The sequence below is a fragment of the Sarcophilus harrisii genome, chromosome 3 (assembly GCF_902635505.1).
Source record: "Sarcophilus harrisii chromosome 3, mSarHar1.11, whole genome shotgun sequence".
NCBI classification, from domain to species: domain Eukaryota; kingdom Metazoa; phylum Chordata; class Mammalia; order Dasyuromorphia; family Dasyuridae; genus Sarcophilus; species Sarcophilus harrisii.
In genome coordinates this window covers 235,914,486-235,986,574 of record NC_045428.1, presented here as the reverse complement: position 1 = coordinate 235,986,574, position 72,089 = coordinate 235,914,486, and the positions used below count along the sequence as shown (strand labels likewise).

At 33.7% G+C, this 72,089-nt stretch overlaps 1 protein-coding gene and 1 long non-coding RNA gene across 2 annotated transcripts; both read right to left on the bottom strand.

The window, feature by feature from the left end:
• Positions 1–18,921: 18,921 nt before the first annotated feature.
• LOC100917840 (keratin-associated protein 11-1) lies at positions 18,922–19,883 on the bottom strand. Its single transcript, XM_003763399.2, has one exon. It carries the CDS (start codon positions 19,705–19,707, stop codon positions 19,282–19,284), a length of 426 nt encoding a protein of 141 aa, XP_003763447.1. The 5' UTR covers positions 19,708–19,883; the 3' UTR covers positions 18,922–19,281.
• Positions 19,884–38,046: 18,163 nt separating this feature from the next.
• On the bottom strand, positions 38,047–69,632 carry LOC116422329. The gene is made up of 3 exons (XR_004232922.1): positions 68,739–69,632; positions 56,025–56,098; positions 38,047–38,313 (listed from the first exon to the last, which is right to left on the bottom strand). It is a non-coding gene; the product is annotated as an uncharacterized LOC116422329 (long non-coding RNA).
• Between the last annotated feature and the right edge of the window lie 2,457 nt (positions 69,633–72,089).

The window sequence follows — 72,089 nt, the reverse complement described above, 5'->3', positions numbered from 1 at the left end:
TAGGGAAAAGTTTATATCTCTAAATAGTTAGATGAATAAAATAGAGAAAGAGGAAATTGATGAATTAAGCATTCAACTAAAAAAAGCTAGAAAAAGAACAAATTAAAACCCTCCAATTAAATACCAAATTATAAATTTTGAAACTCAAAGGAGAGATGAATTGAAATTGAAACTAAGAAAACTATTGAACTAATAAAGAAAAATAAGAGTTGACTTTATGAAAAAAAGAAATAGATCAATCTTTGATTAATTTGATCAGAAAAAGGAAAGGAAAAAAATCAAATCACCAGCATCAAAAAGGAAAACCATGAACTTATTACCAATGACAAAGAAATTAAAGCAATAATTAGGAGCTATTTTGTACAACTCTGTAATGGGCTGAGGTTTGAGTTGATGCACTGAGGTCCCAAGTATGTGAGGCAAAAATAATTGGGCTTACTCTTTTAACATGATTGGATAAAGAATGGCCCCCCATTCTCTGTCAAAACCCTGATGGGTTGTTAGGAAATGACAATTTTGGTGGGTGGAGGCAGACAAACAGGAAGAGAAGGGGAGAGATTGGGCCGGGTTCAATATTTAGTGCTTGGTGGCTGCTGGTCTACCATTTTGACCAGTGCACAATTGCTCCCCTTCCCTTCCACTTTGATCTTTCCACTGAGAATAAAGCAATTTTCCCAACCTGAATTCCACTCCTTGATTTAAAAACTTCTTCACTTTGGCCCAAGGGGAACCAAGGACTGAAGAAAGTTCCCAGACCAGGAACTTGGGTATTTTGTTAATAGATAAACAGGAATTATTTTCTTAAAAACTAGACCAGTAATCTTTTTTCAAAATGGGACAAATGCTAGCTAAAGACTCCCATCCCACCCCCCAACCCCTTCAACCCCTTTTCAACCCCACCCACTAGTGGTGCTATAGAAACATGCTTGTAGAAGGACAAGTTTATAACGGGGAACAGGTAGCTAGACTTTGGGTACATTAAACCCATCTCCCTTGGTTCGAGAGCAGGGAGCAGATCTCTTGGGATAACTGTTCCCTGGTTGGAAACAGTATCACGTTTAACAGTGAAACATCCTCATTCAATTTCCATCAAGGCATTCTATTTATACAATATAATTCAGTTAGCACTAAGAAACCCTATCCCAGAAGAAAGAAACCAGCTCCCTTCTGCCCTTCTCAGTAGCCATGATATTAAGGAGGAAGGCAATGAAGAGATTAATGACCATTCCCCACAGGGCATGGGCTTAAGTGAGCAAGGGAGGGACTTTCCACCCAGGAGGCAGCTTCAGCCCCACCTCAGGAGCGTGATTGACCTTCCATCAACTCCCCCTCCAGGATGGAGGGAGGAGGGTGGGGGGAGGGATACACCAGCACTCCCCAGCATCTAATATAGTAGACTGCGAGGGCTTTAAGGCCAAAGAAAAGGGCATGGACTCAGGGAGCTAGCCACCCAATCTTTCCTGTAATTTCCCAGTTTAACCTCTGTCAAGAAAGTCAAATCGCCCCTTTTAACGGAAAATCATCAAAGACCGAAAAAAGGCTTACACCTTTATGGGCCACATCATTTGTTAAGATGCTATTACAGAATTTGGCTTTTGAAATTTGACTCCAAGACTGGAAATTATAGCAAGGGTATGCCTAGAACCTGGCAAAATTCATTGGCTTTCTGAAATAGTATCTAGGATAAAGCCCAACAAATAGTCAAAATGTTTCATGTTGAGATCACCTGTGATCTGCTAACGGTATAGGTCCCTATCAGATTCACAGCACAGTTATTATTCAGAGCAATGACAAATTGTTCTAAACTATCAAAAGGCTTGATTCACAAAAAAATGACAAAGGTGAGGCCTTCACAAAATAACACAAGGGCCAGATAACCCTTTGTGACTTTTGGGACATTTGCAGACCCATCAAAGAACTAATGGGGAAAATTCATCAACAGATGTTTTAATAAGGCAACTTGCTAAAAAATGCTAATAGGTGTAGAAGAATTATTAGGATGCAAAGGAGTCCTTTAGAGGAGTTCATAAGACCGCCACAGTGAAAATCCTTTTATGGTCAGACTATGATGCAGACTTCCCCAAGATCCCAACATTAGACAGGGTCCCTTCCAGCAAGGGACTTCTAAAAACCGCCAATGCTTTCAGTGTGGTAAAGAGGGCATCTGAAAGCTCAATGTTGGTATAGAGGCAGAGTGGAAAACAGGGTGGGAAACAAGACCCAGCACCCCATGTCCAAAATCAACACAAGGCTTTTTCCCCTCAGAATTGCAGGTTCAGAAACAGGATGAGGGGCCCCAGCCCCAGGCCCCCAAAAAAAACACTTGGGCATGATGGAGCCAAGGGCACCCAGAGAGTTAGAAGTCCAATACCCAGACATGACCAATCAGCCAGGAAGCCATATGATGGGAGAAAGGGATTGCCAAATAATCAGCCAGGAAGAACCTGATGGGAGAAAGGGATTCAATTAGGGAGAATGAGTTTATGCAGCTGAGACAACTGAATCCCCTGGAGGGTGAAATCGTTCCTTCCAGCCTTGATCCTTCCCAGGCCGTACTTGACCATTTTACCTCCTTAGAGCATTCAAAACGTGTCCATCCAACCGGATGTGGGAAATGGGGAATTGAAATATCCCAGTCACCAATAAGCAGACAATGTGACTTATCAGGGAAATAGAGCATGGTTTCTCCAGAAACCAATAACAGCTTGGTGATACACCAGACTGGTTCCAGATCACAAAATCCAGCAATTTACTGGACAGCGAATAGCGACCGACCATGCTCATGATCTTATAAATGGCCTTCCTTTAAGGATTAGACACTGGGCAGATTGGACGATCATTAAGGGGCCAGCGGCCCATCACCCAAAAAGATTAAAGCGAACACCCATGTCTGGTGTAGGAGGATCAATAGCAGCAAGGGTTTGCTGCCCCAGAGATGGACTTTTGAAGGCAAAACAGGAGTTTTACCCTTTTAAGGAAAAAATCCCATCAATCTGTGGGAAGGCGTTTTACAGTAATTAGGGTTAAAAATGGTACTTTGGTTTTTAAGCAGGGCTGTGTTGAAGGCCTGCCAACACTTTCCCACCTTTTATCCAAGGAAAACTGATCAAGTGGATAGAACAGTGGCCCTTAGATAGAGACAGGGACTTATTAGATATAGTACAGGGGCAGCTTCACCAGACACTTACAACCTTTTCTAAGTCCGAATTTCCCCAGTGTTTGTTGTAAAAAAAGAAATCTGGAAAATGGAGGATGTTAACAGATTTAAGAAAAAGTGAATGAACAGTGGAAACTTGGGAACTCTTCAGCCTGGACTTCCATCTCCCATTCCTAAGTGGCCCTTTGGGTCATAGATAAAGGATTGTTTTTTCTATCCCTCTGGATAAGGAGGATATGAAAAGATTTGCCTTTTCAGTGCCCAGCCAAACTTATGAGCCTTAAAAAGATATGAATGGAAGTTTCCACAGGGAATGAAAAAGCCCTATATTGTCAAATGTATGTTTGCTGCCTTGCTCCAGTAAGAAAAGCATTCCCAAAAGTTATGCTATTAAATTACATGGATGATATATTGGGATCGCACCTGAAACAAATGTTAGAAACATTTGCAAAAGACCATAGAAACACTAAGGAATTACAAATTATACATAGCAAGAAAAAATTAAAGACATTGCTCCTTTTCAATTTTAGGATATGAAGTATACCCTAATTTACATTCCAAAAAACTGCAAAGAACAGAAAAAAACACATTGAATATTTTCAGAAATTTTAAAATATCCAATGGATGCATTGTTTAAAGGTTTGCTATTCATTAAACCGTTATAAAATTTAAGGAGACAGTGTTTTAAATTACCAAACTTAAAAAACTCAAGGCTTTAGAGACGTTAATGGCTTTATCAATGTGTTGAAAAGGTATAAAAACCCTTGGAAATATCACTTTTTACACAAGGGCACCCACATCCTTCATCAAGGAGACAGTGTGATAAGTGGGTGACCTCCCGGCCAAACAAAATTACCCTACCCAGTGCTTTGGTAATTTTTTAAAAGGCCACTAACAAACGATACAACTATCTGGACAAGACCTGACAAGATATACACCATACCAATACACAAATTAATGTTGGTAACTATCAAGTGGCAAATTTTTTATTCCAAATTTTTCAGGGTCTCCATTAAAGATAACTAACTATTACATAAGGCGATGGTTCTTGAAAAAAAGTTTCTAAATTCCTCTTAAAGGACCAACTTTTTCCGTCATCAAAAAATATTTGTGCTGTGTACTCTCATGATCTAACTAAAAGAAAGTGTCAGAACTCCTTTCATCCACTCAAAATGAATTTATGGTCATTCTATCTTTTAATATCAGGAACATAAATATAATATCTGATTGGCCTATTCAGTAGGTGTGGGTACAAAAATTCCACAGCCCAAATAAAATTTCAGCCTCTAAAATATCACTCTTTAAAACTTCAAAACAAGTAGAAAACTCCAGGAAGATCTATATATTACATGTCCATTCTCATAGTGGACTTCCAGGTCCCATATTTGATGCAACTCAAAGGTAAATAACCTTTTAACATTTGTCAAACCCTTTATTCCAAAAGCCCAGGCATCTCATTCAAATATCATCAGGCTGCTCGACTTTTTTCAATTTGGAAACAAGGAAGCTAAGGATAATAAAACCTTAACTTGCCTTTTTCCCCTCCCTACACTGCCTCCAGGGAAGAACCTTTGTGGTTTGGAAATGAAATCTGGCAAATGGATTGCCCATTATAAATCTTTGGTCATCCATTTTGTAGGAACACCTTTTCAAGGTTACTTTAATAACCAAAAGAAAAATACCTAATTCCTACACAAATTTCCATTATGGGTGTCAACAATAAAACGAAATGGTCCGCTTAACCAAACATTTTTTTTTTCCAAATATAAATTTTACACACCATGGGCATACCTTTCAATCCTCAAGGAAGGAATAGGGGAGGGAGAAAAGAGATATTGTGTCCTCCAAAACAAAAGAAAGGGGGGCCACAGGTAACCCTAGAGAACTTTAAATCAACCCTTTATACTAAAACTTTTGATTTTTGAAAAGATGCACTGGTCCGGCAGACAGGTTTTATAACCCAACGGAAGGTCAGTGTCCAAAAGAGCAGCTCCACTATCTTTAGATATTGCCAGGTGATGGGAAAGACCAGAAAGTGGTAAATGGAAAGGACCAGATAGACTAACCTTTTTTGGGAGGGGTTTGTTGTATCTCACAGGTGGAAGGAACGATGGGTGCCAACGAGCCAATTCACCTTGTCCACCGCAGAGAGAAGAGCAGACCTTTGAAACAAAAGGAGAAGACCCGAAATTTTGGTTCTTTGTGATTGTGTCACCATTGAAAGAGCATGGAGTATGTGTTTGACCATAGACATCAAAGATTTTGGATTGAAAACCTCGGAAACATTGGATTCTTTGAGACATGGACTTGAAAACTCTCAGGAGTCATTGGATTCTCTGAGAAATGATAAGACTTTACAGGACTTCAAAATCTGCTGGAATCATTGGATTCCCCTAACACATAAAAAGACTTTGATACTTCAAAAACTCAGGGGATCATTGGATTCCCACATGTGAAGCAATGGACAATAGACTGGTTTTTGGATATTCTTGTTTGGGAACATTGTGTGACTGTTTTTACATACCCTTCTTTAGGACTTTGGTGATCTTTTAACAATGGATTTATATTGTTTGCTATTCTTCACTTCGTACAATTATGTTTGTTCCACTGACCTGACTGACTGGGGGAAAGTCATCCCAAAGCCTTGTTTTGTATGTGCTTGTGTACCTCCCATGCTGATGGGTTTTGTAAAAGACCCTTTTGGAAACCCTAAACCCCCACTTCCCTTTGCCATCTCCCCCTGAATGTCAGGGAGGGCATCATCCTTTTAGTGCTTTACCTCCTTTTGGAAGTTAGGGAAGCTGGGATCCCTCCCTTGGGGTTTGAGCTCCCCTGAGGAGTCAGGGATGGGATGACCACCTGTGGTCTAAAAATAAAAAAGCGGAGATGTAATGGGCTGAGGTTTGAGTTGATGCACTGAGGTCCCAAGTCGTGGCTAAAATAATTGGGCTATACTCTTATTAATATACATGATTGGATAAAGAATTTGGGCCATTCTCCATGCAAGTCCTGAGTTTGTTAAAATGAATTTTGGTGGGTGGGGGAGATGACGGAAGAAACTGGGAGAATTAGGGCCTGGGTTGATACTCCTAGTGCTGGTTGGGCTGGTCTAGCTAGCTTCTTGATTCAGCTGCACAATTGCTATCCAATTCCCTTCCACCTCTGATCTTTCTTCACTGAGAATAAAGACTGACGATTTTCCCCTAACCTGAATTCCTGATTCCTGCTGATTTAAAAATACACGGTCTTCACACAACTCTATGACAGCAAGTCTGACAATCTAACCAAAATGGATGAATATTTGCAAAAACACAAATTTCCAGGTTAACAAAAGAGGAATTAAATTACTTCGATAGTTCCATTGTAGAAAAAATTTTTTTAACAAATTATTAATGAACTCCCTAAGAAAAAATTCCCAAGTTCAGATGGATTCAAGTGCATTCTTCCAAGCATTTAAAGAACAATTAATTTCCAATACTATATAAATTATTTGGGAAAATAGATAAATAAAGAATATTGCCAAATCCCTTCTATGGCAAAAATATGCCACTGATACCAAAACCAAGTAGAGCCAAAATAGATAAAGAAAATTACAGACCAATCCACCTAATGAATATTGATGCAAAAATTTTAAGTAAAATATTAGCAAAGAGATCACAGCAACTTATCAATTCACTATTCACAGGATAATTCATTATGACCAAGTAGGACTTTTACCAAGAATGCAGGGCTGGTTCAATATTAAAAACTATTTCATAATTGACCATATCAATAACAAAACTAACAGAAATCATATAACATCAATGCATGCAGAAAAAACTTTTGACAAAATATGGCTCCTATTCCTAAGAACGCTGGAGAGTATAGGGATAAAGGATGCTTTCTTTAAAATAAAAAACAGTATCTATATAAAACCTACAGCAAGCATTATTTGTATTGAAGAGAAGCTGGATACATTCCCAATAAGATCAGGAGTGAAACAAGGATGCCCATTATCACCACCATTATTCAACATTGTACTAGAAATGTTAGCTTTAGAAATAATAAAAGTAAAACAAGTTAAAGCAATTAGAATAGGCAATGAGGAAATAAAACTATCTCTCTTTGCAGATGATATGATGATATTTTTAGAGGATCCTAGAAAGTCATCCAAAAACCTACTGAAAATAATTCACAGCTTTAGCAAAGTTGCAAGATATATAAGTATCATCACAAATCATTAGCATTTCTATATATTACTGGCACAGCCTATCAGCAAGATATAGAAAGAGAAATTCCATTTAAAATTGTTGCAGACTAAATAAAGTATTTGGAAGTCAACTTGCCAAGACAAACTCAAGAACTATATGAACACAATTACAAAGCATTTCTCACACAAATAAAATCAGATCTAAACAATTGGAAAACTATCAATTGCTTATGGCAAGGCCAAGCTAATATAATAAAAATGACAGTTCTGCTTATATTAGTCTACTTGTTCAGTGCCATACCAATCAAACTGCCAAAACATTATTTTATAGAACTAGAAAAAAATAATAGCAAAATTCCTCTGGAAGAACAAAAGGTCAACAATATCAAGGGAACTTAAAAAAAAAAATACAAAGGATGATGGCTTAGTAGTACCAAACCTAAAACTATATTATAAATCAGTAATAATCAAAATCATTTGGTACTGGCTAAGAAATAAATTTTGATTACATTAAGTTAAAAGTTTTTACACAAACAAAACAAATGCAGACAAGATTAGAAGGGAAGCAATAAACTGGGAAAACATTTTTACATTCAAAGGTTCTAATAAAGGCCTCATTTATATAATATATAGAGAGAATTGGGACACTACTACATTGTTGGTGAAATTGTGTATGGATCCAACCATTCTGGAGAGCAATTTGGAATTATGTCCAAAGTGTTATCAAACTTTGCATGTCCTTTGATCCAGTAGTGTTTGCACTGGGCTTATATCCCAAAGAGATCTTGAAGAAGGGAAAGGAACCCACATGTGCAAAAATGTTTGTGTCAGCCCTTTTTGTAATGGCAAGAAACAGGAAACTGAATGGATGCCTATCAATTGGAGAATGTCTGAATAAATTATGGTATATGAATGTTATGGAATGTTATTGCTTTGTAAGAAACAACCAGCAGGATGATTTCATTTCAGAGAGGTTTGGAGAGACTTATATGAACTGATACTAAGTGACATGAGAAGAACCAAGAGATCATTATACATGGTAACAACAAGATTACACAATGATCAATTCTGATGGACACGACTCTCTTCAACAATAAGGAGATTCAAACCAGTTCCAATTGTTTAGTGATGAAGAGAGCCATCTGCACCCAGAGAGAAAACTGTGGGAATTAAATATGGTTCTTAATATAGCATTTTACTCTTGTTGTTTGCTTGCATTTTATTCTGCTTCTCTTTTTTTTGTTACTGGTTTGATTTGATTTTTCTTGTGTGCCATGATAATTGTATAAATATCAATAAATAAAATTGTATTTAGCATATATTTCAACCATGTTTGACCGACTTTTTGACATCTAGGGGAGGGCATGGGGGAAGCAGAGGAAAATTGGAACACAAGATTTTGTGAGGGCTAATGCTGAAGAATTATCCATGCCTATGTTTTGAAAAATAAAAAGCTTTAATAAAGAAAAAAAAAATTTAAACTCACTATTGATTAGAAAAATGCAAATTAAAACAACTCTGAAGTACTACCTCACACCTCTCAAATTAGTTAAGATGACAAAAAAAGAAGATAGATGTTGGAGGAGATATAGGAAAATTGGACACTAATGCATTGGTGATGGAGTTGTGAAATTATCCAACCATTCTGCAGAGCAATCTGGTACTATGTGCAAAGGGCTATCAAACTGTGCATACCTTTCATCCAGCAGGGACATTCCTAGATCTATATCCCAAGGAAATCATAAAGGAGGTAAAAGGATCCACATATGCAAAAATATTTGTAACACCTCTTTTTATGATAGCAAATAATTGGAAAATGAGTAGATGACTATCACTTAGGGAATGGCTGAACAAATTGTGGTATAGAAGGTAATTGAATATTATTGTTCCATGAAAAATAATGAACAAGCTGATTTTAGAATGAGCTGAAAAGATTTACATGAACTGAAATTGAGCAAAACAAGCAGAACCAGGAATATACTGTACACAATAACAGCCAGAATGTGCAATTATCAAATATGAAAGATTTTATTCTTCTCAGTAGTTCAGTGATCCAAAGCAATACCAATAGACTTTATGCAGAAAATGCTATCTTCACCAGAAAAAGAACTAAAAAGACTGAATATAAATCAACACAAGCTATGTTCAGTTTTTTTCCATTCCCCCCTTGGTTTTTCTTTTTTGCTCTGATTTTTCTCTCCCAACATGATTCAAAAAAGCAATGTGTGTTAAAAATAAATCTTAAAAATGAAAAATATATGGTAGATTTAAAAAGATAAATGGAAAACCTGCATTTTTCTAACAGGTATCACAGAGAGATAATGAATTAATATATTCAACATATGTGTACTTAGTGATATAACATCAAAATATCTAAAAGGAATGCTAAGAACATTTTTTACAATATAAGTGTACATATTTATATAGTTCTCTTGTTGCACAAGAAAAATAGGATAGAAAGGTAAAAATAACCTGGGAAGAAAACCAAAAATGCAAGCAATCCACATGCATTTCCCAGTATTCTTTCGCTGGGTGTAACTGGTTCTGTTCATCACTGATCAATTGGAACTGAATTGGATCCTCTCATTGCCAAAAAAAGCCATTTCCATTAGAATTGATCCTCATATAGTATTGTTGTTGAAGTGTATAATGATCTCCTGGTTCTACTCATTTCACTTAGCATCAATTCATGTACGTCTCTCCAACCTCTCTGTATTCATCCTGCTGGTCATTTCTTACAGAACAATAATATTCCATAACATTCATATACCATAATTTATTCAGCCATTCTCCATTTGATGGGCATCCATTCAATTTCCAGTTTCTAACTACTACAAAAAGGGCTGCCACAAACATTTTTGCACATATAGGTCCCTTTCCCTTCTTTGAGATCTCTTTGGAATATAAGCCCAGTAGTAATACTACAGGATCAAAGGGAATGCACAGTTTGATAATTTTTTTAGCATAGTTCCAAACTGTTCTCCAGAATGGTTGGATCCATTCACAACTTCACCAACAATGCATCAGTGTCCCAGTTTTCCCACATCCCCTCCAACAATCATCATTGTCTTTTCCTGTCATATGAGCCAATCTGACAGTTGTATAGTGGTATCTCAGAGCTGTCTTAATTTGGAATGCTAAGAACATTAAAATGAGAAAATGAGAAATTTGTATGTCTATAATAATAGGGAACCTCAATGTATGTCTTTTAATATGAACAAATGTAACCAAAAAGCAAATAAAAATGAACAGAACTTTAGAAAAGTTAGATATTATAGATTCCTGGAAATTAATTAATGGAAATAATTAACCAAGACATATTACATATCTACTTTGTGCCAGATACTATGCTAAATAACAGGAATACAAAGAAAGGAAAAAAGCAAAAACAAACTGATCATGTATGGATCTGTAAATATCACAAATAACTGTAGAAAAATTAAACACATTCCTTTATTGTATGGAATGCAACAATAATAATACTTAATAAGGAGCCAATGAGACAAAGAATTCATAGGTCAAGTAACAGGTTATAGAAAGAATAGACAATTTCATCGAAAAAAGTGATAATGAGACAATATAGTAAAAGGTTTGGGATGCAACCAAAGAAGTGTTTGAAGGAAATGGAACACATTTATCAAATAAAGAAGAGAAAAAAATAAAATGGAAATGTATTTTTTAAAAAACCCTAGAAAACCACCAAATTAAAAAAAAACTAAGTAAAAAACAAAATAGAAAAACTGGAATTAAAAGTCAATAAACTTGAAGGAAAAAGTTTAATTAAAACTAAAACCATAATTATTTTGTAAAATAAAATGCATAAATCATTTTTATTTAAAAAGAAAGAAAAATAAAAGCACCAGTACCAAATACGAAAAAAATTATAACAAAGAAGAAGAAATAAAGAAATTTATTAGATATTGTTTTACCCAACAATGTCAATAAAGATGTTAAATGAAATAGTTGAATGTTTTCAATAATATAGTTAGCCCAGATAAACAGAACAAAGGAAAGAGTTTTAAAAGTTCTATTTCAGAGAAAGGAATTGAATAAGCCATTGATCAGGATTTACAGAATAATTCTAGTAAATATTCAAAAAAACAATTATTTTTAATATTATACAAACTCTTTGTATGCAGGAAAAGATGCATTCCTATCAAATTCCTTCCATGAACAAGTATGATCTAAAGGTCTAAAGCAGGAAGAGACAAAAACAAAGAAAACTTTAAACCAATAATCTTAAGGAAAATAGACATAAAATGAAAAAAAATATTAACAAAGAGACAACATAAACATATTAAAAGGATTATCCATTATAACCAAGTTTGATTTAGGTGAGAAATTCAAGTTTGTTTCAAGATTAGGAAATATATAAATTTAACTTGCCACATAATAATAAGAATAATGAAATTAGATTACATCAGTAAAAAGAAGAAAAGGCTTTTGAAAAAAATACATTAAATCAGAAAGCATTTATTTACTATGTGCTTGAGATAATTCTGAAAACTGAATATACAAAGAATGATGTAAATAGTCTGTGCTCTCAAGAAACTTGCAATTTAATAGAAGGAAACTACATATAAACATCTATTTACTATATTTAATAACTACTGATCATCCTGCCATCTAGGGGAGGGGGTGGGGGGGGTAAGAGGTAAAAAATTGGAACAAGAGGTTTGGCAATTGTTAATGCTGTAAAGTTACCCATGCATATATCCTGTAAATAAAAGGCTATTAAATAAAAAAAAATTATAAAAAAATAAACATCTATTTACAAACAAGATATGTACAAGATCAATTGGAAATAGCCTCAAATGAAATGCTATTACTAAGGGAGATAAAGAATCTTGTTGTGCAAAAAGTGACAGTTTAGAAGAAATGACAAACATTTCAGTTAAATAAAAAACACTGGAAAGCATTGATATACATGTCCCTTTCTTTAACAGAATAAATAATGGCTATCTAAAGTCAAGACCCAGAATTTTACATAATAAGGATAAATTTTAATAAGAACAAGAATAATCAAGGATCACTGCTGTCAGTTGATACAGTGCTAGTCATGCTAACTATGTAAGATAAGAAAAGAAAATTGAGGAGATAAGCTTCAGGAAATAGGAAACAAGCTGATCATTTTTTTTGCAGATAATATGATGGTTTAATTAGAGAACCCTAAAGAGTCAACTAAAATTAATTGAATCAACACCAGCAAAGTTGCAGGATATAAAATAAACCACAGAAAGCATCAACCTTTCCACATATTATCAACAAAATCCAGAAAGAAAAGACAGGTTAAGAAAATTTACCTAAAATAATTATAGAATTCGTGAAACATTTGAGAATCTACATATTAAGACTTATACAGGCTTTAAACAAAGTAAAAGCAGAGCTAAATAATTGGAGAAATACTAATTGCTCATGAGTAAATTAAATCAATATAAAAAAGTGATACTACCTAAATTAAAAATCTAATATAATAGGGATTAATGTCAAATCCTATATTTGAGCACAAAATAATTTTACAAGTGTAAGATGTAAAGAGACCAGGTTAGATGGATGTTGCTCTATATGACCTAGAGATTTTACTAGCCTGAAAAATCAATGGTAGTCAAAAGAATGATGTGGCAGGGGAAAAAAATCTTTTATTTCATTAAAAGTTTCCAAAAGTAGAAGGCTCATTGTACTTTGTCCTTCTGAGACCTCCTCTAGAGTATTATTTTCATTTCTGGACACCACACTTAAGAAAGACACTGATAAGTTGTAGAGTAATCAGTGAAATACATTGAGGAGGGTAAGGAGCCTTGAATCTATGTCATAAAAGGGTTAATTGAAAAACAGATTCTGTTTAAATGGAAACAGAGAAGGTGGCAGAACTAGGAATATTAGATAGAGGTTACCAAAAGAGCAAATTTAGCATTAATGTCAGAACAACATCCTGTTGTTAGAACTGCCCCAAAATTTAATGGGCTGTTTTGAGAATGGTAGTTTCTCCTTCTTTGAATGTCTTCAAGTAGAAACTGGACAAATACCTATTAAGTATGCCATAAGGTGATTTCTTTCATTTATGCATTGGAGTAGATGGTCCTGAATATATTCCCTACTCTCAAAGTCTATGATTCTGTTCCTGTTAGATTTCTGGAGAAAAACTTTTGGGGTATCTATTGAGTCAAAAGTCTATATATTATTCTGAGGATTTGTAGTACAGATTTGAGGCAATAATTCTGGATAGTTAAGGTGTATTTAGCATCAGGCTACTTCAGTGAATGTTCTCTGAGCCTGATGGGAAGGACATACAGACAGGAATTTTCTCCTTAGGGTAATGTACTCTCATCATTCATGATAATCCCAAGAATATATGATCTAATAGTGTGCTTAATCTAATTATAATACTAAGGGATAAATTTAACTAATCAAATCATTGCATGAGGAAAACTGATAAGGTAGCTGAGGTTTTTTTAAATTATTTTTTAATTCAATAGAATTTATTTACATTTAAAGATAAATTTCAATATTCATTTCTGAAAGATTTTGAATTTTAAATTGTTTTCTCCCTTCCTTCATTACCACCCCCTCTACAAGATATTAAGCAATCTGAAATAGTTTACATACATACAATCTTATACATTAGTCATATTTATACTTAACATATTTATACATTAATCATTCTGTGAAAGAAAAATCAAAACAAAGGGAAAAACCATGAGAAAGAAAAAGCAAACAAATAACAAAATGGTGAAAATAGCATGCTGTCATTTGTACTCAATCTTTATAATTTTTTCCCCGAATGCAGATGGCACCTGCCATCCTAAAGTCTATTGGAATTGGCTTGGATCAATGCATTGCTGAAAAAGAGGTAGCTAAATTGTTAAGAGAAATATCTACAATTCACAGTCATTTCATTGTTCAATTACTTTACCATTCTATATTACTCCATATTTTACTCCAGTCTTTGGTCCCTAAACCTTATCCCCTCAGCATTTCAAGATTCCAAACCTGAGTCAATAGAAGCATGATGATCATTTTGCTAGAAATAGGGAAGTTTGAAATATGAGTATAAGTTATAATGATGATGATGATAATGACAATAATTATTAATAATAAAATAGCTAGCATTTATATAGCATTTACATATGCCAGGCATTGTGCTAAACACTTTACAAACTTATTTTACATGATCATTTTAACAATCCTGTCATGGGTCAGAATTCTGAAACAAGGATTCTTACAAGATGTTAAGTCAGTGGAATTGATGAATGGTTATCTAGTTTAGCATGGTGATAATCTTACAACAAATAATGGTTTCCTAGTGATATAATGATTGGTTTATTCTCAGTGTAGAACATATAAGCTGGGAGAGCCTCAGCCAGATTCATTCAGAGCTAGGGAAGACAAGCAGACTGGAGGCTGAAGCACAAGCCCTTGGACTCAGATTCATTCATCCCATCTCACACCCTGTGGTGGCAGGCCTGTCCTCCTGCATTTTCTCCATGAAACCAAGAGTCCAGAAGACCTTTAAGAAAACTAACTGGGCCCCAGGAAAGGAGACAAGACTTTGAAAGAGATAATAAAGGACTTGGACTTTAACCCCTGGCTACTCTTGTGGTGATTACTCTGACTGAAACAAAGGCTGCTTCCAAGACTTCCGGAAAACCACCAAGAACATTACATTTTGGCACCTGAACATAGGACCAAGGACCCACATCTGTGACCCAGAAATTAGGATGAGTACAAAAACAGACAAGAAGGAAACTTTGTTAAGGGCTAAACTAGTATTGCAGCTGAAATGGTATAAATGCTTAGAAAGGAGCCTTTTCCAATTCAAGGAAAATGTTATAGAGAGCATTGTTAGACTTATGAAAAACCAAGGTTTGATTGTAACTTGGATGCAGATCATTGGACTTTTAGAAACAGTATAGTACACATACCCTTGGTTCTCAAAGGAAAAAGAATTAGATCCAGAGGAGTAGAAATTAGTAGGAGAGCAACTATGTGAATATTACAATGATAATGGCACAAAACATTCTGCCCATTTCTATTTTATTTTTTTAATTTCAAGTTTATTTTATTTTCAATTCATAGAAAAAATCATCAAGCACTTTGATAATTCCTAAAGAAACACTTTATACATATAACAATAATGTAGATGTGATTATTGTCTCCATTTTACAGTTGAGGAAACTGAGGCAAACAGAGGTTAAGTGACTTGACCTAGAGTCGCCCAACTAAATAACTGTCTGAAGGCAGATTTTTAACTAAGGTCTTCCCAACAGACCCAACTTTCTATTTACTGCATCACCATCTACTGCCTTAGCTGAATGGATTTAGAGAAAATATATTGAGTTCTGTTCTAGACATATTGACTTGAAATGCCTCTGGGACATATAGCATGGGATTTTTATTATGGAACTATTAATTAATTGGAATCTGGTACTTTGGAAAAATGATTATATATGTGTGTATGCATATCAAGCCATGTAACATATATATACATATGCACTCAGTTATGGAGGTCTATTTTCATATAGTATTTTTATTTAATAGAAAGTGAAAGAGAAAATTTTTCTTATTTTTCCTTTTTTTATGAGTTGTCATTTTAATACTTCAGGTTCCCATTATAGTTAAACTTTAAGATCCAATGAAGTGAGAACAAAAACATATCCAAAGTGTATTAAATAATCTAGCACATTGACAGATATCTCCTGGTTAGCACAAAACATTCTGCCCATTCCCATTATTATTTTTTAATTATGTTTATTTTATTTTCAATTCATAGAAAAAATCATCAAGCACTTTGATAACACAGTATAATAAAAAAAAGATGATTGCATATTTCATGGAAAAAGTATTCATATTCTTATTTATCTTTTTTGGCATAAATTTTGAAGCCTTGATATCTGAGAGTTATCTTTCTCTGGATGCACATAGCCTCTGTATTCATGTCCTTTATTTTTATACATATGTGTGTGTATATATATATATATATATATATATATATATATATATATATATAATACATAAATTAATGTATTTATGATAAAGAATAAACTGTCATTCTTTTTTTTTAATTAAAACTTTTTATTTACAAAACATATGCATGGGTAATTTTTCAATATTGACCCTTGCAAAGCCTTTTGTTCCAAAATTTTTCCTCCCTCCCAGACTTTCCCCTAGATGGCAGGTAGTCCAATACATTAAATATGTTCAAATATATGCTAAATCCAATATATGTATACATATTTATACAGTTATCTTGCTGCACAAGAAAAATAAAATCAAGAAGGAAGAAGAAAAAACTGCAAAAGAAAACAAAATGCAAGCAAATAACAGAGAGAGTGAGAATTCTATGTTGTGGTCCACACTCAAAACTAAGTCATTCTTAAAACAATATTGTTACTGCTGTATACAATGTTAATGTGGTTCTGTTCACTTCACTCTTCATCATTGTTCAATTCTTTTCTATTCTAATTAAAACAGAAGTTATAAAGACAATGTTCTTGAAAAGTTATGTATCTGATGAAAGAAATTCTTTTTTGTGGACATTTTATACAGTTTTAACTGATCTTTTTGATAAATTTTGGCATAAATTTTGAAGCCTTGATACCTGCGAGTTTTCTTTTCATTTTAGTGTCTTGGAGAGAGTCCTGATATGGCCAAGTGATTAGAATGTTCTTTGAATAACTAATTGCATTCAACTTCACATTTATCATTCAACCAAATCTGATGATCTAAAACCAAGAACTAGAGACATAAAAAGACAGAATTCCTTTGTTTTTTTTAACTTAATATTTTATTTTGTCAATTACATTTTTATATAATTATAAAATTTTAAAAACAATTTAGCTTGCCTTTTTTAATTCTTGGGACAGTTAAATGGTGCAATAGATAAGAGCACCACTCTAAAATCAAGAGAACTTGAGTCTCAGACACTTAACACTTCCTAATTGTGTGACCCTGGGCAAGTCATTTAATTCCAATTGCCTCAGCCAAAAAAACCCAAAAAATTAATTCTTAATTCTATCCCTTCTCTTTTTATGGATCATGGTTTTCAGGTAATCTAATAATTCTTAAATTATCTCTCCTGGATCTATTTCTCACATCATTTGTTTTTCCAATTCTATTTTTTCATTCTTTTGATTTTGTTGGATTATTTATTGATGTAAGTCATTAGCTTCCACTTACCCAATTAATTTTCAAGGATTTATTTTCTTTAATGAGCTTTTATATGTCCTTTTCCATTTGACCAATTCTACTTTTTAAGGAATTCTTTTCTTTATTTTTTATTAATCATTCCCCTCATTTTAGCCAGTTCTTTTTTTCAAGACATTTTTCTCTTCATTAGATTTTTGTGCCTTTTTTGACATTTGATTTATTCTGTTTTTAATATATTATTTTCTTTAGTATTTTCGTGTTTTCTTTGCCAAGCTATTGACGTTTTCCCATCATTTTCTTACTTCACTCTTATTTCTCTTCAAGTTTTCCCCAACCTCTCTCACTTTATTTTAACTCTTCCAAATCATATTTTTCTTTGAAGCTTAAGGTATGCAGAAATTTTTGAATCTGTTGTTTTCTTCTGAGCATGTGTTTGATCTTCCTTGACACCATAGTAACTTTCTATGGTCAGACTTTTTTTTCCTGTCATTCTCTCAGTTTCTAACCTATTTCTTGACTCTTAACTCTATGCTAAAATGGGACTCAAGTTTCCAAGTGAAGGGAGCACTGTTTCAAGTCTCAAGGGTTTTTTGTTGTTGTTGTTGTTTTTTTTTTTTTTTTTGTGCAGCTATCTTAAGAGATAATTCTGGGTACCTGTAAGTTCTTTATTTTTCTGAGGTGGTATAATTCAGGAAGAGATTGTATTTATTATTGTCCTGTATTGTTTACTGGTTTGAGAGGGATAACAAAGACTCTTTTCTGCCATGGAACTGTGACCAGAGTTTCTATTCCCCCATGCCCAGAAGCTCAGATTTGCTAATGCTTCTCATCACATTGAAATTAAGATCCACACTGAGACCCAGATCTAAGTAGAGGCATTGCAACAAAGTTATGCTCCTGGTGTCACCAAAAGGAACCCTGTGAATGTCCTTCTGACCCATTTTTCAATTCCCTTACTATCTAGGGGTTAATAGGTATGGATACTGCCATAGCTGCCATTGATTCAGTCATCCTGAAGCTTGTTTCTGGTTTGCTGGGGCCAGTCTTACTGGGGCTACTTGCATAAGACTATAGTCCTCTCTCACCCTGGTGCAATAGATCTTTTCCACAGACTTTCAGAATTGTCTTGGGCTAAAAAATAGTTTCACTCCATCTTTTTTGTGGATTCTGCCACTCTAGAATTTAATTAGGATCATTATTTTAAAGTATTTTGAGGAGTTTTAGGAGAGAACTCAGGAGAGTCTCTACCTTTACTTCATCATCTTAACTCTGTCTCCAAGAGTTCTTTCAATATAATCACATTATTTAATTTGCAACATATCCTCACCATGCCACATAACCAGTGCTAATTGAATTTGTACTAAAGCAAATAGTTTACCAGCATCTGGTAAGTTCTTAAATATACATATAAATATAGATAATAAAAACAGAAAAAACTCTGATGAGACTGTTTGCAATGACAGTTAATGCAATTTTATTCAGAAATACACAGCAAGACACTGAAGGAAAAGAAATATAGCAAGCTTGAAATGTCAGAATCATCAAAACATATGCTTACATGGAGAATGTCTGAAAATATTTGAAGATTTTATAGATTCAATGAGCAGCCTTAAGATAAGCTTCACTTGGCTAGGAAACTCCTAGGTAACCAAGAGTAAATTTATGGATAGCTGGTAGTCAGAAGTAGTTCAAGTAAAAGTCTGCAGTCAATAATCAGTTGTAGATTGGGTAGCATGCAGCAGATCCTAAAAACACGGTTGATGGGTCTTGCTCATTAGATCCTGAATACTCAGCACGTTGGACGACAGTTGGATGTACAAGGTCGTTCATATGGCCTAGTGATGTTGCAAGTTGGCTGGCAGACACTGGAGACACCACCACATGGTCGGCAGCTACTGGAGACAAAGGTGCATGGACGACTGAAGGAAACCTGCAAGGGCCTGGAGGTGTGACAAGTTCCTGGTTGGAAGGAAGTTACTTGGCTAGAGCCAGAGGTGCAGCTAATAGTTGGATAGCAGCTTGGCTGGCAACTTGTGGACTCACTGCAGGTTTCTCGACAGTGATCTAGGAGCCAAGAACTACCTTGGAAGGAACTGGGTAAATAGATTCCATTCTGGCATTCTGCCTCCCTTAACCCAGCAGAGACAGCTGGAATGTTGCATGGTTCTCCACGAAACCTAGGTAGGTAGCTTCTAGAAGAGCAATTGTACTGCATGGTGTCAGAAGAGAAGGTTTGGTTTGATTACAAAGACTAAGAACCCCAAGTATGAATGTCACCATTTGTACCAGGGCTTTTATACTTTTCTTGCTAATGGGTGGAGTATATTATTCAGCCTCACTTCTTTCTCATACCTCAAAAGAATTTGCTTTACAACATCCCATTAATCTATGGATTAATTGCCAGTACTGACACTCATAAAGAAAGTTTAGTAGTTTGGTTAATAACTATGAGTCTGTTCTATTGAGCTTTGTTCCAAGAATCAGAGGATTATAGAGCTTCAAAGCTTAGGTCATTTAGAACCAAATTTCATCTCATAATACTCATTCATCAATAGGACTGTGCTCACAAGAGTGCCATGGACCTATGACTACACAGTCTCTCCTTTCTGACTGGGAATAATTATTTACACACACCATATCATTTGCATATTTTAAATATGCTATAATTAATCATTGTTCTGGAATCAATGTGATTTGTAGTAGAAATTATATCCTATTGACAAATCAATATCTACTAGTAAAATACATAAAGGTAAGATTCTCAAGTGGATTCAGGCTTTAATATCAACAAAGAAAACTATTTTGGTTCATCTACTAGAAGTAAGGCATTTAGGGGAGATCTTAAGGGGTAATTCAACCTTAGTGTGGGGTCATAGTACAAAATGAATTGTAAGCAAATTCTGTGCAACTTCATATATAGCCAAGACTTCTTTTAATAATTAAACTTTTAATCTAATAAAAAAAAATACTTTACAAGTAGGGAAAACTCAGGAAAATTATTTATATGTGATCTGAATAGGCCAAATGTATTTTTAAATTGTTATAATTATAGTTTGAAGTGATCTAGTACCTTTATCCCAAGAAGCAAATATTACTGAAAAGTTACTTATTCCATATTCCATACACCTCCATAGGAAGATAGGAAATATTTTAAGTATGAAGAAATTAGTTGAGACAGTGACAACATAATGCTGCCACATCAGTGACAATGCAACATCATTATGAAATATCACAACACACTTTGTGATCAGAACTAAGATCTGGGTGTGTGGGTGAGTGTACTATCTGCCTCTAGCATACTCTTTTCTTCCAGATGAATTTAGAAAATGATAATGTGTTCTAAAAGTGTACAAAACAGAGTGTACAAAATTACACACAGATTTTTTAATTCTTCCCCACAGCTACTGGTGGACTTGATATACAACTACAACAACAACAACAAAAAAAGGAAAATAACAAAAAGGGACTTGAGAGCCTAAGGTAACATGATCTTTTTAAGGGCCCAAAGTGCAACAAAGGCAGAAAATCCTTCTGTTTATTATACTTCAACATCAATTTTTCTCAAAATTTCAAAATGTCTCAACATGAATCTTATCTTCAAAAACAGTTTTTTCCCTCTCTTATCTTCTTACTGTCCTGAATCTACCAACCTAGTTATATTTTTGGATGCAGATCAACTTTGTCTTCTGAGACGCTGTATCACATTTTCCTTGCTTTCTAAATATATCAGTTATTTGCTAAAAAGTAAAATTTAAATTTCTTATATGAACTAAGGATTCTTTGGTAGAGGCTGCTGCCAGTTGCTCTTATCAACACAAAGACATTTGAATAGCTGGTCTTTATTATATTTGCTTGGAGCACAGTTTCAGGATTTCTTAAAAAAAAAAAAAAAGGTCCACTGAGCACCAAATAAAATTTTCATAAATCTTGTATAGTTTCTAGTTATACCAGAAGAGGAAATAACATCTACCGAAAGAGAAAGGGAATATTTCAAAGATAAATTTTAAAAGTTTATAGCAGGTCAATAGAGAGCAAAGATGTTTACATATAAACAAGCAAGAGAGGGAAAAAAAATACATCAGATCAAGTTGTAAACTGACCGAAAAAACTGAAAGGAAATAGTCTGGAATTTACAACTAGCATTGGATATCTTAAAACTGAGTCAGAAATTATTTTAGCCTTAACCAGTCAATCATTGGAGGTCTTAGCAAATTCCACATAATGAGGAAAGCCTTCGTTGAATATGTGATTTTCCTCACAAATACAATGGTCATATTGGATCCAAATAGGAAAATTTAAACTTATGATCACAGAGAGACATGTGAAAATTGAATCTGTGATCATATTTTTTAATATCTTATTAAACTCCTCTCAGGGTACCTCAGAACAAGTTATCTGACAAGCATTTTCATAGTATGGGTCTAATATAAAAATTGGCCCTTTAATTCAACAATTGGAGGACAACACATATTTTAATTTTTTTTCAATGAAATGCTATAAACAATTAGTCCATTTGGCATGCAACAAACCAAGATATAACTTTTTTCTAAAATTGAATGCTTTAGGATTGTCCTGTTTCTGGCAATACTGAGGAGCAAAGATATTTTCCTTTTCTTTTCCAAATGTATGGACATATATGTAGTTCTAGATATAGTAGTGAAAAATTTCTTGGCAATTAAAACCAATTCTATATATGGGAGTCTCAATCCAACTTGAAATTTTATCAACAATCACTAAATTATATTCAAGACAATTACTAACAATATATCTAAAGCCTCTTACTAAAACACATTCAAAACCCATTACTAAAAAATATTCAAAATGTGCATATTTTAGCACCTATATGAATAAGTGTATATGAATTTACAAATTAACCTGAAAGAAACTTAGTAACTGTCTGTTGCCTCTGAAACAATTAAAAATATATCATTTAAACCAATTCTGGATTTGAAGGCATACTTATAAAATAGTTCATACTTTCACACATACCTCCAAATAGAGAAAAAAACTCTCCAACACCTTAGAAAGTTATATATTTTTTCTGATCATCATACCCTTTAAAAATTTCTCCAAAATATGTCTTTCATGTTTTGACGGAAGACTAGAAAAGGTATACCCATACTTCAATGGTAGAGAAAGGAAAGTTGGAGAAGATTATCTCATATAATAAGGGTGCACAATTAGAAGTCTATACAAACAAGGAGGAAAATGTCAAGGGAAGTGGATGATATTTTAACTTTAATCTCATCTGAACTGATCAAAGGAGGGAAAAATACATACATGGATACAGCAAGTACAGAAATGCATTTACTTTATTGAGGTAACAGGAAGGAAAAGGCAGGTGGGTGTGAAAAAGAGGGATGCTATATCAAGGGAGGAATTAGTCATAAGTACACTAAGAATGTACCAAACATTTTATAGAAGCTCTTTTGATAATGGCAAAGAATTGGAAGCTGAGGAGGGTAACCACTAAATGGGGAATGACTGAACAAAGATTATATAAATTTTGTGGAATACAATTGTCTAATAAGAAATGTTGGGGAGGGGTTAGAGAAATTTTAGAAGACATGATTATGTACAGTGAGGTGAACAGAACAGTGAGAACAATTTATATAGTGACAATACTGCAAAGACAAGTAACTTTGAAGTGAGGGATGAAATGTTTATGTATTACTATGTAATACTATAGTAGTACTATATAATAAATTTTCTGTCATTTTTTGTGATTTACAAATTTTGTCTTACTTGATCCTCATAATCCTGTGATGTAAGTGGTGTGATTACCCTCACTTTGCAGTTGGGGAAACTGTTCTCAGCTAAGTGTTAAGTAATTTGCCTAAAATTACAGAGCTAGTAAGTGTCTCAGTCCATATCTGAACTCAAATATTGTTGACTCTAATCCTAGTACATTATCCAACACAATATCTAGATGCCTCAAAAGACTGAAGAACTCTAATCAATATAAATATGACTATATATAATCAATATAAATATGACTAGCCAGAGGGTATTCATGATAAAACTTACTTCCTGATAGAGAGGTGATGGATTCAGAATGCACATTGAGGTATTTTTCTGGATATGGCTAATGAAGATCGAACATAACATATTTTTTCAGAGAGATTTTGCTTTTACTATGTTTCTCAATTGATGTGGAGGGAGCTGGGAGAGAAACAAGACAGATTTTTGTTAATAAAAGTAATTTTTAAGAAAAGTTTAAAAAAAAAAGTATGCCTCTGATATAACTCCTGGTCCATAAAACCATTTCCATGGAACTATTCTCCTTGATGAAGACTGATTATTCAATGCTATATACCTTTGAAAAACATGGAATTGGCAAGATCTTGCAAGAAGAGAGATCTTGGCTTTATGATTTCTATCTTCAAGAGAGAGGAAACATAGTCCCAAACTCTCTTTAGGTCTTTTATGGTAGAGAAAGACTGTGGAAAGAAGACCACTTGTAGATGAGCCAACAACCTCTATAATGTCTCTATTGCAGGTTACTACACTAGAGAATTTAAGGGATTTCCTCTTGGATGAGATCTGGTACTCTAAATCTTGGTTGAACTATCTTCCTCCCATTGAGAGAGTTCTTTCCTTTTTGTATACGGTCTCATTTATATATTCTCATAGGTATACCTTGTTCATTGTGGAACTGACATATAATAGGAAAGGAATGATGTTTTGGATACAAGATTTGGGATACTCCTTTCTTAGTAAGGTGTAGTGATTAGGAGTTTTGATGCTATATATATATACATATATATATATTTCCCTCTGGTTTAACAGTTCCATGTTTCATCTTTGCACATGACCTTCATGGACAAAAACATATGTGCATTTTTTACAATAAAATCTATGATTAATCATATTTGTTTTGTGTTGCATGCCTATATATTAATTCTAAGCTTATGAAAGCATATAGATTGTGTTGATCTGAAAGATCTAAATCTCTGTCCAAAATATTAGAATATCATCTGGGCACTCTGTGAGCTATGTGTGAGAAGAGAACCTTTAGGTTTAGGATTTGACTAATAATTTTATAGATTTCTAAAATAGCAAGGGAATACTAATAATGATTCATTCTAAGTTAAAATGAAGTGAGACACTGATTTAACTAGTGCCAAGAATCTTAGATCATATGATATTGGGTGAATCTCCTGTCTCAGATCACAGTAGAGTGTGGGGATGGAGGATAAGATATAAGTCAGGGATAAAATGTAATCTTCTGGGCTTCCCAGTGGAATGTTAAAAGCAGAATCTGGAAGCATTCTGTTCTCCCTTTTTTCTGTTTGAAGGAAGGAATCAAAAGAGAATAAGTTCCCAGTCAGACTTTACTCCAAAGTGACACTAGCTGGTTACAATAAGTATATTTCATTTATATTTATTCATAAAAAATAAATTTTAATGCTTTCTTTAGTTTATATAGATTTTAGCAAAACATTTGAAAAAGTTAATCATACTATTGTTGTGAAAAAATGACCCAATGTGGACTTGGACGGTGAGCCATTAGACTGGCTCCAATAAGGTTAAATTTGACAGAGATAAATAAATGAGGGTTTAAATACATGAGGATTTAAACAAAATCAGCTTCAAAGTGTCAAATGATGGAAGCTTGTTCCAATAACAGCTTGTCTAAAACCATATGAGGATTCTATTTAAATGTGATAGAGGACACCTGTGGGATAAGGCAGCTAAGAAAACTACTATGATTTACAACTGAATTAAAAAGGATATAGTTTTTAGGACTCCTTTCCTTTCACCAATATTTTCAGTATCTAGTTCACCAAATTTTTTCTCCACTACAAACCCCTTCAGTTCCTCAACTTTCTCAACTTTTATGACCCTTGCCTCCAGTCCACTTCTATCTTGCACTGAAATGGTCATATCTTAACACTTCCTCTACTCCCATTCTATAATTATTCTGTCCTTATCCCTGTTATCTAAATAAATTTCTTTCAAGTGTCAGAATTTCTTGTTATACCTCTGTGGGCCAGCACTGAATCAGTAGTGGCAATATACATAGGTTAAGCCCAAAATGGTATGAATTTAAAATAAAACAAGTTTTCTAAGATTTGGAACTCTCTTGGTGGAATTGAGATATTTTGCTTTCAGTACAAGAATTAGTTTTACTCTCAGTATTGTTTGACATATTCTTATCTATATAGTATCCCTGCTTTCTGTTTGCTATCAGCTTCAATAAGTGGATTTATTTGTTATTCACTCTTTATATGTAGTCTTTATATTGCTGGCATTTGGTGAAAGAGAGTGAAGCCTTGAGCACTTCTATCCTGTTAAAGGCTATCAGTAAGGAGCATAACTTGAAACTAAAAAAATTTTTCCATATATTAATATTTAGGGAAGGAGATGAATAAATATAATTCTAGCCCACTGCCACCTCTCTGAAGAGTGCATAGTGGCCAACCTCCTGGTCCTAATCTCTTATTCCCTCCTTTCAGGAATTAATTTCCCTTGAAGAAGGATGCCTATAGAGAAATGAAGAAGCCTATAGAAAATATATTCCTACTTCCCTTTGAGCCACATCTAGACAAATACATGTGAAAACCCATAAATTATATGAACTACACATATACACTCCTACTTAAATGTTCATTGTTCTTTTCTATTTGGATGTCCAACTCTTGTGTGTTTACAACTATTGTCTTTTTATAGACATGTTAAGATAGACAGATAAGATTTGACTCTTCACAATATTAAAAAGTTTAAAAATTCAGAAAACTCTCTTAAATAGTCTTAAATGTTTAATTTGAAAAGCAATTTTCCTCATGATTTTGGTTCCAGAAAATAAATCTGAAATAATTTACAAAGAGAATTAATTATCTGGTTTAAGACAACACTGGAGTAAGTCATCAAAATAATTATTCTTCATTGCGGAAACACACCCATTAAGTGACTCCCTGCTAACCTTTCCTAATTCTTTACTCTTTTAAGGGGTGTGAAAAAGATTCATGTGGGTTTTTTTTGACTTGGCCTTTCCCACCAAGTCACTCTCTGATGAGCTTCTCAGAGTTATACTCATATTACAGAAATCTCCAATATCATTTCTTTTCAGAAATCATGCTTTAAACAGGATGATAAACCTCATTCAAAAAAAAAAAAAAAAAACCTTATAGCCACAAGGAGTCAAAATAATTTTAGTTAGTTATTGGTAACATTAAATTATGATTTAAAAATGGAAATAATGGGATGTGCTCTCAGGAATGGTATGAACACTCTTTTATGGTTTTTAAAATGCTTTGTGAATAATACATTAAAAAGTCATAGGATAGCAAAGTGTCACCAATCATAACAAGCTTGTATTCCAATTATTTTTAAATAGTGAGAGATGGGCATTCTAAGCTTTTAAAACAGAGTAAAGCAATGGTTTATGTGAGTGAATTTCATTAGCTGAAGTCACTTTTATAGACCAAATTCTTTCTTTTATAATTCCGATTTTTTTTCTTCTTGAATCTCTAATCCTCTTATCTTATCACCAGTTACAATAGCCAAACCCTAATCTTGGATCATTCCTACCATATGATGCTTTTGTAACTATTCCTGTAGATTGAACAAGGGTGGAAAAAAATCAAGCAACTATTCTGACTATCCACTAAATTTTTTTGTTTATAATCTCAACTAGTTACTCATTGCTACTAGGCAATCCTATTAACCTTCCTTATGAACTCACTATCAACTTTCCAAAGTGGCTCTTTCAAATCGTTTGATCTCTTCTCAAATCTCCCATGACTCCCCCTCCCATAACTCTCTTGGCTGAGAATCATGCCTCATATTTTACACAGACACACACACACACACACACACACATACACACACAAACAAAATAAAAAAAAAAAAAACCAGTGGCCATTCTCTGTGATCTCCTTCATCTTCTTTCTTCCTCATCTCTTATCACTCATGTACCCTCTGATATGTTTCCTCCTTCACCTCTGTGATGAAGTTGCCTTATTCCTAATCAAGGCTAACCCTTCTACTTGTTCAAGTAATCTCATTCTATTCCATCTCTTCAACAGATGGCATTCAACCTCTGCCATTCCCAGTCTCATTTATTTTCAATCTATTCCTCTCAACTGGATCATTTCCCACTCTACCTATAAACATGCCTATGTCTTCCATATTCTGAAAAAAAAAAAAAAACCCACTTGACCATTTCATCCTTGTTAACTATCATGCTATTTTTTTCTTTTGTAGCTAAACCTTCTGAAAAAGTCATTTTTTCTCTTATCAAAAGATTGCCTAATTGAATTCAATAAATATTTATTAAACTAGTATGATGGGGTATGAGTGGAGATGAAGGGCGAAAGTAAGGCATAGCTCCTGCTCTTGAGGAGGTTACCATTTAGCTGGGAGAGTAGAAAGTACACAAACCACCTCTGTCCTAAACATGATGACAAATGTTATAAGAGTAATACGAAGAAAATGTAATTACAGCACTTTCTGTAACCATTTCCTATTATTCCTAATCAAGGAAAACTTCATGAAGGAGGATATTGAAATAAAGCCAGAATTTAAAGAACAAATAGAGAGATACGCATTACAAGATGAAGTAACACCATGATTGAAGCCTTGGAAATGGGAAAGCATATTTGTTAGAAGGCAAATAACCTAGTTTGAATATGTTATTCATAAAGAGAATGGAAGGAGAAGAATGACTTTACAGAGAAGATTAGAAATGTGGTTTAGGGTCATCATATGGAGAGTACTAAGTGCTGAGAAGCTTGGATTTTATTTTATGGTCAATGAAAAATCATTACATGATGTTTGAAGAGTGTGGTTTTACTATGCTTGATTCTATTTTATAAATTTGCAATATGTGACTAAGCCATAAGTACAAAACAGAATCAAAGGCTTTGAGATCTCAATAAAGGTAGTGAAAATTTTATTATACTTGGGAGTGACTTGTTCTATAGTTGATGATGAATTGTTGATGAATTGCTTATTTTTTGAAATCCCTGAGACTTTCTTTGCTCCTCAGCTTACATAATATGTTATACCAGAAAGTCTCAGGGATTTAAAAAAATAAAGGCAACATATCAATTCAATAATTTTTGTTATGAACAACTGATATGACTATTGTGTCATTCATTATATTAATTATGTTTTTAATGGATTGTACAATTTGTATTTTAGTATTGGTTTATTATAACACATAGATGCTCAGAAATTTTCTGCATTCTCTTTAGAGAATCTCACTTTTAATTTCTTCTTTTTATTTTTTGTAAATTTTCTATTTAAGTTAAATACAAAATGAAAAAAGAAAAAATTGCCATGTACACAGCTGAACATAAGAGAGTTTGCAATATAAAACAATAAATTCCCATTTCAAGATAGCCTATAAATATTTCTCATTGTTTTTAAAAGCTATCCAGTTTTTCTTTGCATCTTTGTAGGTTTTCTTTTATTCCCTGTTGCACACCTTTTGTTTCATTTCCCCCTTCTTCCTAACCTGTTAAAGAAGGCAACTATTAAAAATACTTAGAAAAAAAATACACACACACACACACATACACACACACACATATATGTGTGTGTGTGTATACATACACATAAAAATACACATGCACTTATATATTTGTACACATGTATGTAAAATCATATTATTCTTTTTTTCCCACTTATCTTCAATTTCTCTGAAGGTGGAGAGTATCTTCTTTCATAAATCCAAGCCTTTGCATATTTTTAAAATCAACCTAGTTATCATTTCCTACACCAGAGCAATATTCCAATCCAATTACATCCTAATTGAAAGATTGTCTAAGAAAGTTTTTGCCCCAAATTTTCTGCATTTCTTCTATTCTTGGCTATATACTTTATATATATATATATACACACATACATACATACACACACATTAATATATATTATATAAATATATTTACATAAGTAAGTTTTAACTTAAAATAATCAAAAATATCCATTTTACATCTTAACCATGCTCTCACCTTGTAAAATAGCTTAAAATCTGATACCGCTGAATCTGCTTTCTTTACATCTTTCCCCTTGCTTTCTTAGAAGTTCTTGACTTTTTGTTTTTTCAAGTGCAGTTTGTCTTTATTTTTTCTGACTCAGGAATATAATTTTTAAGTAATTGAATTAGGGTAGCATTAAAGAAATAGATTATTTAGGTAAAATTGTCATTTGGGGGTCATAGTGACTTTTATCCACTCATGAATAATAAATATTAATTCTTTAGATCTGATTCTCTTTGTATAAAAAGTGTTTTAAGTCTATGTTATATAGTTCCTGTGTTTGCTTTGGCTGGGGAATTTTATGTTAATTTCATATTAATTTCATTTTAAACTAATTTATAATAATTATTTGATATGTTATTTTTATATTAATCTCATACTAATTTTATTACTAATTACTATTAATAATAGCATTTATACTAATTATTTTAAATGGTCTAAAACAATATTGAATAATATTGTTGACACATAGTATGGTTTCCCTATTTTTCTCTTTTTATTAAATCTACTTAAACTTTAATTTTATCTGAGATCATGATTACTATCTCTGTGCTTTTTAAAAGCACACTAAATTCTACAATTGCCTTTTTTAATCTTTATATGTATTTCTCATTTTTACAATGTTTCCTGAAAGCAATGCATCAAGTTTTTAATCTGCTATCAGTTTGCATTTTATAGGTAAATTTATCCCATTCACATTCTATAATTACTTTTGTGTAATTTTCTCTTTTCTATTTTTCCTCATTATTCTATTCACCCTATTTCTGTTTTTCTTCACCCCTCTGTTTTACTTCTACTTGAACAACCTTGCCCTCCCATTTACAAACACACACACACACACACACACACACACACATATGCCTTGTTCTTTCTTAATCCATTCCTGATAAGAGTAACTACCTGCTCCACCACTAGCTTTTCTGTATCAATTTTTCATTTTATGCTTTTTTTTATATGAGATAATTACTATTTTTTGTTTCTCTGTACAGTTTTGTGTAATTTTCTCTTTTCTATTTTTTCTCATTATTCTACTCACCCTATTCCTGTTCCTCTTCACCCCTCTGTTTTACTTCTACCTACACAACCTTGCCCCCCCCATTTATACATATATGTCTTGTTCTTTCTTAACCCATTCCTGATAAGAGTAACTATCTGCTCCACCACTAGCTTTTCTGTAACAATTTTTCCTTTTTTGTATGAGATAATTACTATTTTTTTTTTGTCTCTCTGTACGGTTTTATTTTTTATAACTAATCCATCATTTCCAGATCAAACTTTTCTTTCAAATTATCCAAATAATAATAAAAGGCAAAGGAACTAGGATTGAAGCTAAGAATCAATTGTCCAGCAAAATTGAGCATTATTTTTCAAGGAAAAAAAAATGGACATTCAATTAAACAGGTGAATTTCATCTATCTCTGATGAAAAGACTAGAGCTGAATAGAAAATTTGATCTTCAAATACAAAACTTAAGAGAAGTATAAAAAAGTAAAAAAGGAAAGAAAAAAAACTTTCTTTTTAAAGTTAAAAAGCATATATCTCTATTTGCGAAAATGGTATAATATGTTTAACTCTTTTGAGATCTGTATCTCTTTATGGGAATACTTAGAGGGGGCAGGTATAATTTGATTTTATTGGGATGATATAAAAAAGAAACTAGAGACGGAAAGGGGATTCTACTGTAAGAAGAGAAAAATGGATAAAATGGGATACATTATATCTCATGAAGAGGTGAAAAAAATTACAATTGAAGGAAAGAAGGGAGGGGGGTGAGCATTGTATAAATCTTAGTCTTATCATAGTTGGCTTAAATAGAGAATACCAGACATTTTTAGCTTCGCAGAGCAACTTATCTCATCCTATAAAGAAGTAAAAGGGGAAAGAAGAAAGGAAAGGGGGGCTAATGGAAGGGAGAACAGAAGTAGAAGAGGAAAGATATAAGAAAGGGGGAAAAACTCTAAAAGAGAAAAGCTGTTTGAGGACAGTAATAGTTGGAAGCAAGTTACAGGGGAGGAGGTAAAAGTGGAAAGGAAAAAGAAAAGTATAACTTGGGGTAAACAAGATAGTGAGAAATACAGAGTTAGTAATTTTAACTGTGAATGTGAATGAGATGAACTCTCCTATAAAATGCAAGCAGATAGCAAACTGGATTAAAAGCCAGAATCCTATAATATGTTGTTTATAAAAAACACATTTAAAGTGAAGTGATACATTCAGAGTTAAAGTAAAATGCTGGAGCAGAATCTATTGTGCTTCAGCTGAAGTTAAAAAAAAAAAAAAGAGCAGAGATAGCAATGCTGATCTCAGATCAAGCAAAAGCAAAAAAAAAAAAAAAAAATCTAATTAAAAGAGATAAGGAAGGAAACTACATCTTGCTTTAGTAAGAGTATTATAGACAATGAAGTAATATCAAGACTAAATATAAACATATATGTACCAAGTGGTATAGCATCCAAATTCCTAGAGAAGTTAAGAAAGCTACAAGAAGAATAAGGCAACAAAAGTATACTAGTGAGGCACCTCAAACTTGCTCTCTTAGAACTAGATAAATTATGCCACAAAATAAAAAAGAAAGAAGGTAAATAGAATTCTAGAAAAGTTAGGTATGATAGACCTTTGGAGAAAATTGAATGGAGACAGAGAGGAATATACTTTTTTCTCAACAATATATGGAACCTATATAAAAATTAACTATGTATTAGGGCATAAAACCTGCAAAATCAAATGCAGAAAGGCAAAAATAGTAAATGCATTTTTTTCAGTTCATGATTCAATAAAAATAATATGCAATAAAAAGTCAGGAGAAAATAGATTAATTAATTGGAAACTAAATAATCTAATCCTAAAGAATGAGTGAATGAAACAATAAATCATAGATATAATCAATAATTTCATCTAAGAGAATGTCAATAATGAGGCAACATACCAAAATTTTAGAATATAGGCAACACAATTCTTAGGGGAAGTTTTATATACTTGCATAAAAGAGAAAGAGAAGATCAATGAATTGGGCATGCAACTAGAAAACCTAGAAAAAGAACAAATTAAAAACCCTCAATTAAATACCAAATTTGAAATTCTGAAAGTAAAAGGGGAGGTTAATAAAACTGAAAGTAAGAAAATTATTGAATTTATAAACAAAACTAAGATTTGGATTTATGAAAAAAAAATACATAAACATTTTGATTAGAAAAGGGAAAGAAGAAAATCAAATTGTTAGTCTCAAAAATGAAAAGGGAGAACATTCCACCAACGAAGAGGAAATTAGAGCAATAATTAGGAGTTATTTTGCCCAATTATATGTCAATAAATCTGATAATCTAAGTGAAAGGAGAAATACTTTATACATATATATATATATATATGTATGCATATTGCCCAGATTAACAAAAGAGGAACCAAATTACTTAAATAGTCCCATTTCAAAAAAATAAGTTGAACAAGTTATTAATCAAATCCCTAAGAAAAAAATCTCCAGGGCCAGATGGATTACATGTGAATTCTGCCAAACAGTTAAGGAATCATTAATTCCAATACTATGCAAACTATTTGAAAAAATAGGAAAAGAAGGTGTCCTACCAGATTTTTTTTATGACACAGATATGATGCTGAAAGCTAAACCAAGTAGGGTCAAAACAGAGAAAGAAAATTATAGACCAATTTCTCTAATGAATATTGATGCAAAAATCTTAAATAAAATATGAGCAAAGAGATTACATCAAGTTATCCTTAGGATAATACACCATGACCAAGTAGGATTTATGCCAGGAATACAGGGCTGATTCAATATTAGGAAAACTATTAGCATGATTAACTATCTCAATAACAAAACTAATGAAAATCATGTTATTATCTCAATAGATGCAGGAAAAGCATTTGGCAAACTCCAACACCCATTCCTATTAAAAAACACTAAAGAATGTAGGAATAAGTGGAGTTTTCCTTAAAATGATCAGTAGCATCTAATTAAAATCACCATCAAGCATTAGATGTAATGGGGATAAACTAGAACCATTCCCAATAAGATCAGTGGTGAAACACGATTGTCCATTATCACCATCAATATTTAATATTGTATTAGACATTTTAGCTTTGGCAATAAGAGAAGAAAAAGAGATCAAAGGAGTTAGAGTAAATAATGAGAAAACCAAATTATCACTATTTGCACATAGTATCACTATACTTAGAGTCCTAGAAAATCAACTAAAACTACTAGAAACTATTCACGACTATAGCAAAGTTGCAGGATGCAAAATAAATCCACATAAATCATCAGCATTTTTATATATTACCAACAAAGTCCAGCAGCAAAGGATACAAACAGAAATTCCATTGAAAATAATTGTAGATAACATAAAATGTTTGAGAGTCTACCTGCCAAGGCAAGTTAGGAACTATATAAACACAACTACAAACTACTTTCCACACAAATGAAGTGAGATCTAATCAATTTGAAAAATATCAAGTGCTCATGGGTTGGCTGAGCTAATATAATAAAAATGGCAATACTACATAAATTAATCTAATTATTCAGTGCCATACCACTCATACTCCTAAGAAATTATTTTACAGAGCTAGAAAAAATAATAACAAAGTTCATCTGGAAGAACAAGAGGTCAAGAATGTCAAGGGAATTAATGAAAAAAATTCAGATCTAAAACTATATTATAAAGTAGTGGTCATCAAAATCATTTAATTCTGGCTAAGAAACAGAATGGTAAATCAATGGAATAGGTTAGATTCACAGTACAAAATAGTCAATGACTATAGCAATCTAGTGTTTGACAAACCCAAAGAATCTAGCTTTGGGGATAAAAACTCACTATTTGACCAAAACTGCTCAGAAAATTGGAAATTAGAATGGCAGAAACTAGACATTGACTTATACCTAACACCCCATACCAAGACAAGGTCAAAATTAGTTTATGATTTAGACATAAAGAGAGATATTATAAGCAAATAAAAGAAGAAAGGATAGTTTATTTTTCAGATCTGTGGAGAAGAAAGGAATTTGTGGCCAAAGAAGAACTGGAGTACATTATTGAATACAAAATGGATAACTTTGATCATGTTACATTAAAAGGGTTTTGTGCAAACAAAACCAATGCAGACAAGATCAGAAGGGAAGCAATAAACTGGGAAAAACATTTTTACATTCAAGGGTTCTGATAAATGTATCATTTCTAAAATATATAGAAAATTAACTCAAATTTATAAGAATTCAAGCCATTCTCCAATTGATAAATGATAAAAGGATATAGACAATTTTCAGATGATGAAACTAAAGTCATTTCTAGTCATATGAAAAGGTGCTCTAAATCACTATTGATCAAAGAAATGCAAATTAAAACAACTCTGAGGTATCACCATACACATCTCAGATTGGCTAAGACAACAGGAAAAGAGTGTGATGAATATTGGAGGGAATGTTGGAAAACTAGGACAATAATACATTGCAGATGGAGTTGTGAATTGATTCAACCATTCTGCAGAGCAATTTGAAACTATCAAACCGTCCATACCCTTTGATCCAACCATGCTTCTATTGGGCTTGTATCCCAAAGAGGTCATAAAGTAGGGAAAGAGATATACATGTGCAAAAATGCTTGCAGCAGTCCTTTTTATAGTGGCAAGGACCTGGAAACTGAGTGGCTGCCCATCATTTGGAGAATCCCTGAATAAGTTATGGTATATACCATATGCCATATATGGTACATATACATACATCTACAACAGTCATATGTTGTAGAATATTATTGTTCTATAAAAAATGATCAGTAGGATGATTTCAGAAAGGCCTGAAGAAAGTTAGCTGAACTAATGTTAAGTGCAGTAAGTAAAACCAAGAGAACATCATACACAGCAACAACAAGATTATATGATGATCAGTTCTGATGGACATGGCTCTTTTCAACAGCAAAGTGATTCGGGCCAGTTCCAATGGTCTTGTGAAGGAGAGACCATCTGCACCCAGAGAGAGGACTACGGTAACTGAGTGTGGATCACAACATAATATTTTCACTCTTTTCATTGTTGTTTGCTTGCTGATTTTTCTTGTACAGCATGACATTTGTGGAAATATGCATCAAAGAATTGCACATTTAGCATACATTTGATTACTTGCCATCTAGGGGAGAGGGTGGAGAGAATAAAGGGAGAAAATTTTGGAATGCAAGGTTTTTCAAGGATTAATGTTGAAAATTATCCATATATATGTTTTGGAATTAAAAAGGTTTAATAATTTTTTTTAAAGAGGTAATGGGAAAGACTTTCTGTAAAAGATTTTTACTTGAGAATTAAAGGAAGTCAGGGAAATCAGAAGGTAGAATTGAGTAGGAAGAGAATTCCAGGAATGGAGAACTGCCAGAAAGAATGCCCAGAGCTGAGTGATAATGTCTTGCTCATGGAACAGCCAAGAGGTCAGTGTCATTGGACTAAAAAGTACATGTAGGTAGATAAAGCATAAGAAGACTTAAAAGGGTAAAAGAGAGATAAGTTATAAAGGGCTTTGTATAATAAAATAGCACTTTGTATTTGATTCTATAGGTGATAGAGAGCAATGGAGTTTATTTACTAAGAGGGTTGATATGATCAGATCTGTTCTCACTTTGGTGCTGATTGGAAGATCAACTGGAATGGAGAGAGATTTGAGGCAAACCTACCAATAATCCAGATGTAAAGTGATGAGGACTTGGACTAGTAATGTCAGAGAAAAGAAGAAAATATATTGGAGAGATGTTGAAAAGGTGAAATTGACAAACTCTGCAACAGATTGAACATGGTGGGGGATGGTAAGAGATAGTAAGAAGTCAAGGATAACACCTAAGTTGTAAGACTGAGGATCTAGAAAGATAGTGTTGTACTTTATAGTAATAGAGAAGACTGGGGAGGAGGTTAGGAGAAAAGATAATGGTCCAGCTTAGAACACAATGAGTTTCATTTCTACTAGACAGCCAGTTTAATGTCTAAAAGACAAGTTGAAGATGCAAGATTGAAAGTCAGCAGAGAGTTTAGGGGAAGATAGGTAGATTTGAGAATCAGCATAGAAATAATAAATAATAAATTCACCAAGTGAGGTATTATAGAGAGAGAAAAGAAGAAGGGTCAGGACAGATCCTTGTGGCACACCTAATATAACAGGGGATGGTCTGCATGAGGATCCAGCAAAGGAGCTTGAGAAAGAATGATCACATTGATAGAAGGAAAATCAAGAGAGAGAGTGGTGTCCCAAAAACCTAGAGAGAAGAGAGGATTAAGGAGAAGACAATGATGAATAATGTCAAAAACTGCAGAGAAATGAAGAATGAGAATTGAGAGAAGGCCATTATATTTGACAACTAAAAGATCATTAGCAACTTTGGAGAGAGCAGCTTCTGTGTTGGAAAACCAGATTGTAAGGAGTCTAGGGAGAAAGTGAGGAGAGAGAAAGTGGAGACCTTTTCAAGGAGTTTAGCTACAAAGGACAGACTAGAAATATACAGTGATTGAAAGATTCAAGAGAAGGGTTGTTGAGGATTAGACAGTAGATGGAGTATCAAAATAAGTGAAAGAGTGAGAATGATAATGTGATCGATCTTTTGCAGGAGACAAGAAGGAATGGGATTAATCACTTGGACAGGTTTAGGGGTTAGCCCTGGCAAACAGTAAAACCACTTTATCATATGAAATGGATGAAAGAGGAAAAAGTGGCAGAAGACACCTGGGTGGTAGGAGATGAGGAAGAACACAAAAAAGGGAGCTAGTAGTGAATGGCCTCAATTTATTAAGGCGTTAAATATGAGGCAAGGATCTCACCTGACAATCTGAGGGAGGAGTGATGAGAAGTATGAAAAGGGATGAAAAGGTATAGAAGAATTACTATGAAAAATGGGATAGTAAATTGATAACACAGGTATGAACTTGCTTAGTAGCAGTGAGGGCCTAGTTGAGGTTGTGTAACATAAATTTGTAGGGGACCCAGTCAGAACACTTGGGAAATTTTCTCCACCTTTTTTTTTTTAGCAGTACTATATCATCTCTAAGGATTTTTGCACCCATAATGATTACATGGTTACAAATTAGTAAACTAGTTAAATAAAACATTTTCACCTCAATTTAGAAAAAAAAAATTTTTAAACCCTCTACATCAAGTGCAAAACCATTTGCTTTCTTTTGCTTTACTTGGAGTGTCATATGGTTAGTTAAATGGTGGCTCTAAAAATAATACACTATTTAAAATTATAATTATCTAGAACAGGGGCTAGCCAGGCAATACTAAGGTGAGGGCACAGGGACTAGAAAGCTTTGTCATTCATTGTCCTTAAATTGCCTTAATAATTTGCCCTAGATTTATACAGAACTATGGTCCATGATGTTCCAGTTCAAAATTTATACTTTTATAAACTAATACTTTTGTAATTTTATTGCTATGGCAACAAATCTGTAAATAAATATGAAGTTTCTCTATCCCACCTCACATTCCTAAGGAACAATTCTATTTTTGACTCTAGTCTAAGAGTCCCTCCACAATAGGAAGTTAGAAAGTTAAAAAAAAAAAAACAGTACCAAGAATATAAACATAAATCAAGTAAGGGATAGTCTGTTTTATTCTTATAGAAAGGTAATAACTAAGCAATAGAAATTATTGTCCATTGAGAGGTCACTATTCAAGCCTTGTGAGCTATTTAATCAGAACTGTTTATTAGTTACTTTACATTTTACCAGCATTGAATACAGCTCGATCATTGTCAAATGATCTCTTCACAATAGTTTCACTCTGTAGCATCTCTTTCTCTGTTGGTCAATATGCTGCTACTGATGTTACAACTGAAACTGATTCACCATTGCTCAGGTGCCTAAAAACAGAAGAAAGATAACTAGCTGTTTATTGAGATTTCACAAGATCATATACCAAAGGAAATACAAACAGGAAGTGACTCCAAGTAAGCTTTCTTTGGAGGATATGAACTATGTGGTTGGGCCCAAGGGGGATTAGAGAGTGGAGAGAGCATCCTTCAACTTGCTATCTGGATCTTTGGGAATAAAAGTCCGTGCCTTGAGACTCAGGGTCACCAAGAAGAAGCCTAAAGGGCAGGGATTGCTCTTTTAACATATCCACTGAGTTCTAGTTCAGTACTCAGTTAAAAATGTCATCAAGGTTGGTGGAAACAGAGGATATTTGTTCTGAAATGAAAAGAAAGATCCTCTTTATCACAAATCCCGAAGGAGTGCTATACTCAAAACAAGGAAGTACCATATCAATGTATTTTTACAAAAGGTTTATTGTAAGAATAAAAACTGATCCTATGGTAAAAAAAAAAAAAATTAACTTTCTTTTATTCTCTAGTCTCTTAATATATATCCTTTCTTTTGATTTAACTCAAATAATGCTACTGACAAATTGTTTTATCTTTAAACATTTTATTGAATGTTGACCTTATAAACTGTATATATGTCATACAACATCATATTTCCACATTAATAATGACTAATAACCTATAAATCATGTAATAGTGTTGACTCAGAAGTTTGAAGCCCTCCCAATAACTAACCCAGCTCTTCATTTATGAAACCTCATTTAAAAGTTCCCTATAGAGTCTAAAGTGAGTGGAATTCAATGGCCTAAACATATTTATCTGTTTGTTTGTTTGCTTGTTTCTTTCTTTCTTTCTTTTTAGGAGAGAAAAAGCCTTAAAATGACAATAAAAAGGAAAAAGAGAGGACAAATTTTGAAGGAGGAGTGGGAAGTTGTAAAAAGTTATTTTTATAATACAAAAATAACTATAATTTAAAAGTTAATTTTATAATACAAAAATATAATAAAACAATTTTATAATACAGAATTCTCAAAAGCTGTGATGATGAGTGCAGGCTCTTGTAGTTCTACTATACATGAAAATTTTCAAGTACAATCCCGGCAACAGGCTGTGATTACCTTCTTTCTTTCTTTTTTAAAAATGTGTTTATTTGTTTGTTTGAAATTTAAATACAAAATGGAAAAAGAAAAGAACTGAAAAAGAAAAAAAAAACACTGAACACAGCAAAATATGAGAGGATTCAAAATAGGAAACAATAAATTTCCATTTCAAAAAATATATATAATACTCACATTATATCCAGAACTATCTATCTTTTCTTTCCTTCCTTATAGGTTTTCTTTTGTTTGCTCTTGTGCACTTTTTACTTTATTCCTTTTTCCTTCTTTCCTTCTAACCCCCACATCCCATGAAAAGATAACAGTTATGGAGATATATATGTACATATACATTCATATATATACATATACATATATATGTTTATGTATATGCATAAACACATACATATATATGGAAATCTATAATCATATACACATATATTCATATAAAGTTGCATTACAATTGTTTGTTCTCTATTTCTCTAAAGGTATCATCATCCTTTGAAGCTTTTCCATATTTTTCTAAAAGTACCGACTCATTATTTCTTATACCACAGAATTATTCCAACCTTATATGATCTAGTTGTTTTAAATAGTCTAAAACAATATTGATTAATATGCCTGACATATAGTGTAGTTTCCCTATTTTTTGATTAAGTCTATTTTAGCTTTGACTTTAAGATTATTCCTGATTTTTTAAATAAACTCTACTCCTGATCATCATTATTATTATTATCTTGTTTCCTCTCCCTGCTCTTTTACTTTACTTCTACTTACTTCCTTCTCTTCTATGCCTTAACCTACCTCACCTCCAATTATCCCTTCCTTATTCTCTTCCCACTACCCTTTCTCTACCTCTTTATTCCACTCTCATTAATTTACATACCTTATCCTATTCCCATTAGTCTACTTACCCTTCTATACCCCTTCATTTTATTTCCTCTATCTCTTCTTATTTCTTTATAAATCTAGAAGACTTCTATACTCTTCTAGATATGTATGTATTATTCCCTCTTTAACCCATTCCCAAAGTGAATAGAATTCTAAAACTACCAGCTCTCCTCCTCCATCTCATTCCTTTCTAACAGTTCTTGTTCTGATCATTTGTGTAACATGTATACTCTTTTTACCTTTTCCTACAAGATTTCTTTTTTCTATTTTGCTTTTTTAAATTTTGCATTTAATTTTAAATAAATTTTAAAAAATAAAACGTGAGATTTTAGTAGAGATTTGAAGGAAGTCAGAGAACAAAACAAAACATTGTCACATTCCCAGAACATCAGAAATGATTCAAAATATATAACAATATAAAAATATATAATAATGCATTTCAGGAAAGCATATGTAATAATAGTAAAGATTATATATTCATGTAATAGTAAAGATTATATATTCATGACTGTCCATCTTTCCATCCTTTCTTTGCTTCCTTATAGGTTATTCCTTTATTATCTGCTGTACACTTTTTACTTTTTTTTTCCACTTTCATACTTCTTATCTCCCCCAATCAGGCTACAGTTGAGCAATACCCATGTGAATAAACACATAAATATATCTATATACACATAAAAACATACCTACATGCATACATGTACACGTATACATATGCATTTACACATATGTAGACATGTATTTAAAACAATATTAATATGGTTGACATACACCGTAGATTTCTCTCTTGATTGAATTTTTAAGTTTGACTTGGTCTGATATCAATGATTAGTAGCCCTACTTTTTTTAACTAATGAATTCTTTTCTAGATCCTTTTATAGTGTTTGTGCATATCTTTAATTTCCTATCCTTGCTAACTCTTCTAGTTTAATTCTACTCCTTAATTTGCCTTGATAATACTTAATCTTCCCCCAGGCATGGATCCTTCCCTTCCCATCCCTTCCCTTCCCTTCTCCCTCCACCTTTTCCTTCCTTCTTTATCCCATTCCCTTTAGTTTATATACCTTATCCCACTTCCCTAAATCTACATACTGTTCTATGGCATACCTTATCCTAAATCAACCTTTCTCTCTCTTTCTATCCCTTTCCTTTTAACCTACACACTTTGTCCCACTACCATAAATTTACACACCCTTTTATAAACTGCATTTTATCCTATCCTTCCCTCCTTATTTCTTTATAGGTTTTGAAGGGTACTATACCCTTCAAAGCATATCTATATCTATGTATATATGCATGTACATATATGCATGTGTATTTGTATACTTATGCATGTATATTTGTATACATATATGTGTGTATGTGTATATTGTTCCTATTTAACCTATTCCCTATGTAAGTTTTCACAACTACCAGCCCTTCTCTTCCCTCTAATACCTTTGTGTCCATTCTTCCTCTGCATCTCAATTGTTTAACATAATTGATGCAGATGTGGTCCCTTTAAGAATTGACATTCCTTTCTTTCTGATTCCCAACCCCTCCTAGTTGATGTAATATCAATCAAGGACCTTTTGATTAATAAATATTGGTCCCTTTGAATTCCAATAGAAGATCCAGGCCTGTCCCAGCCCCACCCGGATCTGAGCCAACTTGGGACTACACCCACAGGCCCCTTTAGCTAAATCTCCCGTTTTAAAAGGGCCAAACTGGGACTCCCTCTTTGCAGAAGTTCCAAACATGCTAGCCTTATGTCTGGCATGCCAGGACCCTCTGTCCACTGGAACCCTGTGTCTGGTGTCCTTTTATCTCTACCTTCACTCATTTCCTTAATTATACTTTAACCTTACTTCGAAACCCCATAATAAACCTCTTTTATCAATCTAACTTTTCAGGCCAATAAATGCTTTTATTGGGGACTCACGCCACTATTAGACTTCATTTAACTCAGTATCCTTGCACCGAATCCAAAGGAGTTGCAGGGAAACTATTTGACTCCCTGTACCCCAAACCTGCCACTAGATCTCAATTAAACCTTAATTTCATTTAGGTACCCCATATCTAGACCTCATCATAATTACTATTTTTAGTTTTTCCTAGACATTTTTGCTTTTCAGAGTCAGATCATATTCAGTTCTGCCTCAATCTTTCTTCTTAGCTATTTAGTTACCAATGTCAATCTTAAACATATAGTATACATTTTCATATAACAAACACAAACAATTTGTTCTTATTGGGTCCCTTGAAATTACTTAGATGTTGGCTGTTTTATGTTACATTTTCTATTAAATTCAAGTTTGGGTGAAACAAAGTCCTGATGTGTGGAACAGGTGAGGAACCCTTCCCAAGTAACCAATTAGAGACATCATCAAGTACAAAGAGAAAGCATTTATTTAATCCCTGCAGGGAGAGGGAGGATCTCAGACACAGCTGAGATCCATCCCAACTTCCACCATGTGCTCCTGGAACCTGGCTAACTCCCATCTTGTCCAGGATTTAAAAGCAAAAGACTCGAGCCTTCTCATTGGATAAACTAAAAGGACATAACCATCCTTGACCAATGGTCACCAATGCTGACTGCCTCCCACAGGTCATTCCAATTCCTGCAACTTCCTGTATCTCTAGGTTCAAAGTTCATTCCTCCAGCGATCAAATGACTGCCTCAAGGTCCCAGTTCTGGGAACAGGGATCATGTGACTCAATATTGAGAAATACTTCATCCAATCAGTCCCATTCATTGATAATCTGCAAATTCATGAAATATTCTTCTTTTTTTTCATTCAATATTATGGTTAGTTTTGATGGATATGATATTTTTGGGCTTATATCTAGTTCATTTTATTGTTGATATATTATTCTAGGACCTAAAGAGTTCTATTATGGCTGCTGATCAATCCTGTACAATTCTAACTCTAGCTCCAGCATATATAAACTTTTTTATTTGTTTGTTTGTTGGAGAATTTTCTCTTTGATGTGGGGATTTCAAAATTTAGCAGTAATATTTCTGTGTGTTTTTCATGCAAGATCTCTATGAGTTTGTAATTGGGAGATTTTTTTATTTCTTCTTTTTCCTCATGTTCTATCACTCCAGGACAATTTTGTTTCATTATTTTGTGCATTTTTGTGTCAAGGTTATTTTTTTAGTCAGAGCTTTCAGATAGTCTAATTATTCATAAGTTTTCTCTTCTTGATTTATTCTCTAGATCTGTTGTTTTTCCTATAAGATGCTTCACATTCTGTTCTATTTTTTTCATTTTTTTTTTTTTTTTTACATTTTCTTTTGTTATTTCTTGTTCTCATAGTCTCACTGGCTTCCCTTGATTAATCTAATTTTCAAAGAATTATTTTCTTCTTTATGACTCTGTATTTCCTTCTCTAATTGTTTGACTTTCCCCCCATAATCTTGATTTTCTTAGATGTTTATTTATTTTGAAGTTTTGCCTCAACCTCTCTCATTTGATTTTTGAAGCCTTTTTTGAATTCTTCAATAAAGTCTTTCTGGGAAGGTAGCCATTTAATGTTTTTATTTGGGTTAGAAAAGACTTTTTTTTTACCAAAGTCTTCCTCTGAAGATGTAAGGTTATAGAATTGAGTTCTTTCTTCGTTTATTTTTTTTTTTTTTAATGAGAACTATTAGGGTAAGCATCTCTAATCCTGTGGTGGGAGGATAGTACCTTTAGCTTCACTGTAGCTCTGCTCTTGGACCTCCAAACCAAAAACTAAACCCTCCTAACCCTCAGCAAGTAATGTCCCTGCCCTATTGCTTCTGCATTCACTAGGTGTACTGGTTTCTTCTTGCCCAGGGCAGTGGCTCATCAACACAGATAAGACTCACATTTCTAATCAGCAAAGATTCCCTCTCAGTCTCCCCAGATTCAAACTCCTTACTTCCTACACTGTTTTGTGAAAATTCCTGAGGTTTGGGAAGAAGCTATCTCCAAAACCAGCTAGCCCTAGGGCTTTCCTCTGGTTATTTCTATGGAGTTAGCCTGTAAGCTTTTTTGTACTTCACACTAGTTAAACTCTGGTTCTGGGGTTTTTCTTCAGGTCTTATTGGATTGTCCTGGGAGGACCCTTTTTGCTCCAAAGCTAATTTGTTTTTCACTGGTCACTCTGAGATGAAATTGTATTTGTTTGTGGGGAAAATGTGGAGAGCTTGAAATTTTCTGACCTACTCCATTATTTTCCTAGAATCCTCATTTTAAACTTTAAAAAATATTCATGCTTCGTTGGAGGTGTTTTGAATTGGATTTTCTTTTTTCATCTCTTTTTGTATCCTCAGAACTTGGTGTAGTACTTGCCTGGAACATACTAAACACTTAGTGGACATTTATTGATTGGTTTATTGGCATTATTTTCATCTTCTGGGATTGTGTCCTAGGTATCCTTATCCCCATAATACTTCTTTATAGTGTGATTCCTTTTTGTTCACTCATGCTTCCAGTCTTACTTCGTAGAGTTGGATTTTGAGTTAGGGCTAGTCTCTGCATAGTTTTAAAAGAGTCCTGTTTGTGGAGGGACTATATGGTCTCTGACCTGTTATCTAGGATGCCTTAGCTACATGCTCTATGTATTAAGTGCTGCATTCTTCAAGTATCACATGGCACTTTAGCATAGGGAACTGGAAACTTTTATTGAGACCTATGCAGGCTAATCTAGGGTATGTTCAGTTTACTGCCCTTCTGAATGAACTTCTCTGGATCCAGAATCTGGTTTGGACCTAGTGGATACAATTGAATATTTGTCTCAAGTAGAGATTCAATAGATTTTTGCTGGTCTCAGTTCATAATTGACTACCTAGAAAAGCTCTGTAAATTCAGAATGACAGAGCTCATCGTATAGTTGTGGTCTGAGCTCAGATGCTGAATCTGAGATCTTGTCTGGGGACAAAACAATTTGACAGGTTTCCCATATATGTTTTATCTTCCCTCAAGAAACATAAGTTTGGACCATAAATCCTGAAGTCTTAGGTCATCCACTAAATAATCAAGGCAAAAGTGTCAAAAAAAAAAAAAAAAACTTCCAATCTATGCCCCTGAACCTACAAAGCATTCCAGCTAGGTGATACAGACTTAGATAGGAACATAATAAAGATGTTCAAACCAGGGAAAGCCTTTTATCTGCAAAAAGGAAGAAAAAAATAATAGGATAAATGACAGAGATAGAGGCCTCTGGATACTGCTGCTATAAGAACCTCATCCCTTGATAGTAAGATGCTCAGAGTCTTCTTCAAAACGTAATCTCAGATTGAAGGGGCTAATGTAGCCAGAAGTGTATTAAAATGTAATATTTTTTCTCCCTCCTATATTACATAAAAATAAGAAATATTTTTACAAAATGAATAAAAATATAATAATATAGATCATGTTGATTTTTAGTTTTCTAAATCAATATGTGATCCCTTTGGGTCATTTCTATTTGAGTTTGAGAACTGATGCCCAAGTTGAGATTTTCTTTGAGGCTTTGCTTGTAGTTATTTTAGAATCATTATCTTATGGATTTGTGTCTTGGGCATTCATTTCACTAATAACTCTTTATGGTCAGATTCTTTTTATTTACTTTTTTCCTCCTGTATTACTTTTAAAATTACATCCTAAATCAGGACTTTGTGTTTTGGCCAATTTCTGTGAATTTGTGGAGGTCTTCACTTTGTTTGACCTTGTCTTATATTCTTTTGGCATCTATTGCTTCTTCCTTTGGATATTGAATGCTATATTCTTCAAGGATCTCAAATGTGGATCAGACCTAGGAGTTTTCAGGGAATCCAATACAGTCTGATCCAGGGATAATTGCTTCTTAGACATGTCTTCTCATCACCCTTCCCCCAAGATTTGCTAGCTTCTGACTTAGATTTATATTGTGTAACACAAGTATGAGATGGCCTTTCTTTAGAACTCCAGTAGACTTGGCTGACCTTATCCATTATAAGCTATCTGGAAAGCATTGAATATCTTTAAATTACTTTTAGACAATAGTTCTGAAGACTTCCTTTTAATCTGAGTTCCACTGAACTGTAGCCCTTAGGAAAGAGTGGGGGCTAGATCAGAAACCCCATTCCAGAAGCAAAGCCACAATGATTTTTGCTTATTTCTCTCCCCCCTCTTTTTTTAGAACAAAATTTGAGGCCAGGGCCCCTCCTTTGTTTGGATTGGATCTGCTATCTAATTCCGCAGTATGAGAAATAGACTTCCAATTGGCACTTTTTCTTGCTTCCTGCACAGTATCAGATTTATCCTTGATGATTCCATTACCTTTCCTTGCTTTAATATACAGTCTGGGCCTAATTATGAGGAGATACTTTTTAAACAATTGCAAAATACTCAGGGCTGTATTGATAGAGACAATTTAATATCCCCTTAAGTGCCTTAAAATTCTGGCATGGTGGGAAAATCCTATGTAAAAATACTGATTTGTGTAAATATGAACATATTCTTCACTGTCTGATTAATTTCATAAAATGGGTATGAGAAGCTAGTCACTGTGTCCTCTTTTCAGGATGAAACTTAAAGTGATTATATTCACAACCAGTTAGTTTGAGACTTTTATATTATTTTCTGAAGTAACTAAGAAACAATTGATTTCAACCAGATCCAGGGTTGATAGCAAGCCTGAATGAGAAGAAATGTACAGATTATATGAAATAATCCTCAAATATAATTTCCTAGAGTACATTCCTATTAAGTCAGCAGGGCTGAAAAAGGTAGCAAGACTTGGACTGTTTATTTTAGTGGTGAAACAACATATCACTCTAAGATAATAGATTAATCATTATATTTTACATCTCTCTACTGAAGAATATGTCACCTAGAAAACAAAATCAAGTTTTAGGTTTTTAAATGACTAAGCATTTCTCACTGCTCATTTTCTTCACTGGTTGTATTTCCACCAAATGGAGGATGGCTGGTGAGACTAAAGGAAAATTGAGGGGAAGGCGGTGTGAAGATGGTTAACTAATCAAATACATGAATATTTAGAATAGAGCTTATTTCTGGAAATCATTTAGTATAACATTTATTTAAAGACCTGTAATTCAAGTCTTTTGATTCTTAGTTCATTTAAACAAAATATGCTGTCACTGAAGTTACCATAAGAAAAACATATCTAGAAATATTAGATGAATCATTTTCTTGCCTCTGACTCTATCATCAACCTGTGTAGGTCCTCATTACCTAGCATCTGGTTTACTACAGAACCCTTCTGGTTCTGTCTTTCACATGCTTCTCTTTACTCTAATCCATCCTCCACCCAGCTGTTGAAATGATTTTTCTAAAGTGCAAGTGTGACCTAGTACTGAGCATGCTACTGACCTGCTCAATAAATGCAAGTTGCCCCCCATCTCCTCCAGGATCAAATATGTATTTGGTTGTGTTTGGTTCAAAACCCTTTACAACCTGTTCCTTTCTTCTCTTTTCCAATCTTCCTACACCTTATTCCCCTCCCTGTATTCTGCACTCCAGTGACACAAACTTCCTTGATGTTTCTTGAACAAGACACATCATTTCCAGACTTTGAGCATTTTTGCTGCCTATCTCCCATACTTGTTAATTCTCTCCATCCTCATTTCTCTCTCTTGACTTCCCTGGTTCCCTTTAAGTTAAATTTCAAATCCTATCTTTTATAGGAAGTTTTTCTTAATCCTTTTTAATTCTATTGCTTCCCTTTATTATTTCCAATTTCTCCTATATGTATCTTGTTTTTAAATTGTTTTCATTTTGTCTTCCCTACTAGATTATAAACTTCTCAACAGAAGGGGTTGTCTTTTACCTTTCTTTATATTCTCGGTACTTAGCACGGTACCTAGTACATAGTAGGTATTTAATTAGTGTTTATTAATTTAGTTGATTGTATTAAATTACTAATTAGACTTGGTCTTCAGTGTCCCCATGGATATTTGTTATTGAGGTGATCATATCCAGAGCCAATCTAACTTGTGACTATCACTTACCTCTCTGAAGTAGCTAAGAAAAGTTGGCTAGGAAAATGATTCACTGATTTCTATTTGGATTTCCCAATCATTACTTGATCTGGTTCTTTTCTGGATCTCAGTTGGAGTAAGGAGTTAAGAGGGGATGTGTATGTATGTGTGTGTGTGTGTATGTGTGTGTGTGTGTGTAGAAGAGATGAGCTAGGCTATACTTCTTCCTCTTCCAGTACCTTGGATAATCTCTCCAAACATTTTCTCAATAGGTGCTGAATAAGACACTTTCATCTCTACCTTGTCACTCAAAGTAGAAAGCAACTCACTTCTTAACAATGATGTTCCTTGCTTTTCTACACTCTCCCTGGGGATAAATTGTCTAATGTCCATTGGTATTTAGTGGTATTTTGGAAATATCATGGAAGTCATTTTCCTGAGCTCTACTCAGTTCTAAGCACTTACTAACAATGTGACCCTAGGCAAGTCACTTAACTGTGTTTGCCATAGTTCCTCACCTGTAAGAATGATCTGCAAAAGGAAATCAGAAACCTATCTAGTTTCTTTACCAAGAAAATCCCAATTGGGTTCACAAAGAGTCAGATCTGACTGAAATGACTGAATAACAAAAACCAAATAGTTTTTATTTCTTTTTTTTTTTTTTGAACACTGATTGTTTATATTTTTTGATAATTGATCAATTGGGGGATGACTTATTTTTATGCTTGATTTAATTCTTTATATATTTGACAAATGAGACTTTTATCCAAGAAATTTGCCCTTAAATTTTTTTATATATTATTAGGGAAACTTTTAATAGTACAGGGTTTCCTTACTTATTTTCTTTAATCAAATCAATTTTTCTTTTGCTTTGTTTGAGATCATTTACTTTGTTTGAGATCATTGTTACTCTCCCTGTGTTTTTTTTTTTTTTATTTTAACTGAAGCATAGCAGATTCTGCTCCAGCTTGTTTTTTTAATTCTTTGTGTGTATCTTTCTCCTTCAAGAGTGTCTTGTAAACAACATATTGTTGAATTCTGGCTTGTAATACATTCTGCTATCCAATTCCATTTTATGGATGAGCTAGTACTATTCACATTCAGTTATGGTTACTATTTATTTCCTCTCCATCTTATTTTCTTCTGTCTGTGATCACTGCCTCTTTTAATCTGCTCTCCCTCTTCTCTCTCTCTCTCTTGCTAATATTTCTTATTTCATTCCCCTCATATTTCTCTATTTGGTTGATTGTTATTTTTAATTCTTAAAAAGGACAAGGAGTTTACTATGTTAAAGCCAAGGTATAATGTGACTGACTGTGGCTGTTCAGAACAATATGAACTCAGAACCCTCTACCACAACACAAATAGCCCATATAGATATTTGGAATGGAGATGTCTTTAAATTTGTGCATCTCATATTTCAAAGAACTACCATGATTCCTCTTTGTTTATACAGCATAGTTTCTTCTTTGATGAAGGCACACACATGCTGGGCAGTCCTTTCTCAGCATCTCTCACATCACTCAATTAACTCCACAGTTCTTCAGAAAAACCTGGGTGTCCTTGTATCACTTCTGACACCCTGCTTTGCCTGACTGCTAATCTTGTGTAAGTTCTCCATAAAATAATCTTTTAGCCAGATGCACTTTTAGGCAGATGTGGCCAGCCCATCAAAATTGTACTCTCTTCAGTAGAGTTTGAATGCTTGGCAATTCAGTTCAAGAAAATAATTCAGTGTCTGGTACTTTATCTTGTCAAGTATCATCAGAATCTTTCTAAGAAAATTCAAATGGAAATGATTCATTTCTGGCATGGATACTGTCCAAGTTTTACAAGTATACAACAATGAGGTCAGTACAATGGCTTTATAAACCTTCACATTTTCCTTCAGAGCTTCCCAAGCACTGAATTAGCTTTGATACTGCATGCATTAACCTCATTATTCATGTGGACATACCTGGGAAGTATATTGCTAAGTGAGTGAACTTATTCAGAATTTCTACATTTACTGTAACCAATGGTTCATGCTTGCTAGTATAGAACCTGTTTTCTTGGATTAAGTTACAATTGGCACAAGTAGCATAGAATCAATTCATACTTTATTGTATCTTAGCTGCAGAGGTTGTATATATTCATAATCAACTGTGAAGAAAAATCATGTACCAACTCTCCCTCCATTTTATTTTTGGCTTGTAAATCTTTTCAAGTTAAATAATTTACCAGCAATGTGGTATCTGACTGTGATGTTTGACATTGCTAAAAACATCATACTAAAAAACATAGGAGCAAACATGTTTCCACTCCATTGGTGACTGGGAAAGTACAAGAGCATTGTTTATTATCCACCAGGTGCTTTGCCACTTAAGAGGAACATAATGACATTCACAACATCTTCAGTTAGAAATTTGGCTAGGGAGGAATTAACTTTAATCTGAGGAATATTATTAATGGCTTCAGCATTGATTGATGATGATCTGTTAAGTGAAAGTGTTCAGCTCATCTCTCCAGAATTATATCCTTCTCAGTGATCAATGTGGCTCCATTAGGACTGAGTAGTTGAGATGCTGCATCTCATTTGGCCCACAAATAGTCTTCAGGGTACATTAAAAGCACTTTGGATTGTTCTAATCAGAGTAAAACTGAATTTCATATGCCTTCTTACAGAGCAATAATCATGCATCTTTCCAAGCTTTGCTTGCATTTTACTTTTGATGGAGTTAAATGCTGTTTTCTTAGAGATGGATGGGTAAACCCTGTACAATTCTCACTTTTAGTTTAACAGCCTATGAATTTCCATATCATTTTTGTCAAATCGATCTTGATGTATAAGTAAATGCAGTGTTGTTCACCAAGTCTCTGAAAGTTGCTCATTCATTTTCTGTTCCACTCTAGCCAGACATATGTTGGTTCAGCTTTTCCACTAAGGTAGCAGTGAATTGTTCCTGCTCAGAGAAGTACTCTTATCTGTTGACCTTAAATATTCTGGTAGTCATCTTTTCTTGGGGCCATCATTTTTGTTAAATGTGAATATTTAGCTTGGAGAACTAAATGTATGATTAGTCTGGCACTCTGCCCCACACATACCTTTTCTCATACACACATTCTGTCTGTATCTTCTCCTTACAGTGATATGCTATATTAAATAATGACATATTTTATTCTACATCTTACAATTACAGTCTTTTATATGCCAATGTGTCCTTCATGGGTGCATCCACAAAATTTTATCATGGCTAGATAGCTGGCAGACAGTATTGGTGATAAGAAGGTCATAAAATGCATGAGTCTTCAGTAGCAAGAGATCATTGCGGCTACTATTTCTCCTATTCCTACCAAGGACTCTCAGGCATGTCTAATAATCTGTGTCGAATCTACTTTTTAACGAATAATTTTCTTGAGTCAGCTTTTATATTCTTTTTCCATTTAGATAGTTTTGCTTTTTAAGGTGTTTTTTCTTCAGTGAATTTTGGTACTTCTTTTACCATTAGGCCAATTCTGTTTTTTAAGGTGTTATTCTTTTTTGTATTGTGTATGTGTGTGTGTGTGTGTGTGTGTGTGTATGTGTGTGTGTTTTAACTGAGATATTGTTTCTTTTCACAATTATCTTATACCACTCCTATTTTTTTCCATATCGCCCCTCTACTTCTTCTCTCTCTTGTTTTAGCATTTCCAGGAATTCTTTTTGAGTTTGGGTCCAATTAACATTTTTTCTTCAGGCTTTATTTGTAGCTATATTCACATTATTGTTTTCTTCTGGATTTATGTCTTGGTTTTTCCTGCCACCATAGTAGCTTTTTTATGGTCAAATGATATTTTTGCTTCTTTGTTCATTTTTCTATCCTCTTTCTTAACCTTGAATGCTATGCTAAAATTGGGCCCTGCTCACCTGAGGCTGAGGATCTATCATCACTAGATTCAGATTTTTTAATACTGTTGTTTTCAGAGCTAGTTCTGGAGATCTGCAAATTTTTGGTATTTCTAAGGTGTTGTGATCCAGGCAGAGCACTTTTCTCCTCTCTGCACTCTGGTATTTATTCTGCTTGCCAGCAACTACAAGTGTTATTACTTTTGTTGGCCCTGAAACTTTGGTTATGTCTCCTGCTTTCCTGCAGCCAAAAATGCTAGTACCACTTTGGTACTGAAATAAAGACCTCTCCTTCCTTGGACTGACTAGAATGCTATTCTATGCCCTGGAAGTACAACCCAGAACTCTGTATATTGCAAATAGTTTTGTTTTTTTTTTCCTCAATTAGAGCAACTTGAACTCAGTGACAGCAAAAGGTCCCCAGTAATTTGTTTCTGACCAGTCTTGGCTAAGAGATCATAAAACTGTTACTGATGCTGCTACTACTGTTGTAGTCATCTCCAAGGCTCACTTCTGGTGCTCCTGCTATTGAGCTGATTTCTACCTAGGGTCACGGATCTTTCCTGCAGACCTTCTAATTTATCTTCAGCTGGAAAAAAAATTCTCACTCTGACCTTCTGTTAACTCTGCCACTCCAAAATTTGATGTGAGGAATTATTTTAAAGTTGTTCAGAAAGGAATATGGGAGAGAGAATTCGGCAGGGTAGTTATCTCCAATCTGCTATCTTGACTCTCAGCTATTTGTTTTCTAAACATTGACCTATTAAGGTATAGTAAGGATAGTAGAATAAAGACAAAAGTCTCACTTGAGACTCCCCCAAACCCTTCCAAATACCATTAAGGGGTAGCTAAAAACAAATTCTAGAGTAGCTGAATCCACAAAAAGGTAAAGTGAAAAACTTTTCCAACCCAAGACAACTTAGAAGGTTGACAACAAAGAGTTGTTTTACACAGAAGATAGGATCACAGGTCATGTCAGTACAGACCAGGCCCCAGCATACCAGGAGTAGTCCTCAATATGAATCAGTGGCAGCAGGAGTGGTTTCAAGAATTCTCAGGCTATAGACAGTAAGAAGATCAGAAAATGGATCATAAGAAGATTTATAAGGGTACAGCACAAAGAAGCAGGGATTCTTGTCAAAGTTCCAGGGTTGAAAATAGTGCTTGTGGTCACTCATGAACCAGTGTACAGCACAGGAAAGTAGTAAACATGCCTCTCCTTAGATCATACCCCCATGGAAGAGTAAAAACCTTATAGGATTCCAGAATTACCTCTGGAAACAGCTGTACAAAAATTTGAAACTTGGAAGAGTGCCCCCTCCAATTGGGAAGCAGAGCCCTACTTTATCAAAGTGTTGATAGACAAGAAACATGATAGAACATAAGCAAACAACGAGGAAAAAAAGACAATAGAAAGTTACTATAGTGACAAAAAAGATCAAAACATATACTCAAAAGAAGACAATAAAATCAAAATTGCTGCATCCAAAGCCTCAGAAAAAAATAATTGGTCTCAGGTCATGGAACAGCTTTAAAAAAAAAACCTTAGAAATCAAGTAAAATTTCCAAAGTTGGAGACAAGATGGCTGAGTAAAGTCAGGAAGTTGCTGACTCAGTTTCCCTTAAAAACCACATGAAATCAAGGCTCTGAATAGAGAATGAAGCCACTCTCCAACTCAAGATAGACTGAAAAAACTTCAAGAAAGTTAGTCTCAATGGGGTGAAAAGGGTGTTCAGCTGAGTTTACATAGATTTTAAAAAGCCAGTGACAGGGTCTTAAGTACAGCAAATCAGCAGCTAAGACCCTCAGTCCTGGCTCAATAGAGGAGCAAATCAAAGGGGGAGCTTCCAATCCAAGCTCAGAAGGCAAACTCTGGGAAACCAGGGGAAGAGCAGGCAAAGCTACCCCATGAATATACAAGGGGCTCTTGTGCTCAAAGCCAAAGCTCAGAGCTGCACAGTAAGCTTGGGGCATTGCCACCTTTACCCCAGGAACAGAACTCGACCTTAAAAGTAAATTTAAAAAAAGAGGAAATACCAAAAGAAGAGGAAAGAAAATGAGCAAGAAACAGAAAAGAACCTTGACCATAGAAAGTTATTGTGATGACAGGGCAAACCAAAACACAAACTCAGAGGAAGACAAAATGTGCACCGAAGAAATCTCAAAGAGTGATATAAATTGGTCTCAAGCCCAAAAAGATTTCTTGGAAATACTCATAAAAGACTTCAAAAGTCAAATAAGAGAGATAGAAGAAAAAATGAGAAAAGAAATGAAAAAGTCAACAGAATAATGGTGCCAGAAACAGAAATCATTTTGTCATTGAGTCTATCACAAAACTTTGAATAAAAAGGAAGTAGATGAAAAGTTTGGAACATAGAACACAAGTTTGGCATGGAAGCCAGATATTGCAATTAAGGGCTTCAATCACCCAAATTTTTGTTGAACTTTTCTTTCTGCCAAAACAGAGCAGCTAAAAACTTCTTGATATTCATTAGTAATAATTTTTGTAATGTTCTGGTTGGTTTTCTGGAGGTCTCTGGACTAGCCTTCATTTCAGCAGATAAATCTCCACAAGAATAGCCAGGTGTTAAAGTCCAAATTCTTTATTGTCTCCTTGCCTGGGGCCTAGCTTTCTTGAGGCCCTTCAGATGGGCCTTGGTCTCAGTGGGGGGGAGCAGAAGGACAGGCCAGCTACCGCGAAGCTGATGAAGATGGAATGAATGTCTCTTCTTGGCTCCAAGAACGTGAGCTCCCACCTCCAGTCCTCTATCTTCTCCTACTTTGTCTCTGAGCCTCTCAGTCCCCCAGGAAAGCCCCCAGGAGCCTGACTGAAGATGGAATGAATATATCTCTCTGTCCCTCTAAGCCTGAACCAGTCTCTCCCAAAGTGCAGGAAGAAGGAGAGCCACCAGGAGCCTGATCAAAGATGGAATATCTCTGGCTGAGATTGTCCCAGCTTAGAGGCTCTATTTTAATTACATCATCGTAGGTGTGAATCTTGTAGAACTATATTAAGTACTAAGTACATGTACTGAATTAGAGAACTATTAATCACCATGCTAAACTAGACAAGGATTCTTACAAGGTGTTAAGTCAGTGGAATTTGTCTTATCAATTCCACTGACTTAACACCTTGTAAGAATCCTTGTTTTAAATACAGAGTTCTGTCCCATAACAAATTTCAACTGTTTAAATGTGGAAAAACCAAGAAGTAGGAAATTCTACTTATGTTTGGCTTCTTACTAAAATGGAGAAACTGGTTCCTAGATCAAAAATTATGAGAACTCTGGGAGGAAGTCATCATCTTTGCTAGAGTTTTTGATTGAAGAGAAGCATGTTATGCATAATCTGATATGAACTTTGGATGTTAGGAAAACAGATTCCAAAAAAATTCAAAGGGATAATGGGAAAATTCTTTGTTTAACATGTTATAGTAATAAGAATAGTTATTTTCCCAACATTCTCCCTATATTCTATACACATACACTAGCCACTCAAGTTCTTAGGGTTTTGCTGTCTACATCTCCTCTTCCGGGTCCTAGGGTATCACTAAAAATTTAAGGATACCTTTCTTTTATGAGATCAGCATGAACCAACTTTCTGGAGTATTTTCCTTAGTTAACCACCAGTGATTAGTGCACTAGTTCCATTTGAGCAATCAATATCAATTGGCTTTTTACAAAGGAATATGTGCTGAGATAATAGTGCAAGAATACTAGTACAAATATTTCTTTCAGACACCTGGGGGCACACTCTTCCCTAAACCACCTTGGCCCTTGGAGAGTATAAATTAAATGTAACATAGCACCAAATTTATTTCCAAAGAAGAAACTTCCTCTTCACTGTTTTGATCTGTAACAGGTCAAGCAAGTCACTTGGCTTAGTCTCATTGCTTCTCAGTATCTGTGCTAAAAACAAAATTCAACTTGGACTCAGTCTCTGAGGTTTCTGTTTGTTCAAATCTATCTCCCAGAGATGGCTCACCATTCTGACTTTCCAACATTTGAAGCTCACCAGCTCACCAGCAAGCTCACCAGCATGTCCAATATTTCCTTCACCTGAAAACAGATGGAAATGGATAAAATTTAGGCAAAAGCAACAGCAAAGTCATATGTTGTTGGCATTAGGTTTCAGATAACAGAGATCCTGGAGCAACTGTCCTAAAAAAGGACATCCATAGCAGCTCAAACCCCAAACACACAGGAAAGAGATAAACCAATCAAGCTAGACCAAAAAATTGTAATCTAGCTGGTTAATGTTCTTTGAAAGTAACTCAAATTTTGCTTCATAGTAAGTTAAAAGTAATGTTCCTAATCATAGGAATCTGGTCATAAGCATCTGGTCAGTAGACCAACTAATTACAGAATATCTTCATGCTTCAGATAGTGAACTTTTCCAGAAGCAAACAGCCTCTTTGCCATTGAGATTGTATCAAAGGAGCATACCACTGATACTCACTAGTCCTGACCCCTATGACACCAGGATAAGTCATTCCTATATGGCTATAAAAGACCTGGACTGAAATTCTTAAAACAAAAAAGAATATGTTGCTAGTGGGTGAAAAAAATTAGAATTTGTCTGAAGTGATAGGTATGGATACATGAAAAAAGTCACCAACAATTGAGTTTTAAAATATATATTCAATAGATAGAAATAGGGCTAAACAGTAGAGGATAAGCATCAGAGTAGAATGTAGGCCTTAAAAGATTGCCTCAAGAGGGCCAACACTCAGAATGTTCTGAAGAAAGTGAGGAAAGCAAGGTTCAATAGGAAAGATTATGCACTTTTACTGGGAAATCAGGAGAAAAGGGAAAATCAAAGAAGGGAAAATATTTTTGCTTAATTGGATAGAACCAGTGAAGTTGACAAAAGAGGGAAATCAGGGGAAGCTCATTGTTTCTTTTGTTGCAATTTTCCTGACAATTTATTCCATTTTGCTGACAGACTTTTGCTCAGGAAATAAGAGAACAAAATCACTTATATGAGAGAAATGCTTAGATAAATACCCATTAAGATAATATCTAACTGCTCTTGATGAATTCAAGGCATCTGACCTGGTAAACTACATTTATTATTACCAAAAAAAAATTGATAGAAAGAAATAACTGGTTTCTATAAATGATATTTGAAAGATTACAGAAAATAAGAGGGATTCCAGAAGACTATAGAGGTATAAAATATGGGTAATAAGATTCTCTGATTCTTGGGAAAATTCTAGAATACATAATTTTAAAACTTAGGGAAGCAGTGATTATGATAAGACTGTAGCTACTTCAAGCCATGTCAAATTAACCTCATTTAATTTTTAAAGTATTACTAAACTTGTCCATCAAAGGATTATTATAAACATAGCTTAACTAGATTTCTCAAAGCTTTTGATAAGCCATCTCATACTATTTTCATACAGAAAATAGAAAATGTGGATTAAACAATAGAACAATAAGATGGATTTATTACTGTTAAGATGACAAAATTCAAAGAATAGTTTTTAAAGCTTTAATGTGGGCTGTGGTATAGTCAAAATGGCATTATACTACCTTGGAAGCACTGAAAACATACAGGCTACTAGATTGAGTTACAAACTGTTAAGTCAGTCATCTTCCCCAAAAAGTGAATACAGCCTACCTCTGACATGAAGTTCAAAGTTAAAATATAGGCTGGAAAAATGAACAGATCACAAAAAGGAAACTTGGCCATAAAAAGTTTCTATGGTTACAGGGAAGCTTAAGACACTTATTAAGAAGACAACTTGAAAACATCTATAAGCAAAGCCTCAAAGAAGAATACAAATTGAAAACAAACTCAATAATAATTCTTAAAAGAGCTCAAAGAAAGATACTACACACCTCTCAGATTGGCTAAGATGACAGGAAAAGATAATGATGAGTGCTGAAAGGGATATGGGAAACTGGGACACTGATACATTGTTAGTGGAATTGTCAATGGATCCAACCACTATAGAGAGCAATTTGGAACTATGCTCAAAAAGTTATTAAACTGTGCATACCCTTTGACCCAGCAGTGTTTCTACTGGGTTTATATCCCAAAGAAGTCTTAAAGGAGGGAAAGGGACCCAATGTGCAAAAATGTTTGTGGCAGTCCTTTTTGTAGTAGTAAAAAACTGGAAACTGAATGAATGCCAATAAACTGAAGAATGGCTGAATAAGTTATGGTATTTGAATGTTATGGAATATTATTGTTCTGTAAGAAACAGTCAGCAGAATGATTTCAGAGAGTCCTGGAGAGACTAACATGAACTGATGCTTAGTGAAATGAGCAGAAATGAACAGAGCATTATACATTGCAACTACAAGACTTTTACAATGATCAATTCTGATGGACATGGCTCTCTTCAACAATGAGATAATTCAAACCAGTTCCAATTGTTCAATGATGTAGCGAGCCATCTACACCCAGAGAGAGGACTGTGGGAACTGAGTGTGGACCACAATATAGCATTTTCACTTTCTGCTGTTATTTACTTGCATTTTGTTTTCTTTCTCAGTTTTTCTCCCTTCTTGATCTGATTTTTCTTGTTCAGCAAGATAAATGTATAACTATATATACATATATTGGATTTAACATATATTTTAACATATTTAACATGTATTGAACTACCTGTCATCCAGGGGAGGAGGTAGAGGGAAGGAGGGGAAAATGTGGAACACAAGGTTTTGTAAGGGTCAATCAAGTCACCCATGCATATGTTTTGTAAATAAAAAGCTTTATTAAAACAAAATTTTAAAAAAAGCTCAAGAAAGAAATAAAAAGAACAAAAAAATAAAAAGAACATTAAAACCAAATAATAGTAGTAGAAGAAAAATTGGGAAAGGAAATGAGACCCTTGCAAAAAATAAAATGCAACAGCAGCACAAAAATATCGAGGAAATAACCCTTTTAAATTAAGAATTGGCAAAGACAAAAGACAAAATAGGTACAAAAAGATGCAAAAATATCAAGAAAAATAACTCCTTAAAAATCAGATCTGATCAAGTGGAAGATAATGACTCTATGAGAGATCAAGAAACAGCAATACAAAGTCAAAAGAGTAAAAAAAAAAAATCAAGAAAATGTGAAATATCTTGTTTTTCCTAAAAAAACAAAGAAACAAACAAACAAAAAAAGCTGACCTGATGAATGGATCAAGGAGAAATAATTTAAGAATTATTGAACATCTGAAAGCCTTGATTAAAAAAAAATAAAATCTGTGACATCATATGTCAAAAAATTATAAAGGAAAGCTGTCAGATATTTTAGATGTAGGAGACAAAATAGAAATTAAAGAAACCACTAATCATCTCCAAGTAGAAATCTCAGAAGAAAATCCGCATGAGTATTATAGCTAAAATAAAGAGTTCCAAGGAGAAAATATGGCAAGCAGCCTGAAAAAATTGGAGCTGGATTTATGAAAAAAAAAAAAAAAAAAAAAAAGACAGACTATTGACTAATTTGGTTTTTCAACCTATTCCCTAAGAAATGAAGATAGTTTGCATGATTTTATATTTTACTTCCTCTTTTCCCTTCAATCTTCTGTCAACCTACTATATCACAAAAACTACTCAAGCTGGAGTTGTTGGGTAAACTGACACAAGATTGAAGGTACATTTACCCAATTCAATGAAAAAAATGGGTATTGGATATTCTAGCCCTAGAAGCCAAGCATTATAAGTAAGACTTGGTTTAGATACCATATAATTACATAATAATATTACAAATAACAAATGAATGCTATTGTAAAACATTTTGCAAATGGGGGATTCATGTGTTTATTATTCATGACAATTGCAATGTTAAAAATGAATAATTATACCTGATGAGCAATTTTGAAAACAGCAGTCTTTAACTGGCAGCTAGAGTTGGTCTTGCAGCTAACATAGATTTGAATTATCTGTAATGACTAGAAATTCAGAAGCTTCTTTTGCCATGGGAAAAAAAAATATAAAGCTGCCATGAAAAGACAATAAAACTAAAAAAATGCTTCTGACCCAGTTTTTACTCAAAGTTTGATCTCTAATATACTGAATAATCTAGGAGAAAAATCACTTTTCATTCTCTCTGAAGATGTATGTAGAACATACAGGTTGCAAAAATATTTTTTTCCAAAAGCCACAAAAATATCTCAATGTTTTGTACAGTCATCTATGAAGTACCCTCTGCACATTTGTTTTATTACAGCTTTTTATTGACAAAACATATACATGTGTAATTTTTCAACATTAACCCTTGCAAAAGCTTCTGTTCCAACTTTTCCCCTCCTTCTCTCCACCCCTCCCCTAGATGGCAAGTAGTCCCATACATGTTAAATATGTTAAAGTATATGTTAAATATAATATATGTATACATATTTGTACAGTATTTCCCTTTCTTAATATCTCTTTGGGATATAAGCCCAATAGTAACACTGCTGGATCAAAGGGTATCTGATCAAGTTTGATGACTTTTTGAACATAGTTCCAAATTGCTCTCCAGAATGGTGGGATCTGTTCACAACTCCACCAACAATGCATCAGTGTCCCAGTTTCCCCACATCCCTTTCAACATTTATCACTATCTTTTCCTGTCATCTTAGCCAATCTGAGAGGTGTGTAGTGGTATCTCAAAGTTGTCTTAATTTGCATTTCTCTGATTAATAATGACTTGGAACATCTTTTCAGATGGCTAGAAATAGTTTCAATTTCATCATCTGAAAATTGTCTGTTCATATCCTTTGACCATATTTATCAGTTGGAGAATGGCTTGATTTCTTATAAATTTGAATCAATTCTCTATATATTTTGGAAATGAGGCCTTTATCAGAACATTTAACTGTAAAGATTTTTTCCCAGTATATTGCTTCCCTTCTAATCTTGTCTGCATTAGTTTTGTTTGTACAAAAAAGCTTTTTAACTTGATATAGTCAAAATTTTCTATTTTGTGATCAATAATGATCTCTAGTTCTTCTTTGGTCACAAATTCCTTCCTCTTCCACAGGTCTGAGAGGTAAACTATCCTATGTTGTTCTAATTTATTTATAATTTCATTATTTTTTTTTATTTACAAGATATATGCATGGGTAATTTTTCAGCATTGACCCTTGCAAAACCTTCTGTTCCAACTTTTCCTGTCTTTCTCTCCCACCCCTCTCCCAGATGGCAGGTAGACCAATACATGTTAAATATGTTAAAGTATAAGTTAATTCCCAGTAAGATCAGGAGTGAAGCAAAGTTGCCCAATAGTACCATTACTATTCAATATTGTATTAGAAACGCTAGCCTCAGCAATAAGAGTTGAAAAAGAGGTTAAAGAAACATAAAGAAACATAACATTCATATACCACAATGAGGAAACCAAACTATCACTCTTTGCAGATAATATGATGGTATACTTAGAGAACCCCAGAGATTCTACTAAAAAGCTATTAGAAATAATTCATAACTTTAGTAAAGTTGCAGGATACAAAATAAATCCACATAAATCCTCAGCATTTTTATACATCACCAACAAAATCCAACAGCAAGAAATAAAAAGAGAAATTCCATTCAAAATAACTGTCAATAGCATAAAATATTTGGGAATCTATCTACCAAAGGAAAGTCAGGAATTATATGAGCAAAATTACAAAAAAACTTTCCACCAAATAAAATCAGATTTAAATAACTGGAAAAATATTAAGTGCTCTTGGATAAGCCAAGCAAATATAATAAAGATGGCAATACTCCCTAAACGAATCTATTTACTTAGTACTATGCCAATCAGACTCCCAAGAAAATATTTTTAATGATCTAGAAAAAATAACAACAAAATTCATATGGAAAAACAAAAGTTTGAGAATCTCAAGGGAATTAATGAAAAAAAAATCAAAGGAAGGTGGCCTAGCTGTACCTGATCTAAAACTATATCATAAAGCAGCAGTCACCAAAAGTATTTGGTATTGGCTAAGAAATAGATTAGTTGATCAGTGGAATAGGTTAGGTTCACAAGAAAAAATAGTCAACTATACCAATCTAGTGTTTGATAAACCCAAAGATCCTAACTTTTGGGATAAGAATTCATTATTTGACAAAAACTGCTGGGAAAACTGTAAATCAGTATGGCAGAAATTAGGCATGGACCCACACTTAACATTGTATACCAAGATAAGATCAAAATGGGTCCATGATTTAGGCATAAAGAATGAGATTATAAATAAATTAGAGGAACATAGGGTAGTTTACCTCTCAGACTTGTAGAGGAGGAAGAAATTTGTGACCAAAGATGAATTAGAGATCATTATTGATCACAAAATAGAAAATTTTGATTATATCAAATTAAAAAGCCTTTGTACAAACAAAACTAATGTAAATAAGATTAGAAGGGAAGCAACAAACTGGGAAAAAATTTTCACAGTTAAAAGTTCTAATAAAGGCATTTCCAAAATATATAGAGAATTGACTTAAATGTAGAAAAAATTAAGCCATTCTCCAACTGATAAATGGTCAAAGGATACGAACAGACAATTTTCTGATGATGAAATTGAAACTATTTCCACTCATATGAAAGTGTTCCAAATCACTATTGATCAGAGAAATGCAAAATAAGACAACTCTGAGATACCACTTCACACCTGTCAGATTGGCTAAGATGGCAGGAAAAAATAATGATGAATGTTGGAGGGGATGCAGGAAAACTGGGACACTGATGCATTGTTGGTGGAGTTGTGAACGAATCCAACCATTCTGGAGAGCAATCTGGAATTATGCCCAAAAAGTTGTCAAACTGTGCATACCTTTTGGTCCAGCAGTGCTACTACGGGGCTTATATCCCAAAGAGATACTAAAGAAGGGAAAGGGACCTGCATGTGCCTGCATGGCAGCCCTATTTGTAGTGGCTAGAAACTGGAAAATGAATGGATGCCCATCAATTGGAGAATGGTTGGGTAAATTGTGGTATATGAATGTTATGGAATATTATTTTTCTGTAAGAAATGACCAGCAGGATGAATACAGAAAGGCTTGGAGAGACTTACATGAACTGATGCTGAGTGAAATGAGCAGAACCAGGAGATCATTATATACTCCAACAATGATACTGTATGAAGATGTATTCTGATGGAAGTGGATTTCTTTGACAAAGAGTCCTAACTCAGTTTCAATTGATCAATGATGGACAGAAGCAGCTATACCCAAAGAAAGAACACTGGGAAATGAAGTAAACTGTTTGCATTTTTGTCTTTCTTCCCAGGTTATTTTTACCTTCTGAATCCAATTCTTCCTATGCAACAAGAGAACTGTTCAGTTTTGCACACATATATTGTATCTAGGATATACTGTGAAATATTTAACATGTATAGAACTGCTTGCCATCTGGGGGAGGGGGTGGAGGAAGGGAGGGAAAAAATCAGAACAGAAGTGAGTTCAAAGGATAATGTTGTAAAGAAATTTTTTTCAAAAGAAAAAAAAATAAAGTATAAGTTAAATACAATATATGTATACATATCCATACAGTTATTTTGCTGCACAAGAATTGGTCTTTGAAATAATGTAAAATTAACCTGTGAAGGAAATCAAAAATGCAGGCAGACAAAATTAGAGAAATTGGGAATTCTATGTAGTGCTTCACACTCATTCCCTAGAGTTCTTTCACTGGGTATAGTTGGTTCTATTCATTTTTGAACAAATGGAACTGATTTGGTTCATTTCATTAAAGAGAGCCACATCCATCAGAACTGATCATCATATAGTATCGTTGTTGAAGTATATAATGATCTCCTGGTCCTGCTCATTTCACTCAATAGCAGTTCATGTAAGTCTCTCCAGCCTTTCTGAAATCCTCCTGCTGGTCATTTCTTATAGAACAATATATTCCATAACATTCATATACCACAATTTACTGAGCCATTCTCCATTTGATGGGCATCCACTCAATTTCCAGTTTCTATAATCTCATTGTTTATGCCTAGATCATGAAGCCATTTTGATCTTATCTTGGTGCACAGTGTTAAGTGTGGATCCATGCCTAGTTTCTGCCATACTAATTTCTAATTTTCGCAGCAGTTTTTGTCAAATAGTGCATTCTTATCCCAAAAGTCGGGGTCTTTGGGTTTGTCAAACACTAGATTGCTATAGTTTGACTATTTTGTCCTGTGAACCTAACTTATTCCACTGATTAACTAGTCTATTTCTTAGCCAATACGAAATGGTGTTGGTGACCATTGCTTTATAATATAATTTTAGATCAGGTACAGCTAAGCCACATGTGGCTAAATTTAACAATTCAATTCAGAAACAAGTTCTGCAAGTGATCAGGAGGAAAATAAATTAGAATAATACAGGACTATTCTGCACTCAACACAAAATGCAAGAAGGAGTTGGAATAATTTGTATTGAAGACCAGGGAATCTGATCTACAAATCTTAGCTTAATCATATTAGGGAAGCTTCAATTTTCCAGTCACTATTTATTTATTTTAGGCCAAATATGTCTTGTTATTGTTAATTTGAGTTTTTTTACTTAGAATTAATATATAATTTGGTCTAATTTGGAATAGTGGTGTTGAAGTAAGCTTGAGACTACCTTTAAAGTGTCAATTGTGTGTCAGTGTCAGTGTAAGAACTTAAAACTTAGAAATTGGCAATTGCTACAAATTAAGGTCAATTTATTGCTTTGTTAATTTTCTAGACTTAATAAAGTCTATTTTTAGAAAAAATTTTAATAATGCAGATTAAATTTAAAAGTGTTCTACATATATGTAAATATATGTGTTATGTATATATATGGACAGTTATTATCATTTAATTAGTACATTCCTGAACATAAAAGTACTTTAATGGAAACTGAGATGTGTCCATTCAATCCTTTCATTTTACATTTGGCCCAGGCTCAGTGTTGTGACATGTACATAAGATACTCTTCATTGACTAAGGGAATAGGACTATTTATGAATGGAATTACAGATATATTAATTTAATTTTAAATATATAAACTATAGAAACAGCATGGTCCAGAACCTAATACCACTAATTCACTGCATAATTTTAGGCAAATAATTTAACTTTTCCTTAACTGTAAAAATGCAGGGATTGAACCAAATGATCTTTAAACATTCTTCTAGCTCTAACCTTTTATAAGTCTATGATTTTTTATGAGGACTTTGTGGTATAGTCATATTATAGTTGAGCACTAGAGGGCACTAAGAGTATAGATAAAGCCAGCATAACTTCTTCAGAGTGTGAGATCAAGGGTATCCTTTTCACTGTCTCAGAACTAGAAAGGACTTAACAACTCATCTAGTACAACTAAACTCTATTTTACATATAGCCAAGCCTTAATGCTGAAATATTTGCTTAAAATTCTCCTCATTGACTGAGAGAATGGTAACTCCATATGTACTTGTCTGAAAGGCAGAGCTTTTGAAAAAGCTTTGATATTATTCTTTCTTGATTGGAGAGAAAACAGGAAGTTACATTTTTCTTTGGGGAGAAGTTCTCAGGAGAGAAAGAATGGACAATGGAAGAGAAATATATGAGATATTACAACTAATCCGAATGCCAGAATCCTCTTAGTTTAGGTTCAGTGTTAGCATAAAGGGAAGTACTTGTATATCATTGAATAGTTAACAAAAGGAGATTTACTTTGACTTAATAAAACACATCATATGTTTATCTGGATATGTCCATATTGAAACATTTGGTTAGCAAATCAGGATAAAGTGACTTACTCAGTGTTCTGAAATTCACCAAGTCAGAAAGACTCTCATTGCCCATAATTGGGACTTTTCATGCCTTTCAGAGACCAAAGAATTGCACCATGGAAATAGAGGCCAATCAGTTCCCTGGAATGCTTTCTCCTTTAGGGAGATAAAGAAGAATCACAGACCTAACCCTTGTTAGAAGGAAAGATATTAATCTTATCACACATGGAAAAGCCAGTTCAACACATTCTTAATTTCTAAGGAATTTCCCTTTGAGATCAAAACCTCTCTGACTTGCTTTACTAATGGGAAAGTTCATTTATTTTGTGTATTTTCTTATATATTGTCGCTTGTATAACTTTTCTAATTTCTACATGGGTAAATGGATTTATTTGCCATTTACAGGTTCTGGCATATTTAGAAGGCCTCAAGGATTTTTATACTGGCTTTTGTTATAAGATATAAAATCTTATTTTTAAGATATAGTGAGCAGGAAAACAGCTTGAAATTAAGAAAAAAAAATATTTCTCCTACACTACCAATGGGTACAGTGGATTGAGTGCTGGGTCCTGTGTCAGAAAGATTTGTATCCAAATCTGGCCTCATACATCTACTACATGTGTAACCCTGGGCAAATCACTTAACTCTCTTTGTCTCTGTTCATCATCTATAAAATAAGCTAAAGAAGTGAATGGCAAACCATTTTAGCATCTTTGCCAAGAAAATCCTAAATGAGGCATGAAGAGTCAGACATGACTGAAATTACTGAATAACAACAACAAAGACTAGCAACATTAAAAATGTCAGATGGATATAATTCTAGTTCAATATCTCTTCTCTAAGGAGAACAGGGCCAAGTATGTCACCCCTTCAGCTCCCCTTTAGGCAGAAAACAAAGTTTTCTTTGGAGAGGGATAGGCAAGATAAATAAGATATCTATAAAAGCTTCTTCACAAGTCAGATTTAGAAAAACTAATGAGGACATACATACATGTGCTTGAGCAACATATATACCCTATATATAGAAGTCCAAAGGGAAAAAGCAATTTAATCAAAATTACATAGGGAGTAAATGGCAGAGTCCAGAATAACTAAATACTTTGCACTCACATCCACCATGCTTGCAAAGGCCCCATATTGCATAACTTGTAATAATGTGCTCTATATTCAGTTAACATTTCCATTTACTCTAGTTTTCTTTCCTTAAAACATCAACATGCATAATATTTCAGATTTTTATAAAATGAGTATTACAAATGAAATTTAATTTCTTTATATATTTGATGCTTCTGGGACTATTGTCCCAAAGCCTTATTTATACTGAAAAACTAGTATTTTAGGGTTAACTTTAAGGGTTTGGTATTTCTAATGCTGTTTCTTATGAGCTTCCTCCATTGATTATCAATTGATATTCAACTAGCTTTTAGTTAGAGATATTTACTGCGGTTTTATGATAAGTCTAGTTGATAATTTTTTTTCTTTTTTTCTTTTTTTTATTATAGCTTTTTATTTACAAAACATATGCATGGGTAATTTTGTAATATTGACCCTTGCAAAACCTTCTTTTCCATATTTTCCCCTCTTTCCCCCCACCCCCTTCCCTAGATAGCAGGTAATCCAATACTTGTTAAATATGTTAAAAATATATAAATATATATGTTAATATATGTTAAAGTATATAAAATATATAGTTATATAGTTATCTTGCTGCACAAGAAAAATCAGATCTAAAAAGAAAGTAAAAAAAAACTGAGAGGGAAAACAAAAATGCAAGCAAACAACAACAGAAAGAGTGGAAATGCTATGTTGTGATCCACACTCAGTTCCCATAGTTCTCTCTCTAGGTGCGGGTGATTCTCTTCATTAGTGAACAGTTGGAACTGGCTTGAATCATCTCATTGTTGAAGAGAGTCACGTCCATCAGAATTGTTCATCATATAATATTGTTGTTGAAGTGTATAATGATCTCCTGGTTCTGCTCATTTCACTCAGTATCAGTTCATGTAAGTCTCTCCAAGCCTCTCTGAAATCATCCTGCTGGTCATTTCTTAAAGAACAATAATATTCCAAAACATTCATGTACCACAATTTGTTCAGCCATTCTGCAATTGATGGGCATCCATTCAGTTTACAATTCCTAGCCACTACAAAAAAGGCTGCTACAAACATTTTTGCACATGGGGGTCCCCTTTCCCTTCTTTGAGATCTCTTTGGGATATAAGCCCAGTAGTAACACTGCTGGATCAAAGGGAATGCATAGTTTGATAACTTTTTGAGCGTAGTTCCAAATTGCTCTCCAGACTGGTCGGATCCGTTCACAACTCCACCACAATGATCAGTGTCCCAGTTTTCCCTCATGTCCTCCAACATTCATCATTATCTTTTCTTGTCATCTTAGCCAATCTGAGAGGTGTGTAGGGGTATCTCAGAGTTGTCTTAATTTGCATTTCTCTGATCAATAAAGATTTGGAACACCTTTTCATATGACTAGAGATTCAATTTCTTCATGTGAAAATTGTCTGTTCATATCCTTTGACCATTTATCAATTGGAGAATGGCTTGATTTTTTATACATTTGAGTCAATTCTCTATATATTTTGGAAATGAGGCTTTTAGTTGATAATTTTTTTTTTAAATTCACTTCTTCAAAGTTTGGGGCACATTCTTTCACAGTTACATAAGGAAAAGAAGGTTCAGCTTTAGAGAGTTCATATGACAAAGGAGCAAGCTCACAGCTCCCAATTATTAGAATTTTTTTCATTCTACATGGATTTCTAATAAAGTCTGGTAAGGTATGTCTTAATTTTCTGATGGAATCTTTATAAAATTCTAGATACCTTTTATGAATATGTCTAGTTTGTCCTAGCGTCTCATTCAAGACATATCAATAAGTTACTGCTTTTCTAGGGATGTTGCCAGGATGTGCATGGGAAGTCTAAAATATTATGATCTTTCCAAGTTCATAAGGTCATTATCTAGTAGAGTGGGAAAATGAGGAGACAAAGATTCCTTCTCCTCCCCACCCCTAAGAATTCCCTCTCAGTGACTTACCAAAAGATACTTTCTCCTCTGTTGGTTCCAGATTCTAATTCCAGGTTCTCAACATAGAGTCAAAGGATGAACAAGACAAAATACAGCAATCAGTTATTTATTTTTTAAAATTGTCCACAAAGTAATCACACACAGAATCAAAATGAGAAGTTGGGAAAAAAATTATGTATTTGCTGAATACAAAAAGTCAAATGGTGCAATTCTGTTATTAGACAAAAAAGTTAAAATTCACATTAACAGATAAACAAGGAATTTAAGGAGTCATGAACAATGAAGCAATAATGAAGAGAAGGAGGGTAGAGTGGAAGTGAAATCACATGGTTATTCCAGAGGTGGGAAGGAGTGCTAAGAGAGCCCCTGTGAGTGGCCATGGGCTGGGGTTCACTATGTGGTAGGCATGAGTTTGGTGGGTCATTAAAGTTACATCATATGGTTAAAGAATGTTAGAGAAACTAAGAGTTGTCATGTAACTAAACATAATGTAACTGCAATAGCAAATAAATTCACAAACCAAACAGCAATTCATTAATAAATGAAAGTCAGATGGTATCTTCTGAATGAAACATTAAAATTATATATATTTCTCAGAATGATGTGGCACTTTACCAAAAAAGGCCATGTAGTAAGATATAGAAAAACTGTAAATGTTAAAAGAAATAAAATACTAAACATATCCTGTATAAACAATGGTATTTTTAAAATGTAATTAGTATAGGGAATAGAAACCAAATCATAAAAGTGACTATAGCCATAAAAATTCAATGATGAGTGGATCAAAGAATAAATCATAGAAACAATCAATAGTCATATAAAAGAATAAAAAGATGATGTGTTAAAATTTGGGGGATTAAGATTTTTCAGGGAAAAAAAAGCACTTCTCTGATTAAAAAAAAATAAATGAAAAGGCCATGAGATTTTTTAAAATAAAAAATTGACATAAACAGAAATAATATAATTTTGAAAATTAGGACACAAAAAGATTTCAGAATTGAAAAAAAAAAAGAGCCAAAATGGATTCTTGGAAAAGATGAATAAAACTGAAATCCTTTCTCTTTATGGTTAAAACAGAAATTAGGGTTATTTGAAACTGCAGCTTGGAAAAATAAAATAAAATGTGTTACAGTATATTAATGAGTAAGAATCAAAGAAGGGGAGTTGAAGGAAGATCAAACCTTTCCTTAGAATTTTCCTCAATCCTTGAGGAAGTGAGTGCAACAGTGGCTTCAGCACTGTTTTCTGTTTCAAGATGCCTGTAGGGGCTAATAGTTCCTTGTATCTGTCTTCTACGCAGTAGTTCAGTATTATTCTTCCTTCTTTTGCCTGGTGCCCCTGTGCCACTCATATTTTCAGGCTCAGCTCTTGAGGTGCCCCTTCTTCTCTTTTCTACATACATCTCTTTAAAAATTCAATTCTTTCTTCTAATTCAAAATTTGAGATAGCCCCAAAATAGTCTTTAGAATAAGAAGGCAATATGAGGATCTATGAATTACAAATGACAAAATTACAACCAGTTGTCAATTTAATATTTTAAATGAAAAATACAGAGAAGAAAAAAAAAGAATTATCAGAACCTACTATATGCAGTTAAATACTGACAAAACTGAGAATTTAAAATAACTAGAAGTACTTAGAAAAATCTAAAATTATTTAAATTTAAAATATTACTAAGAAAGCAATAAACAATAAGAAAAAAATTAATTAGGTTTTAGGAATCATCAAAGAGGAAAAACATATTTAGGTCAGAATGATTTTACTGAAGACTATTATTTCTATTGATTTTTTGTGGATGTGGGTCTTTTTGACTTTTTTGTTTTTCTTAATTTACTTATTGTTTAATACATATTGCTGTATGAATCATGTTTGGAAAGAGAATATCAAAAGGGAAAAAACAATGGGAGAGAAAAAAACAGAAAAAAGAAAAAATGCAAAGTTGTCCATTTTGCCTTTGATAATGTTCTCTAGTTCTTCTTTGGTCATAAATTCCTTCCTTCTCCAAATGTCTGAAAATGAATACATGATTTGGGCATAAAGATGATACCATAAACAAATTAGGAGAACAAGAGATAATTCACCCATCTCCAAATATCTGATGGGTGAATTATCTCTTGTTCTCCTAATTTGTTTATGGTATCATCTTTATGCCCAAATCATGTATTCATTTTCACCTTCTTTTGGTATGGGGTGTGAGATGTAGGTCTATGCCAAGTTTCTGACATATTATTTTCTAGTTTTCCCAACAATTTTTATCAGATAGTGAGTTCTTATTACAGAAGCTGCAGATTTGGGGGTTATCAAATACTAGAATCCTATAGGCCTTGATTATTATGTCATATATATAACCTATTCAGTGATCTGCCACTCTATTTCTAGCTAGTACTAAATACTTTGAATTACGGCAGCTTTATAATATAGTTTTAGGTTTGATAGTGCTAAGCCACCATCCTTTGTAATTTTTTTTTCATTAATTCTCTTGATATTCTTGACCTTTTCTTCCAGATAAAGTTTATTATTTTTTCTAGTTCTATAAAATAATGTTTTGGCAGTTTGATTGGTATAGCACTGAACTACTTAAGTAGACCAATATAGTCAGAATTGTCATTTTTATTATATTAGCTCAGCCCAGTCATGAACAATTAATATTTTTCCAATTGTTTAGATCCAACTTTATTTATGTGAGAAGTGTTTGGCAATTGTGTTAATATAATTTTTGGATTTGTTTTGGCAGGTGAACTCCCAAGCATTTTATTTTGTCTACACTAATTTTAAATGGAATTTCTCTTTCTATCTCTTGTTGATGGGCTTTGCCACTATATATAGAAAATCTGATGATTTGTGGAGATTTATTTTATATCCTGCAAATTTGTTAAAGTTGTGAATTGTTTCCAATAGATTTTTTGGATGGTTTTCTAGGATTGTCTAAGTATATTATCATATCACCTGCAAAGAGAGATAGTTTTATTTCCTCGTTTCCTATTCTAATTCCTTTAATTTCTTTTTCTTTTGCTATTGTTAAAGTCAACGTTGCTAGTATAACGTTTAATGATAGTGGTAATGGGCATCCTTGTTTCACTCCTGATCTTATTGGGAATGTATCTAGCTTCTCTCCATTACAAATAATACTGGCTATAGGTTTTAGATAGATACTGCTTATTATTTTAAGGAAAGCTTCCTTTATCCTTGTGCTCTCTCGAGTTTTTAATAGAAATGGGTGCTGTATTTTGTCAAAAGCTTATTCTGCATCTATTGAAATTATCATATGATTTCTGTTTGTTTTGTTATTGATATGGTCAATTATGGCAAAAATCTATTATCCTTCCTTGTTTCTTTCTTCATTATTTTGTGGTTAGATTT

What these genes read in the sequence shown, in the direction of transcription:
- LOC100917840 (XM_003763399.2), bottom strand. Translation starts at nt 19,707, where the DNA reads ATGCAGTACAATTGCTCTTCTAGAAGCTACCTACCTAGGTTTCGTGGA.